The 60,948-nt window shown below is 42.8% G+C and overlaps 1 pseudogene; it reads left to right on the forward strand.

The window, feature by feature from the left end:
* Positions 1 to 40,340: 40,340 nt before the first annotated feature.
* Positions 40,341 to 40,458, forward strand: LOC124726820 (annotated as a pseudogene).
* The last annotated feature ends 20,490 nt before the right edge of the window (positions 40,459 to 60,948 follow it).

Raw genomic sequence — 60,948 nt, forward strand, 5'->3', positions numbered from 1 at the left:
CTCTCCTTCCCAAGTGGCTCTTTCCGCCTTCCCGTGGTGCCAGATGTTAAGCTCGGCATTTCGCCTTGCGACAAAAGGGAGAGCTGCGACCCAACCCGATGCGAAAGCGAAGGGTGCGTGGCACAGGGGCAGCTGTGTCGAGGGACCGAACATCAGTCCCTTCTGTTCGCAGGGCACAGACCAGCACGTGCTCTGCATGCCGGCGATCTCGTTTGTCGGCGTGGGATCGCGGCGCGAGTCGGCAAGGGCGCTTCGCCGCGCCCCTGGGTAACCGGGGCGTGTTCTGCCAAACCCAGGAGGTGGTGACATCGCCTGGGCCAGGTTAGATGGGTCCAGACCGCCGAACGATTGGGGGACCGGCCCGCCACCTGAGTAGGAGTGGGTCCTTGGCCGAGAGGTGGAAACTCGGGCTAGTAGGCGGCGAAGGGCGAGGGGTGCATCCGCCTCTCCGGAGTGCGGGGTGCAGTTGCCGAGGAGCGTCGCGTGAAATCGTCGATGACGGGGACACCGAGGAGGACCAGTGCACTGGCGACGGTGCGCTGAACCTGGCAGTTCGGAAATGCCCTTGACCTAGGGGCGAGGTCGGTGGGCGAGCTGCAGAAGTCCCCCCCCCCCCCCCCCCATGCCAGAGGAGCCGGTCCGGGGCAAGAGACGGGCTCCCACCCCTTTTTTCATCACTCGTTGAATCATGGCTACAAACGAAACGAGTGATTCGTGTGCGCCTCAACGAGCTTCCGCTGCGCCTGATCCCTCTCCCCAGGACGAGCAGGGACAGGCAGAGAATGAGACAGTCATGCAAAGATACACTAGAATCACGTCGCTCATGGAGCAACAAATTAAAAATGGCAAGATAAGCCAAGCTGGACTTGCCATCATTAAGAATGAGCTGGCAGCATGGGCTATTGCCCACGCTAAACTAGAAGGTAGGGTCGAAGAACTTGAAAAGGAGAACGATAGGCTAAGGAGGCAACCGACAAAGACGTGGGCGGCCGTGGCCGCGCAAGCGCCTACTAAGCGCCCACAAAACACGACCAAAGACACTATCGACAAAATTACAAAAAGAACAGATACAGCAGTTTTCCTTAGGACACTGCCTGGGCAGGATACAAGTGTTAAGAGAATTCAAGAATTATTTACAAAAACTGTAGACCCTGTAAAAGATAAAATCCGAATTAAAAAAGTTAAACCGAGCAGAAATTCTGTTATAGTTAAAGTTGCCTCCGAGGAAGATAAAGACAAACTGCTGAACAACCAGAAACTGAACTCGGTGGTCAAATGCGAACAACCGAGGAAAAGAAATCCTCTCGTCATACTATATGACGTTCCCACAATAATGACTAACGAAGAACTCCTAGATACAATTAGACAGAAAAATTTTGAGGAAATAAATGAAGAGGAATTTAGGAACTGCTTTAAATTAAAATTTAAGACTGGGCCACGGGGTCGTGATGTTGTTCATCACGTCGCCGAGGTGTCAGCGCAAATGTGGAAGAACATAACAACAATGGGCAGAATATATGTTGGCTTTCACGCCATAAACACAAGAGATTATGTCGTGGTACCTGATTGCCACAACTGTGGTGACTTGGATCACGTCTTAAGGCTGTGCACCAGGGAGCCGGCATGCACGAAGTACGGGGAACATGGTCACAGCCGCAAAGACTGCAAGGCGGCGGCAGTCTGCATACCATGCAAGAATAGAGGGAAGAAGTCTTGCGGAGCCACAGGCAGGAATTGCCCGACATACAGAATGTTGGAGCAAAGATTAATCTCCAGAACCGACTATGGTTGAGCCCGGCATACCGAACAGGATGCCAAAGCGAAAGTCCCCGAGCAAAAGGAGGAGGGATGCCATGAGGGCAAACAGATTCAAGGAGTTTTTGAGGTCGCTCTCGGGCGCCACTAAAACTGAAACAAAAGATAAAGCTATACAGACCGAATTTCCAACTATGGACATTGGCACACAAACCAATCTCCCCCTCATGGCCGAAACTCTCTCCTCTGGAAGCCGGGGAACAAAGCCGGAACTACACCAACAACGGCAAGGGCATCCTGTGGCTGTGGCAACGCCTAAGGATAGTAATATAAATAAACAACCCATTCAAGAAAACACAGTGACAAGCTCATGTACGAGCTCCACTGTACTAAGTTCACCAATAGTCAGACTGCCACCGGTCGATCCGGTTAGGGTGTACCCCAACTTGGAGTACGCTATGCAACTATCCAGACTAGAGCAGCCGGCTACCCTGACCACTGCCTTACGACATGTGTTCCGTGTAGGACATGAAGACGGCAGGAAGATAACCTTCTCGGTTATGGAGGCTGTCGACAGAATCCAGCTAAAATCAGTGAATCTCCCCACCGACTTCGGAGCCTTGCGAGATCTGCTCAAGAAAGTGTTCGAGAGACGAGGTGAGAAATTTGACCTTAACGACATCTATGCACAATCAGTAATAGCACATGACCGAATACATACGTACTTTCCCTAATGACAAAAATAACTATTGGATAGCTCAATACTCATAACAGCAGACTCGTGATGCAGGAGCTCCGAAGGGAGGTGGAGGAGAGGAGACTTCATGTACTCTGTCTACAGGAGCCATACTCCCTGGCTGGAAAAATAGCTTTTGCTGCCGCGAGCTGGCAAATAGTCAGCAGAGGGGATGACCCGAAGGCGGCGATTATAATCACAAATAGACTCTTGAGAGTCACCACACTCTCGCAATTCATAACTAGCCACTGTAACGTCGTGGAGCCTCAAACCCCTATGGGAACAAAACTCTCATAAACATGTATTTTCAGTATGGGGACAATATAGAACACTACATAGACCACCTAGCGAGAGTTACCACGGCGTTGTCGGGAAGAAAGGTTGTAATAACAGCTGACATTAATGCCAAATCCCCCCTGTGGTACAGTGGCACAAGAGACGCAAATGGTGAAAAAGTTGAGGAACCTATAATGGCATCACAACTTGTGGTGGCAAACAGGCCTGGCAATCCTCCTACCTACGCTGCAGGAGGAGGACAGGGCACAAATATTGACGTCACTCTTGTAACTCCAAATACGGCTAACATTATTCAAAATTGGAGAGTCACAGAGAATGCCACCACAAGCGACCACAATCTGATATCCTTCACCTTGGGAGAAAGAGAGTGCCGCTGGGCCACGGGGTGGGAGGTGCAACTAAATTATAGAAGAGCTGACTGGGAACGCCTAGCTAGGGAGTGTGACATTCCTCCATCACCGGGAGGTGACATGCATCTGGACATGGACGTGGACCAGAGAGCAGAGGAACTGGTGAATGCAGTGACAAGAGCGGTGAAGATAGCCGTACCTACAATAGGAGGGCCATGGCGGCCTCTCCGTCACCATGGTCTGCTGAACTAGGAGAACTGCGTCAATCTGTCAGAAGGCTGAGGAGGCACTACCAGCGCAGTGTCGTCTGGCAGGAACGACAAAGGTGGCAGGTGCTATATAGGGAGGAAAAGCGGAAGTTCCAAAAGGAACTGCGTGAAGTTAGGTTGAGAAGTTGGGAGAACTTTGTGCTCAATTAGCTAGTCACGGACCCATGGGGCCTACCATATAAGCTGGTGAGGGAAAAAATCCGCTCTCCTCTGGAACTATCAACAGTCAGGTACGGGGACAGGATGACGGAATCCTGGCAGGAGACTGCGGGGGTCCTCCTCCGGTCCCTGTTGCCTGACGACAACGCGGATGAGGAGACAGAGGGGCAGAAGCAACTCAGAGAGGAAGACCAAGTAGTATACGTTAATGAGTCGGCTGTCTACCCCTTCTCAGAGGAGGAGGTGGCAACCCATACAAGATCATTGAAAAAAGGAAAAGCACCTGGGCCGGACGGCATTGTGGCGGAGGTGGTGCAGTTTCTGGCGCCTCAGCTGACTGCGCCACTAACACATCTATACAACGAATGCCTCAGACAGAGAAAATTTCCAAAGAGATGGAAAACGGCAAATGTAGTAATTATAAAGAAAGGACCAGACAAGGACCCAGCAGAAGTGAAATCTTACAGGCCGATTTGCCTGCTGGATGTATTTGGCAAAATATTGGAGAAGTTGTTGACTGAGAGATCGACAGCACACCGAGTGTTGTGCGGGGTGAGCAACAGGCAGTTCGGGTTCAGGCCGGGGCGGTCGGCATCTGATGCAATCGCCCTGGCGGCCGAGGTCTGTGGCTCGACCCCGCACAAATACGTAGTTGGCATCATGGTTGATATCAGTGGCGCCTTCGACAACCTGTGGTGGCCTTCGCTCTTCTCCTGCTTGCGGGAGAAAGAGTGTCCAGGGCCGCTATACGGTTTCCTGAGGAGCTATTGCAAGGATCGGGAGGTCTGGTTATCATCATCTAGCGAAAGAGTTGGAAAGATAATTACCAAAGGATGTCCCCAAGGTTCCGTCTTAGGACCCCTCTTCTGGGACATCCATATGGAGCCTTTATTAGATAGATTACAACAAAGTGATGAGGTGCTAGAGGTGATAGCCTACGCGGATGACCTCCTCCTATTGGTTGGCGGCCGTATCCGCGAAGACATTGAACCGAAAATAGAGACAGCATTAGACAAACTACAACAGTGGCGCCACACGACTAAAATGACGATATCGCCCAGTAAATCCACCTACCTATTACTAAAAGGACATCTTATTAGAAATCCGACTGTCAGAATAGATGGTTCACCAGTTCTCCGACGACGTGAGACACGCTACTTGGGAGTTATCATTGATAAGAGGTGGAGTTTCGGAAAACACATTGATACTGTCACCCAGAGAGCCCTTCAGATATTAAATAACCTGATTTCCATAGGCCATAAAAGATTCCATCTTCCTCCACACCTAATTAGACTCTATCACAACAGTATCCTAACCTCAGTTGTGGGCTATGGGTCGGGAGTCTGGGCGCACAGGCTCACGAGGGTTGTGCCCGCCATGGCAGTGAGAAGGGTCCAGAGAAGCATGGTATTAAGAGCTGTGGGAGCCTACAGAACATCTCCAGGGGGCGGGGGGGCTATTAGTCATAATGGGGCTCTGCCCTCTGGACATAAAGATAAGAGAACAGGCGGCTTGGTATTGGGTCAAGAAGGGAAATTATGAGAAGATTGCGGACATTATGGGTATTAGGGTGGGGGATAAAAGAGAGATAAGGAAAAGAGGGGAGGAGCTCTGGCAGGAGACTTGGGAGGCAGAAGAGGCTGGACGAAGAACCTTCCAGCTTCTACCTGATGTGAGGGAACGACTTGGACTGAAGTATTTTGAGCCTACAAGAGGTCTGATCCACTTTCTCACTGGCCATGGACCCTACCCGACTTACTTATGTCGATTTGGGAAGAGGGCAACACCAGCGTGCGACTGTGGCGATCCGGAAGGTACACCCGAGCATGTAGTTTACGGATGTCCCCTCTTCAATGATATCGCAAACGCACTACGAGACAGACTACCCAACCGAGACGCATACCAACTACTCAGACGAGAGGAGACCTTTCAGACTTTAAACACTATTTAAGCGAGATACATTAAATAATGACAATCACCACCGATTGCGTCCAAAAGCCCTATTCCCATGCCGCCTGTGCGTGGACTGGCCGACCACATCTAAGTTGGAATCCGCCGCGTGCAGGACTAGGGGGAGTAGGGAACAACCACCGATTGTGACACACACCGAATTTGACGTAGGTTAAGTTAGTTAGATTGTAGGACTTAGATATAGGAAATTAAGATAGGGACTGCAGCGAATTTAACATCGAGGCCTGCCCAGTGCCAGGGGCATGCTCTTCGGGGTTAGCTCGAAGAGCAAGGCATACGAAGTAGGTTTATATCCTCACTGGCACACATGTGACGCTGCAGATTACATACATAAATTAAATTAGTTGTAGGAATTAGGTACAAACAGTATATGTAGATAGTAGATGCCCATTGTTATGTTAATAAGTGTAGCTCACATACTAACAATAAACTAGCTGCAAAATTTATATAAATGTATAACTGTTAGGACCCACTAATGAATTAAGGAAGTGGGTTGATTTGTATAATTATAATGGTTTTAACAATAAAGAATTTTTTTTAATACTCCAGAATAGGGCGGACAAACGTGGTGTAAGCAGTCTCTTTAGAAGACCTGTTGCACCTTCTAAGTGTTCTGCCAGTGAATCGCAGTCTTTGGTTTGCTCTACCCACAATATTCTCTATGTGATCGTTCCAATTTAGGTTATTTGTAATTGTAATCCCTAAGTATTTAGTTGAATTTAAAGTCTTCAAATCTGTGTGATTTATGGCGTAATCGAAATTTAGCTCATTTCTTTTAGTACACATGTGAATAACTTCTCACTTTTCCTTATTCAGGGTCAATTGCCACTTATCGGACCATACAGATATCTTATCTACATCATTTTGCAAGTCGTTTTGATCATCTGATGACTTTACAAGACAGTAAATGACAGCATCATCTGCAAACAATCTAAGACGGCTACTCAGATTGTCTCCTATGTCGTTAATATAGATTAGGAACAATAGAGGACCTATAACACTTTCTTGGGGGACGCCAGATGTTAATTCTGTTTTACTCGATATGATGGGATGACAAGTGACTCGTACGATTTGTCAGCCAATAGCTCTCACAGAACTACGTGAACAGGTCGAGCAGGCACGGAATAACGTACTGGCCCAGCCTTGCCCTTGATGACAGCTCCCACTTTCGGAGGCATACGTTCAATCAGATGCTGTAAGGTTTCTTGGGAAATGACAGCTCATTCCTCATGGAGTGCTGCACTGAGGAGAGGTATTGATGTCGGTCGGTCAGGCCTGGTATGAAGTCGGCGTTCCAAAACATTCCAAAGGTGTTCTATGACATTCACCAGACATTCGCCATACCCACACCCTGCCATCGGATCGCCACGTTGTGTACCGTAATTCGTTACTCCACACAACGTTTCACCACTGTTCAGTCGTCCAATGTTTACGCTCCTTACACCAAGCGAGGCGTCGTCTGGAATTTACCAGCCTGATGTGTGGCTTACCAGCAGCCGCTCGACCATGAAATCGAAGTTTTCTTACCTCCCGTGTAACTGCCATAGTACTTACAGTGGATCCTGATGCAATTTAGAATTCCTTTGCGATGATTTGGACAGATGTCTGCCTATTACACTTTACGACCCTCTTCAACTTCCGGCAGTCTCTGTCAGTCAACAGACGAGGTCGACCTGAACGCTTTTGTGATGTACGTGTCCCTTCACGTTTCCACTTCGCTATTACATCGGAAACGGTGGACCTTGGGATGTTTAGGAGTGTGGAAATCTAGCATATGGCACAAGTGACACCCAATCACTCTGACAACGTTCGAAGTCCGTGAGTTCCGCGGAGCGCCCCATTCTGCTCTCTCACGAATGACTACTGAGGTCGCTGATATAGAGTACCTGGAAGTAAGTGGCAGCACAGTGCACCTAATATGAAAAACGTATGTTTTGGGGGTGTCCGGATACTTTTGATCAAATAGCGTATTTGTACCAAGGAACATTAAATTAATTAATCCCATTGTAATACAAATGAAGGAGTAGAAGAAAACTGACATTTAAATCATTAATCGAATTTTTGTGCGGTGTCTCATATTCAATATTCCATTTAAATGAAGTACAAATATCGTTATAAAACCAACAACGCTTCATCGCGCAACTGTAATGTCGACTGTCAGATGACTGAGGTTGGCAAGCATGGTCAACAAGAAGTGTTCCGAATGACACCGGTTTTTAACGATGAGTATGGGTGGTCGAAAATGATTTATTTCTTTTAGATTATTATTGACAAGAATGACCACCCTGAGCAGAAGGCACATTGTATGGAATGGCTGAAAGAAACCAGATCTGACAACCAGGTCCAGCAGAACTTTCGCACACATCAGAGATGTACACTGCCACCAGTGTGACAAACAGACAGTGCTACATGAGGTTGAAGGAATCCGGTAATGACAAGAAGAGGACGATTTGTGGGCATATGAGCACGAGCAACCATGGTGCACAAGACGCTACACAACGTTTTCGAGGACATGCTAGGCCGGACATGGCCGGCACTGAAACATCGCTTAGATATTCTGCGTACTACATACAGATGCTGCACACGTGGAACTCTGTTAACGGCTAATGACCCTTTTAGGTGTGTGTGTGTGTGTGTGTGTGTGTGTGTGTGTGTGAACATTATGACGCAAACCGCACGTTTCTTCCAGCCCAATTTTTGAGATATGGTGTGGCCCAGATAAAAGAGGTCCAACGTGATACTGAACATGGTATTTGAAGCTATCTGAATGTTGTTGTTCCTTAATGCTAGGGCAGCGCTCGAGCAGAGGTCACGTGATGTCATGTGATGTCGAGCGGCGATTTAGTGATCAGTGCTACATTGTCAGTAGTCAGTTTGAAGCTTGTTGAGATTTTTACAGTTCTGCAGAAGGCCTTTCTCAATCCAACAAAGAGTATTGTTGAAACTTTTTTGCTGTAAATCGTCTAAAACATTAACTAAACGGTTCACGATGAAATATCCAGAGACTGCTGGTCCTACAGAACGCGTTCTGCAGAAAATGATCACTAAAGTTAGAGCAACAGGTTCAGTCCCTAACGCCAAAAGTAATCGTGTAAATAAAGTCTGTTCACCGGAAAGTATTGAACTATTCAAGCATACAAAGTAAAAGTGACGCAAGCATTAAAATCTACAGATCACACACAGTGACAACACTATTGCGAATGATTACTCACGCATGTCGCTGATGGTTATGTGGATCCAAATATTTATTTCAGTTCAGACAAAGTACGGTACACTTTAGTGGGTACGTTAATTCCCAAAATACAGGCAATGCGTGAACAGACAATCTCAGGGAACGCTTTGAGGTGCCTCTGCACGAGCTGAAAGTAGGCGTTTGGTGTGCAGTTTCAGCCCAGTAGGATGCAGGTCCCATGTTCTTTAACAACGCTGTGGGCTCTCCAGCGCATGTAACGTAATTGTTGCAATCATTAATGGCGCAGCTAACGAAGGGAGAACGAGAGTATGCGTTTTTCCGGCAAGATGGTGCTGCGGAGCATATTTCACGGTTCATAATTTCATACGTCCGAGAAGTTTTCGGAGAAGAACGTATAGTTTCCGTAGTTTTATGGCCTCCCAGATCGCCCCAACTGTCTACCCGTATTTTTATTTTTGGGGCAATTTAAAGGGTAAATTCTTTAGTAACACCCTCATATAATTGTAGAGTTGACAACAAACATTCGCAGTACGATTGCTGAAATCACACCAAATGAATTGGCAAAAGTTTCCAGAAACTTGTTCAGACGTGCTGAGTTGTGTATCAAAGTTTATATGAACATTTTCAGCACCTCCATTGTCCATTAATTAGCCCCTCTGGTGCGAGGTTCGCTCTGTTAGGGCTCGCTACGGGCGGACTGTATAAACATCGCTGACTGGAAATCAAATTTGACGTTAGTTCAGAAATTGAACTCTGTCCAGGACTTCGCTCTATTGTACAACACTAAACTTGTATCCACCAAACGAGGCTCACTGTTGATCTAAGAGAGCAAGAAATATGGCTTCAAATGGCTCTGAATACTATGGGACTTAACATCTGAGGTCATCAACCCCCTAGAACATAGAACTACTTAAACCTAACTAACCTAAGGACATCACACACATCCATGCTCGAGGCAGGATTCGAACCTGCGATCGTAGCGGTCGCTCGGTTCCGGACTGGAGCGCCTAGAGCCGCTCGGCCACCACGGCCGGCTAGCAAGAAATATGCTTTTTATACAAGCTTAAATGACCTATCACTTAATTTCAAGAATGAGTTCGCCCTTTGTCCTCAACTCGTGCTCTAGTGGCCAGCGTTGCTGCCTCTGGATCACGGGGTCCCGGGTTCGATTCCCGGCCGGGCTGGAGATTTTCTCTGCCGGAGGACTGGGTGTTTCTGTTGTCCTCATCATTTCATCGTCATCATCATTCGTGGCAGTGGTTAGACTGGACTGTGTACAAAAATTGGGCTGTGAAAAAATTGGGACTTTGCCCGGGCGCTGATGACCCCGCAGTTGAGCGCCCCATAAACCAAACAGTTTCATCGCCCTTTGTCGTCCGCAACAGACACACCGGAATACTCAGATACCTCTAAAGTAAACGAAAGGAAACAGTATACCGTACTTAACACTGTATAAGTTTCTTGCACACAGAATGTTGCCCACCACAGTGGCCCAGAAACCTCGGAAAATGGAAAGTGTTATGTCATTTCAGAACTCACGTTTTTATAATTATTATCTTTATGGACCATACAGCAGAGAGAATAGTACGAAATCGAAAAATAATATCAAGAATTGACCTGGATATGAACCTGTGTTCCTTCATTCGAGAGACCAAAACGCAAACTCTGAGCCACTGAAACAGTTGTACTAGTGATGCCTGATAAATAACAACCTGTTAAGCAACCTACGTATAGTTACTTATTTCTCCTTTATTCTTCAGTGCTCATGCAGTTGCCATAGCAGTTCAGTCACGTGTTCGATAGTTCAAAAACTAACATGTATAGTTATTGCTACTAGAGCAGAGAGAGCACATTTATAAGAGATGTTAAATAATTATTGGCTGTTGTCAGTACCAATATTCGTAACTGTTCACAGCAAATATTTCGAATTTTCCTCTCTTACTCTGCTGCCGAGAGTGTATAAAATGCCTTGAAACTTATCAGATTAATTGCGAGACATCTCCATGAATTGTTATCCACGAACTGGAATTATTATCTGCATTCAATGTGTTAATAACAACTTCCTTATTTCGATTTGTATTTGTGCAAAACATAAGCGTTGTTTGTTAATGTCACTACATTCTAAACTGACGATTACACTTGAACCAGACTCTGATCTGCGTATTTTCGCTGGTCAAAGTTGATCCTACTTCACTGCGATATAATTTGGGAATAACGTTGATAGAACCAAATTTCCGAGTTAAGTTTGATCTGTCATTTCCTCTGTTAAACTAAAGTCAAATGTTTTATACAGTCGGCCCTAAATGTATTTCCCCATTGCACTTCTATGCTGTCCGCTGGCAAACCTCTTTCACTTCAGTTCCACTTACTATCAAAATATTACTTACTTATCTGCATGCTACGCAACCACACATTCTTATTAGACTTTATACTACACAAATTAGGTAATTGCTTTCAAATTATTGCCTGTGACATATCAAACAAATCGGCTTAACGAATAAAATCGACTTAACAAGTAAATTAAGAAGTTAGATGATAAAAATTACCCTACCACGTCGCAAGCTACTGCTAGAGCTGAGGCTTCCTTATCTCAAAGTTTTTAGTGTCAAGATTCTCTCACATGCCTAATTTAAATCCTAAAAGTTTGGCTTACCATGAAAACATGTGGTTGCTTCCAAGGAAGATGGAGGCCAATTCGTGCAGTGTTCTCTACACTAGAGTATAAAAGGAAACGTCCTAACTCATTCACTGATTCATCATCACAGCTAAGGATAGAAACATCAAATTTGGAGAGAGTGTTGATCTTATATTTTAGGCATCGTGTAAGGAGAGATTTTTCTAAATTCCACCTTTAATTAAAAAAAAATGTGTTTCAGCATCTTTGGAAATGCAACATCTAAGGGGATGAAATAGTGGGTGGACGTTTTCTGATAAAATAAATTATTGAAGGACTACTAAAGCAGTTTTAAAGCTGAACTACGAAAATCAGTATTTTCTGTGTTTTTGGGAATTCGACCCTAAGGTAGGTGAAATAGAGAGTGAAATGTTTTATGAAAATATTTCATTATGAAAGCATTTTTAAATTTGGTTCAATAAGAATTTATGTTTGGCTTCTCGCTTAGAAATAAAAAATACGTGTTTCAGTGTTTTTGAAAATTCAACCGTTAGTGGCATGAAATAGGGGATGAAAGCTTTTATGGAAATATTTCTTTATGAAAGCACTTTTAAAGCTAAATCTATGAAAACTTGTATCTGACTTCTCAGTGGAAATAAAAAGGTATGTGTCTCAGTGATTATGGAAATTTATTCACTACGGAGGTAAAATAATAGACGAATTTTTTTAGGTGCTTGTTCCTAATCTCTACTGTGAAATATATCTCTTCTATTGAAAAAGTACTTGTAGCTCGTAAGGTATTCATTCTAGCCCCCATGTTTACTGGAACTTTTTGCTTGGATATGATCGTTCCTCTCGTATTCCTGAACATTGATCACTCCTCCTGGAACACCCTACATAATCTACGCAATTTTCACGCCGAGTTACGCTGCCTTAAGACGTAACACGCAGTTTGTTACTTAAATACTTGTCTTATTGTGTTAATGTTAGTATTGCGAGAGCATTTCAAAATTTTAATTTCTGTCAGTAATTAAATAAAATACTGAAGCTCATATTTTTCTTGCCCCTGGAAGCCGTTAGATAGGCCACCTGAAACTGAGACCATGCGACCATGTGCCCGATTAGTAATACGAATGCCATCTGATATGCAGCCTGATTCCCACGCTTTAGTTACTGGTGTCCTCAGTACCTCCCCTCACATACAAAATAGCTATCACCATTCTATGAGGTTCATTCAAATGAAGTCTGGTCATTGCGTCTACATTTGCACCACGTAACTGCGGGTATGGTGGCGCCATCTATTGGTAGACAGACGGGACGCGTGAGTACCGTTTGATGTTGCATAGCGCCAGCGTGGTTTCACGCCGAAGAAAAGGTGGTCACACAAGTTATCGTCTATTACCGAACATGCGGGCTAGTAAGGAAGAACGAGGAGTGATTCGATTTTTGGCGGCGGAGGGAGTTGGAGGCCGTGAAATGAATCGACGAATGAAGGCTGTATACGGTGAGTACAGTCTGAGTCGTTCAAGTGTTGTGGAATGGCGCAAACGATTCCTTGAAGGGTGCGAGTCAGAGGAAGACGACGCTCGTTTCTCGACAGGCTCATCGTGTCATCAAATCGGAAATGATTCCGGAAGTGAATGCTTTAGTTTTGGACAACCGCAGAATCACCGTGGACGAGATACATCGGTTACTGGGTACTAGCGTGGGCACAGCCCGCGCCATAATGCATCAAGGCTTGAACTTTCCAAAACACTGTGCACAGTGACCACTGAACAGCGCAGTACTCGAATGGAGCTTTCTGAGAGTCATATGCAACGTTATCATGAGGAGGAATACAGCTTTCTGCCGCATATTGTCACAGGTGACGAAACATGGTGTCACCATTTTGAGCCAGAAAGCAAGCGTCAGAGCAAGCAGTCGAAACTTGCGACTTCACCATCTCCAAAGAAATCAAAGTCCATGCACATTAGTTCTGGTAAGGTCATGATGTCCTTTTTTGACCACAAGGGCCCACAGCTTGTCGAGTTCCTGGAATGGAGAACCACCATCAATGTTCAACGTTATCAATCTACTTTGCAGAACTTTAGACGAGCCATCAAGTCGAAACGCCGAGGCATGTTGTCCAATGGCGTTATCCTCCTGCATGATAATGCCCTCCCGCACGTGGCCAATGCGTTGAAGACTACATTACAGCAGTTTCGGTGGGAAACGCTGGAACATCCACCGTAGAGTCCCGACCTTTCACCGTGTGACTTTCATATGTCTGGACCTCTAACACAAGCTATTTGCGGTCATCGATTCGCAACGGAAGACGAAGTGAGTGACCGGGTCCATGCCTGGTCCGACAGCAGCCTACTAGCTTCTTCAAATATGGAATCGATCGGCTAGTGTCGCAATAGGATAAATGTGCCAATAGTTTTGACGACTGTTTTTGAGTATGTGTACTGTGTATAACTACATTTTTGAGTTAATAAAATCTTTACCGTTACTTTACACTGGTGGACAGGTTTCACTTGAATGCCCCTTATATAATTGAAACACTCTCCTCCTCTCCGTCCGAACAGGCCATGGAAGGTCCAACGATACCGACCGGCCGCCGTGTCATCCTCAGCCCACATGTGTCACTGGATGCGGATATGGAGGAGCATGTAGTCAGCACACCGCTCTCCCTGTCGTATGTCAGTTTACAAGACCGGACCTGCTATCTGTCAATCAAGTAGCTCCTCAGTTTGCCTCACAAGGGCTCAGCGCACCCCATCCAAATGCTAGCCGAGCCCAACAGCGTTTAACTTCGGTGATCTGAAGTGAACTGGTGTTACCACTGCGGCAAGGCCGATAATTGAAACACACTGCCGAAAAAAATATTCAACACCCTCAAGGACTGTGTTCAGCGGTACCACGTACTGAGCGGTTGTATTGTCAGCGATTCATTTGTCACGGTCTCCGGCGATCAGATGCCGCTTCGTAGGCCTGTCTGTGCTACATTCGTTTTAATTCTGTATGCAATAATGTGCTGAGGTTAGAGGCGAACAGAGTTTGCAACATTCATTCTAGGGTAAAGCCATGCCGCACCGATGATTTCGTACTTCTTTTGAACAACTTCCAATATTTGAATGCTATCGCATTGTGGGCCTGGACGAAGTTGGATAGACGTATCGACGTTCTGCTGCACATTTTTGGCACAGTGTATCGGTGACGTGTCGCTAATTTCAGCAAAAGTCTGTGGAACAATTCCCACAGCTGTAGATAAGATTGTGGAAGTCAAAGAAGTACAGGTCACGCCAAGATCGAATTATCATGCGAGCAGCAGTGGGCGCCCGAACATTATCCAGGGTAGAAATCCAGGCACGAGTTACAACTGCTGTGTCACCAAGGAGCATTGGGAACCGTTTGCTTGCAGCAGACTAGGAACACGTATGCCTCTGGCCAGGCAACAACTGATACCACCACACTGCCAACACAGCTATTCTCGTATCGTAAGAGAGTCCACTGGAGAATGGAATGACACTCTGTTGTCTTCAGTGACGAGAAGAGGATCTGTCTACATGCGAGTGATGGACATAAACATGTACCAGGTGAGTGGCCTAGTGCAGGGTACATCCGCCCACAACACAGGCATCATGGTTTGGAGTGCCATCAGTTACAGCTCGCGGTCGTCTTTGGTATTTATGCGGGGTAAGGTAACCAGTGCCCACTAACCTTGCACGCGCTATTATCCCCATGACAATGGCATTTGTTCGACAGGAAGTTGATGAGCATTTTCAGCAGGACAATGTACGTCCATGAACAGCTGCTGCGACACGATATGCTCTTCGTAGTCTCCAACAACTGCCACGGCCAGCAAGATCACCAGATCCATCGCCAACTGAACACGTAGGGGACAAGCTGAAGCGCGAACTTGCTCGTTCTTCCGAGTCTGCAAGAACCATTGCCGAAGTACAACAAAAGGCGCAAAATGACTATCTTTATGATCGTTTACATCCGAGAATACACGCCTACATTGCCGTTGGAGGGAGTTACACTGTGTATTGATGAGACTGTCTGTGCCTCCTTTACTGTGACTTCTGTGTATCATATGGTCTGATTTCGTTATCATTCACTCCTACAATGATGAATTACATGTGCCACCACTCTTCACTAAAATGTTCTTGTCCTTGAGGGCGCTGCATTTTTGTTTTCCAGCAGTGTACTGTCATATCGGAGACGTCTAGTATCTTGGCTCTATCTCTACATAATACGAGCCGCGTTTGAAAGGTCCGTGCAAAAATAAAAACTACTGACGTGTTTGGGGTGAACCTTTTTTATTTTTCGACATAGTCTCCATTTAGACTTATACACTTCGTCCAACACTGCTCTAATTTGTTGATCCCTTCCGAATAATAGGAATTGTCCAAGTCAGCAAAATAGCTATTAGTTGCTGCAATCATCTCCTCTTTTGAATGAAATCTTTGTCCCGCCAGCCATTTCTTCGAATTGGGGAACAAACGGTAGTCAGAGGGAGCCAAGTCTGGAGAACAGGGGGGATGTGAAACGAGTTGGAATCCTATTTCCATTAATTTTGCGACCACAACTGCTGAGGTGTGCACCGGTGCTTTTTTGCGGTCCAGTCACCGGCTTTTCCTTGCAACTCTGTTTTCAACCGGTCCAACAACGATCAATAATATGCAACTGTAATAGTTTTACCCTATTCGAGATAGTCGATGAGGGTTATCCACTGCAAATCCCAAAAGACAGTCGCCACAACCTTTCTGGCCGAAGGACTGGTCTTCGCCCTTTTTGGTGCAAATTCTCTCTTGGTAACCCGTTGTTCAGATTGTTCTTTGGTCACAGGAGTATAATAATGTATCCATGTTTCATCCACAGTTACGAAACGACGCTTAAAGTCCTGCGGATTCTTCCTGAACAGCGGAAAACCATCCTTGCAACACTTCACACGATTCCGTTTCTGGTCAAGCGTGAGCAATCGCGGAACACATCTTGCGGATAGCTTTCTCATGTCCAAATGTTTATGCAAAATATTCATTCTAGATGCCCACAGCACTAGCAATCTCAAGCACCTTAACTCTTCTGTCATCCATCACCATATCATGGATTTTAGATTTTATCAATGATTTCTGGAGTCGTAACCTCCACATGTCGTTCAGCATCACTTGTTCCCATATGGCCACTCCCAAAATTTTGAAAGCACTTATAAACTGTTATAATCAAAGGTGCAGAGTCACCGTAATGTTTATCAAGCTTCTCTTTCGTCTCCTGAGGCGTTTTACCTTTCATAAAGTAATGTTTAACCACCACACGAAATTCTTCTTCGTCCATTTTTTTGACAATAACTCGACTTCCTTGATTCACATGAATGCCAAACACAAAGAAATAGACCAATACGGCTGAAACTTGGTGTGCGTTCTTTCCAAAGAGCCGGCCGCTGTGGCCGAGCGGTTCTAGGCGCTTCAGTCCGGAGCCGCGCTGCTGCGACGGTCGCAGGTTCGAATCCTGCCTCGGGCATGGATGTGTGTGATATCGTTTGGTTAGTTAGGCTTAAGTAGTTCTAAGTCTAGGGGACTTATGATCTCATATGTTAAGTCCCATAATGCTTAGAGCCATTTCCAAAGATGCTACTAACTAAACATGACCTCGATAAGCGCCGGTGGTGCCATCTCTCAGACTTCGCAGGGAGTTTTCAAATGCCCCTCGTACTAAATCTTTCCCCATCTCCTTCTTCACTCCAGTCATACGACTGGGGAATGAAGTAGCTTCCAGCCTGCGTCTTATTCAAAGCACTCTGCATTCAAGAGGAGATTAAAGTTTTATCTGTTTTCATCGGCTTAGCTTCCCTATCAGCATATTCCAGCTGTTTTCTCCCCGTACAGCTTCTCAGTCACATTGTAAACTATCTATGCTTTCCTCATCCCTTTCTATTTATATATTCTTCCTTCTATCTTACACTATGTGATCTAAAGTATCCGGACACCCCTAAAAACATGCATTTTTCATATTAGGTGCATTGTGCTGCCACCTACTGCTAGGTACTCCATATCAGCGACCTCAGTAGTCATTAGACATAATGAGAGAGCAGAATGGGACGCTCCGCGGAACTCACGGACTTCGAACGTGGTCAGTTGATTGGGTGTCACTTGTGTCATACGTCTGTACTCGAGATTTCCACACTCCTGAACATCTCTAGGTCCACTGTGTCCGATGTGGAAAGTTGAAGGACGCGTACAGCACAAAAGCCTACAGGCCGGCCTCGTCTGTTGACTGACAGAGATGGCCAACAGTTGAAGAGGATCGTAATGTGTAATAAGCAGACATCTATCCAGACCATCACACAGGAATTCCAAACTGCATCAAGATCCACTGCAAGTATATGACATTTAGGCGGGAGATGAGAAAACTTGTATTTCATGGTCGAGCGCCTGCTCATAAGCCACATATCACACCGGTAAATGCCAGACGACGCCTCGCTTAGTGTAAACATTGGGCGATTGAACACTGGAAGAACGTTGTGTGGAGTGACGAATCAAGGCACCCAATGTGGCGATCCGATGGAAGGGTGTGGGTATGGCGAATGCCCGGTGAACGTCATCTGCCAGCGTGTGTTGTGCCGACAGTAAAATTCGGAGGCCGTGGTGTTATGGTGTGGTCGTGTTTTTCATGTAGGGGGCTTGCACCCCTTGTTGTTTTGCGTGGCACTATCACAGCACAGATTTACACTGATGTTTTAAGCACCTTTTTGCTTCCCACTGTAAAAGAGCAATTCGGGGATGGCTATTGCATCTTTCAGCACGACCGAGAATCTGTTCATAATGCACAGCCTGTGGCGGAGTGGTTACACGACAATTGTAAGTAGGCTGTTTATGTTTTCTCTATGTAAGTAGGCTGTTTATGTTTTCTCTATGTAAGTAGGCTGTTTATGTTTTCTCTATGTAAGTAGGCTGTTTAGGTTTTTTATTGGTAACGCCACCTCTGTATGACAATCACTGGCTGTGCTGTGGGCAGTCTGTGTCTGCTTTGCATTGTTGTAATACTCGCCATTGTAGTGTTAGGCAGCTGGCTGTGAACAGCGCGTAGCGTTGCGCAGTTGGAGGTGAGCCGCCAGCAGTGGTGGATGTGGGGAGAGAGATGGCGGAGGTTTGCAATTTGTCATGAACTGATATATATATTATGACTTGTGATGATATTAAGGTAAATACATTGTTTGTTCTCTATTAATATCTTTCATTTGCTAACTATCCCTATCAGTAGTTAGTGCCTTTAGTAGTTTGAATCTTTTATTTAGCTGGCAGTAGTGGCGCTTGCTGTATTGCAGTAGCTTGAGCAGCGAAGATTTTTGTGAGGTAAGTGATTTGTGAAAGGTATAGTTTAATGTTAGTCAGGGCCATTCTTTTGCAGGGAATTTTGAAAGTCAGATTGCGTTGCGCTAACAAAGTATTGTGTGTCAGGTTAAGCACAGTCCTATGTATAAATTGTTCATAGGGGATGTTTCATATGGCGACCCTGCCAGGATACCTCACTGGAATCTTCTGATTTTTTCTTGTAGTTTGTGTATTTAGTGTAGCTTTTGTTTATTGCTAGCGCGTAATTGTAGAGAGAATCTCCTTTGTAGTTGTAGTTTTTCATTGTTGTAGAGTAAAACAGTTGTGGCATGCATGTAGATTTGCACCAAGTATTTCGCAGCTGCAATTAACTAGACATTATTTCCATTGCTACGTTATTTTATTTTGCTCTTCAAATTGTGTTTTTCTGTGTTGTCGTGTGAAATACTGTGACAATAATGGCGTGTGAAAAACGTAATACTAGGCTCCAAAGTAAACTGAGAAATGACAGTGAAGACGAAGGCAGTGTGTTAGCGCCGCAGAGTAATGAATTAACTGATGTTCAAAGTAGTAATTTGGTAATCGTGCATAGGGAAATGGAGCGGGCGGCAAACAATGGCACGGACAGTGAAACAATTAGTGAAGAGGGAAGCATTATCGATCGATCGGTCGGCAACAGCTCGTCTCAGGAATCCGAAATGACAGGACACAATTTCGCAAATACTGTAGATTCAGGTTTTGGGTCATCACCGTTTTCTCAAATAAGTCAAGACACATTTTCTGCTTGTCAAAATGTGAATGTTGTCGGTGCAAATGCACTGCCGAAAAGCGTAGAGAAACAGATTCCAGACACTAATACATTATTATTGCAATTAATGCAACAAATGGGACAAAAGCTCGAAAAGTTAGACACATTGGAACAACACCAGAGACAAACACAGCAACAGTTAGACACAGTGAAACAAAATCTCAAAAAGTTAGACACAGTGGAACAAAATCTCAAAAAGTTAGACACTAGACTTGAACAAACACGTGAAGATTTAACCACTGAGTTACATAACATCGAATCGAAATGTCAAAAAGTCTGTAATGACGTAAAAACACAAATTTGTGAGCATTTTCAACCTATTTTTTCGCGGCATGAAAATGCATTACAGAATCACGAAGCAGCCATAAAAGAGCTGCAAACCATTGTTCATGAAAATCTTGAGACCTTGTGGGCTAAATTTGACTCAGTTGCATCTACCGATTCGGTTACGCAACTTGCAAAAGCTCAGGAAAACTTAAAGGACAAAGTAGATACTCTGAAACTTGGTTCAGAAAAACACGCTGAGGAAATAAGTACACTATCAGAGAAAGTAGCCGAACTTTCGGATCAATTCACTAACTTATCTACAAAGGTAGATGATGATCTGAATGACACAAGACCCGTAGCCTTCACTGACACAGAAGAGTATGAACAAATAAGAAAATTCAAACAAAATCAGAATCAAATTAATACACAACACCAAAGAGAAATCCGGGAAGTACAAGATCAGCTGACACAGGTAATACTAGAATTACGTATTTCAGAGGACACTCGCGCTCCAACACGGGAAGAGGGACTTAGAAACACGGAAAAGCTGCAAAATAATAACACAGGGCATTTCGGAAGTAATGAAAGAAATTGGGAATGTGCACCGAATTTTGAGATGGAACGGCCGACACGACCTAACAATGACCGATATGCGACTCGCCGTCATGATGATTTTGACTATAAGCTGTTCATTACTACACGTAAATTCAAAACATTTAAGAATTCTGTCAACGACATTCATCCACAAGCATGGCTCCATCAATTCTCTCATTGTTTTCCTCCCAACTGGTCGTTAGAACACAGATTAGAATTTATGTGTGGCTACTTGGAGAATGAACCAGCTGTAAGAATGCGATCGGTCATTCACGATTGCCACAGTGAAGGAGAATTTTACCATGCCTTCCTCTCAGCATATTGGTCTCAAGCCACACAAGACCGCGTAAAACATGGCATCATAATGATGAAACATTTCGAACAATCTGAATTTTCCAGTCTTGTGAAATATTTTGAAGACATGTTGCACAAGAATCAGTACCTGTCAAACCCATACAGCCCCTCAGAACTCATCCGCATTTGCTTAATCAAATTACCTGAACATTTACGGCATATTATTTTGGCAGGACGTTGCAAAGACGACATTGAAGCTTTTCAGGGACTCTTACAAGAATTAGAAATTGACACAGACAGTCGCGGGATGCGAAAACGGGAAAACAATCACTACAGGGCACATCCGTCACAATTCCGTGACGACAGAAATAATAACTGGACACGACAAGGCTATTCTTACAACGCAAATCGTGATCAAAACAGACACCACCCATATGACAACCACTGGCAGAGTAATAATAGTTTCAGAGAAAGATTGCATTTCCGTAGTAATGAATATGACAGAGATAACCATAGAAACAGACAATATGGTAATCAGAACTATTATTATCAAGGGAGACAGAATAATTTCAGACGCAACAGTTCAGCGCGCAGTTACGATTCAGGGAGAAATTCTCCACCACGTGACCGACACGAAAGAAACTGTGTAAACTACCGACAAAACGACAGACCTGAATTCTATCAGAACTGGCGAGCTTTAAACAGAGCTGGGCCCTCTCGGCAAGGCGAATTTGTGGAAGTTAGACCTCCTAATCCCAGTAACGACGCGCGGCAACAAAGAAACAGACAATGACTCACACCGCAGGCAGCCGCGTGCGCCGGCTGGCTCAGAGAAAAATAACATTGACGCTAACCTTGAGCAAAATTCCAGTATTCTTTACGGACGAATACCGCATGATAATTGCATTCAAGTTGAAATTCTGCGTACTAGGAAGAGTAAAGGTTTACACCATATTTCACATGTAAAACCGTTTATTGAAAGATAATCTGCTTTTTTAACTTTGTCTTTGCCATAAAAAAGTTTCACTTCACGTTACTAGTATGCTTTAGAAACTGTTACCATGCAACAATGTTTTGAAGTTCAATATCCACTCAAGAACCAAGAGAACTTATTGTAACAGAAATTACGACTGCATTGTTATTGCGAACAGATGACACAGTGGTTAGTTTATGTGACAGCTACACGATTTTATCACGACGCTACTAATGAGTGACAATATACAATGTTGCTTTTGCGGTGTTTCTGTTTTATATCTGCACAGTTTTTCTGTTTTATTCTGGAAAGTAAAACATGTTTTAGTAGTAACTTTTGTAGTATAGCTACAATGAGACAGGGTTTTCCGTAGCACAACAATACGTTACAGCACAGTACGTTCTTCACCACAACAATAAGCGTAATAACTAAGATATCTATACATAAAGCATTTCACTTTTGTTTATCATGAGGTAAGTACATTGACTTCTGCAGAACTTAGCTTTCGGAGGACGATAAGTACGACACTTCCACAGAATTATCTTACAGCAAGACGCACATTTAGCGCTACAGGACACGCATTTCAGTGATTAATTTTGTACTTAAAACATTTATTTTTAAAGATTTTTGAATTACAAAGAAAGTTTTCAGTGATACATTTCATTTCATTGCTGTAATCTGTAACACCTGAGGGTATAATTACATTAATCCTCAGGGGGGTACACGCCTACTTTGTGTACCATGTGTGTGGCAACCACAAGGAACCCTAGCTAATATGGTATTTGCTTATACAACTTTACACATCGGTACCATATTTCTCTAACACACAAATTACACAGCTATCTGATTATTTAACTGAGAGAGACAAACATTTATTTTACTACATCAGTGACACATGTTTACGCAATTATACAGTTGGATAACTTCACACTTATGAAACTGTATTTTGTCTGTACTTTGTAAACTGTTCATATTTTTTCGGAACCATTGTGATACTATGAGAGCTTTGAATGATGTATTTGGTATGGATTCATGATTTTTAAAGTACTTTTGAGGCAGATGACACTTTTGACATGAGCAGAGAATTTTTTTTAATTATTGGAGGAAGCTACGACGATTTTGAGATTTGACTGAGGTGTTATGATGTTATTTTTACGACGACGATGTGTATTATGCTGCTGAGGTATGTTTATGATTAATAGGCTGAGGCTATATGAGTTATTTGAATATGCTTCATATTTATAATGACGAAATATTGACGAGTGTCGATGGATACGTATATGTGTAATAAGGTAAGGAGTAATGAATAGTGGGTAGGGACTCTTGACTTGTGAAAAAGGATGTTGGAAACCAAGAATCGTACTTTAAGAGTTATGACATGTGTGAATCATGTGTGAATGTATCACAATGCCACTGAACATTTTTTGGACACTGTTATATTCATAGGATTTTGTTTCTACACATTTGCAAAGTAAATTCTCGACCTGTGAAATTTTGTATATATGACTGTCACTGTAGCGGTAAATATTTCCATACAAAAGTTAAGTGACCACCTGCACGTAATGCGTCGAGGGCACCCAGCTGTGTCAGACGCCTGGAGAAAAAGCCATTATTGCGAGCCCTTTTCAGCGGCACAGGTAGAAAAAAAAAAGGGGACGTGGGACGTGTCAAACACCTGGAGAACAAGCCATTAGGGTGTGCCTTTCATCGCTAATGCGACACCCTCGTTACTTGAAAACATATGATTACTCGCACTTTGTGCTAATTACTGAAATGCTTATGAATTGATGGGAAATATTCGTACATCTGCACACCTGATTATGACAAGTGTCTTTCTATGAGAGTTGAGAGCTACTGACTTACGAAATGCCACATGACTATTGAATGATTGATGTTTTTATGCTTTGGTTTGCGTAATTGCTTATTTCACTTGATATCTGGTTTCCAGCTGTGTTGCAGCATTGCTTTTATAAAATAAAATGCATTTGCTAATGTGAACACTTTCTGTCAACAGATCTATTAAATAATTATTTTATGATCCACATTCTTTAAAAAAGGAGCACTTGGAAAGGAAAGAACAATAAGAAGGAACTAGTAACTGCATACATAATATTCTTTTCAAGTACATGGTAATATTTCTTTTACAATAAGTTGTTGTGGTGCACCACTTTAATTACATAGATATTAAGATGTGAATATACATTTCCCTTATCTGCATTGTTGTTTAGTGTAATATTTTTTCTGCTTGCGCTATGTCATGTTTAGGTATAAGTTGCTGCTGTTTGCCAGGCATAGTGTTATTGAATTTGACTTTTGCTCATTTATGCTGCTAGCTTTGCCAATTTGCATTATTTGCATTGCTGTTTGTGTTGATTTGTTATGTGATGCTGCATTGCCTCGTCCCTTAGTTTAGCATCTGAGCTCAGTAGATTTAAGTTAGCTTAAGAGGGGGTAGCCTCTAAGAGAATGAGTTGCGATGAATTGGAAGAAATGCATTGAGAAAACAGGTTTAGGTAGGATTTTCTTGGAAATAAATGTTGAGGTAAGAAATGTGTGAACATATAAATACAGAAAGCATGCTTAGATAGAATTTTTTTTGGTGGAAACAAAGGATGAAATAAGAGGAAAGGTATATGAAGTTTTGGGTTGGACTGCAGTACCAAATGTTACACTGAAAACGAACCCTGTCCTTTCCTATTGGTGTTATCCCACTATGTGTGTGTGTACCCTTGTGTATTTGTTTTCTTCCTGTCTCTGTGTAATTTCATAGAATTTTTTTTTAATATTAAGCTACATTCACTATGATGAGGAATACTGTTATCCTCAAATACAATTGGCATTAATAATGTGTTATTTACTTTGTAAAGATGTTTAGACATTGTTTATTTTTTTGTTTTAATGCTCATGTGTAAAGTTGATGTTTCAATAATTATTCTGATCTATGTATGTACTTATGTCATAATTCCTGTAACATTGATGTATATGTTTATTTCTATTCTTTTGTAAAGCCTGTTTTACTACAAATGTTATATGTATTGTTATGTTTTTAATAATGTATTTTGTACCTTTGTTATTGTATTCTTATGTTATAAAATTGTAATTGTCACCAGTTCATGATATTATTAACTTGTTAGTTACATTTCACTGCACACGTTTCTGTTGGTCATAGTATATGGACAATATGTGAGAAGTAGGGACTGATAGTGTTTGCACGTGTGTCAATGATTCAGCAAGGGACTGGATAACAGCATTGCTGGTTCTAAGGACAATTTCAAAAACTTTGTGAGTGCACAAGTGGTGGTTTATGGACTTGCTATATTATCCGCAAGACTCTTCAACGGTGATTGTGCACCTGCACAGTCACAACAGATGGCTGCTGGCTATCTCTACAAGGACTACAGTGGGTCTGCATCTTTGATGACCCACCAGTACCATTATCTCTACAAGGACTACAGTGGGTCTGCATCTATGATGACCCACCAATACCATTATCTCTACAAGGACTGCAGTGGGTCTGCACCTCTGGTGGCCCACCAATATCATACTCTCTACCAGGACTACAGTGGGTCTACCCTGTGTTGACCTAACTACCAATATTCTTCCAAACTTCGAATGACTCTGCTGTGGGTTTGCTCTGTTGTGGCCCATTACCTGTCTGCATGTCGAGAGTCAGCACTGTCTTTCCGTTGGAAGGTCAACACTACTTCTTCAAGACTGCATGGAAATCCACTACTTCTATGTGCATTTTCTTTTACTGCTTGGACTTTGAGAAAAACTCTGCATTTTTACTGTGATGAACAATGTGGACTGTCTTTATGGACTGTGAGAAATTTTGATCTTTTGACCAACATAATATTAATAAGTGTGTGCATTTTATATCTTTGTTACTGTAATTGTGAAAAATTTTTGTCAAATCTGTATTGGCCAGTGCCCAACACCATTTGTAAAAATTTTTGTGGGGAGCATGGGGGCTATGTAAGTAGGCTGTTTATGTTTTCTCTATGTAAGTAGGCTGTTTATGTTTTCTCTATGTAAGTAGGCTGTTTATGTTTTCTCTATGTAAGTAGGCTGTTTAGGTTTTTTATTGGTAACGCCACCTCTGTATGACAATCACTGGCTGTGCTGTGGGCGGTCTGTGTCTGCTTTGCATTGTTGTAATACTCGCCATTGTAGTGTTAGGCAGCTGGCTGTGAACAGCGCGTAGCGTTGCGCAGTTGGAGGTGAGCCGCCAGCAGTGGTGGATGTGGGGAGAGAGATGGCGGAGGTTTGCAATTTGTCATGAACTGATATATATATTATGACTTGTGATGATATTAAGGTAAATACATTGTTTGTTCTCTATTAATATCTTTCATTTGCTAACTATCCCTATCAGTAGTCAGTGCCTTTAGTAGTTTGAATCTTTTATTTAGCTGGCAGTAGTGGCGCTTGCTGTATTGCAGTAGCTTGAGCAGCGAAGATTTTTGTGAGGTAAGTGATTTGTGAAAGGTATAGTTTAATGTTAGTCAGGGCCATTCTTTTGCAGGGAATTTTGAAAGTCAGATTGCGTTGCGCTAACAAAGTATTGTGTGTCAGGTTAAGCACAGTCCTATGTATAAATTGTTCATAGGGGATGTTTCACAATAACATTCCTGTAATGGACTGGCCTGCACAGAGTCCTGGCCTGAATCCTACAGAACACCTCTGGGATGTTTTTGAACGCCGACTTCTTGCCAGGCCTCACACACCGACGTCGATACCTCTCCTCAATGCAGCACTCCGTGAAGAATGGGCTGCCATTCCCCAAGAAACATTCCAGCACCTGATTGAACGTATGCCTGCGAGAGTGTAAGCTGTCATCAAGGCTAAAGATGGGCCAACACCCTACTGAATTCCAGCAATACCGATGGAGGGCGCCACGAAATTGTAAGTCATTTTCAGCCAGGTGTGTGCGTACTTCGATCACATAGTGTATCTTCCAATTTTATTCTATCACTCCTCGTTATTGCTATGACCTGTGAACTTCTTTTTCACATTGATTCCTCCAGTACTGTTATCACACTTGTCTGTTGCTGTAGAAGAACGTAATGAAGAAATTGCTTAATGTTAATGAGACTGATATTCCTCTCATTCCACATATTAATTACTACACATATTGCCGTTATTATTATTATTATTAGTAGTAGTAGTAGTAGTAATGGCTCTGAGCACTATGGGACTTAAAATCTTAGGTCATCAGTCCCCTAGAACGTAGAACTACTTAAACCTAACTAACATAAGGACATCACACACATCCATGCCCGAGGCAGGATTCGAACCTGCGACCGTAGCAGTCCCGCGGTTCCGGACTGCAGCGCCTAGAACCGCACGACCACCGAGGCCGGCGAGTAGTAGTAGTAGTAGTAGTAGTAGTAGTAGTAGTAGTAGTATATATTACTCGCGTACTATGTAAATTGTAATGTTAACTCAGTAGATGTAAGAGAGTTCCTGCAGGCCCTAAGCATGGCAGGTATATAAATGCATAAATAAATAAACTGAGGTATTGTTCAGGCTCACCTTTCATTTGCGGCTTGTCTAGTGGTATGCGAGAATGGATTATCGTTGTTAAAGAAGACAATTATCAAATGAGACTAAACATCTTGTAGGTAAACATATTCAACTGTGTTCGGTCTTATACACTATGCAGCGTCTACAGTACCGTCGAATAGCCATTGTGCAGACTACTCCTGTGAGTCCTGTGCCACTGCGGTAGTGTTCCTCCTTATAACTTAGGCATTTTACTTTGAATCAGCAAATGATTCAACGCATAGCAAATGACAGCTCTTCCTCTAAGTAGTATAGAATACAGTGGATGTGTGAATACAGCAAGGAGACCTAATTAACAGACTTTCGAAGCAGGAACTTTCGATTTTTTCGAACGATTTCGAAAAAATACTTGTGTTTAGTGCAAACTGTTAAACCGCTCTTCTTTTTCATAACATGCTAATGCCGAGAACAGTCTGCTTACCCCGCACCGCTGTCGTCGATATCTACTGTGTAACATCAACTACCAGTTTACACTATCAGTTTGATACGAATGGGAGTATCTTTTATCTGACGTGACTTTGGGTTTCTGGTGAAAAATAGCAATGATTACACAAGAAAACACTATTCTTCGTATGTTCCACAACCTCTTATTGCACACGTCACAGGTTTTAGGTTCCATTTTCTAGTAGAAAATAATTTTAAATCAGAAATCTGAGGTGCGTAAAACGAAAAGTTGTGAAACGTAAGAAAAATATATTTATCGATTTATTTTTCACTTAGCTCTTATCGAAAGCAACGTCAAGAGAGATAAAGTACTTGATTGTGTATTGCAACGGAATGCAGCACGCTGCAAGTAATAAGATATATGGTGGTATAAAATACAGTAAAACACCATTTTTACGTTCTCGCATTTTACGTTCTGACGCTTTTTACATTCATTCTTGTTGGCCCTAATTTTAGTCGTATTCTCTCAATACAATGCTTTCCCGCTATTAGCGATTCCGCCGGCCGAAGTGGCCGCGCGGTTCTGGCGCTGCAGTCTGGAACCGCGAGACCGCTACGGTCGCAGGTTCGAATCCTGCGTCGGGCTGGATGTGTGTGATGTCCTTAGGTTAGTCAGGTTTAACTAATTCTAAGTTCTAGGGAACTAATGACCTCAGCAGTTGAGTCCCATAGTGCTCAGAGCCATTTGAACCATTTTTTTTATTAGCGATTCCGTGTCACAACATTTCCCGCATTTTAAGTTTATTTGATGTTATCACAACCTTTAAACATTGATTTTCATACAGACCTCTGCAAAAATTGCGTCGTATTCCTGCTCAACGTCAGCCTTGGAGTAAAGCAGAAATCGCAGGAGAAGTGTTATCGCGATAATCAAGATTTTCGTTGTCGGTGTGTTAGGTCCCAGCCACCTGTGTTATATAGGGTGGCGGTGTTTGGAAGGGCGGGAAAGTGTGCTGTGTTACTGTCTTAATGATAATCACGATCTGACGATTGCAACTCTAGTAGCAACCTTCCTTCTGCTCATTGCGTTGTCATAGAACAGCTTTAAATTAATTTCACATATTGATGTAAATAAACATAGCTTTTGAAGACGGCCGTCTCTATAATGGGCTTTCCTGAATCGTTGTTACTTCCGTATGAAAAACTCTAATCCGTACTAGGCGCGCAGTCTTAGGTTGTTATGACCTGATGTCAGAAGCAAACATTCTTCCTCAACCTGCTGCGTAACGTGACGACAGTTTCCGCCCTCTTTCTCACTCAGGATGTCCCTGAAACGAGTGACCTTCTTATCGGCAACGATCTGTAGATTTCGTGCTTATTGTTTTCTGTTTACGAAGACTGCCGACTTAGGTACTTTAACCAATATTATATTACAGTTTCATTTAGCATAATTTTACAATGGTTATCGACAGTGTCTCACATTGGAAGGTGAATATGTTTTTGATGTTGTTTCACGAAGGAGTAGAGCTAATTAATTAATTAAATAATTCTGATTCTTTTAAATAGGCAAAATTTAAATTATTCTAATTTCATACTTTGAACAATATAAAGACAGTGAGAATAAGAGTAATTTATTCGTTTTCGTTTGTTGTGTTTCATATGGTTTTTTGTATTTTACAGTTTCCTGCATTTTACTCTTTTTTTGGGTCAGTACGCTGAAAAGTGTAAAAAGGGGTTTTTACTGTACATGTCTAGATAAAAATCCAAATTTCATCGACAGAATTATACAGTAGGAGACAAGTGATCACCAAACACTCAGTTTAAAGTCCCAGATACAGCCGCAATTGGGGCTATGACTTGGTCACGTTGGTTTCGTTATTGTTGTTAACTGTGTTGAGTGTGGGCTTGGAAACTCCCCTTGGTGCATGATACTCATGTCTTAGGTAGTCAACAGATTGCATGAGACATAGAAGTAAGAAGAAATTCTATTAATAGCAATTCCGTAGTCGTGCTGTTCAATCTCCCTCACGGATTCCCTCGTTATCAACATATTCATCATCTTTTGAAACAATTTACTCCCGATTCTCTCAATACAGTTGTACAAGTTCGAATGTCTGTGAGAAAAAAAGATCGTTACAGATATCGTCAGAAGCCGAGGAGCAGAATGACACTTGAAATGTCGGCCCAAGACGAAAACTAAAATAATATACTGCTTCAGAAAGTCTCCAAGATCAAGAAGTTGCAATTACTCGATGGATAATAGGACATGCAGCATATGCAACCCTATAGTTACAATTCATTTTTCTTATACTGTAACGTACGTCCAACAGGAGCGGAAAGGTACTCGTGAGATACTGTGAATTAGCGGCAAAGCCACGATTGCAACACGACAGTTGTCTGAAGATATGGTATCTGGAGTTACAATACCACTGCACATAGCTTTCTCTCATTGATCGCGCTCGAATCAAGAAGCCATATATGGTACCACGTCAGCTCACAATGCTCTGCAGAAGCCCTAAATAAGGTATTGTCTCGCGTGCCTGCGTGCCAACCAACTCAGTTTACAGCATTGTGTGGTCGTAGCCAAATAAAAGTTGTGAGATATTACATGCGTAGCGCTAAGTACGTAGATTCTATGCATGGCAGGAAACTGCAAAAATGGAACAACTCACTTCTCAAATAGTATAACAATGTGTTCGTAACTGCCCAGCAAACACCTAAGTGTCATATGGGAGTTAATTACCCATATTTACGGCACTCCACGACATTTCGTCCTTGATTTCTGCACAATGATGAAGAGCAACTCTTCAAGAAGATATTCTATGACCATGAGAATATGTTTTGTACTATCTGTTGTAACAATCTTTCCAATTAAAGACGATGATATTGTCCTTTCTTTTTTACATCCGCAGTTAAACTAATGCGAAAACTTCATTTAGGACTGCGGTCGCTTTTACACATCGACTATTGGAGCTAAGCTTCATCTGTTCACAAGGTACAAAGTGTATGTAGCAAAATGGTTCAAATGGCTCTGAGCACTATGGGACTCAACTGCTGAGGTCATAAGTCCCCTAGAACTTTGAACTACTTAAACCTAATTAACCTAAGGACAACACACACATCCGTGCCCGAGGCAGGATTCGAACCTGCGACCGTAGCGGTCACGCGGTTCCAGACTGTAGCACCTAGAACCGCACGGCCACTCCGGCCGGCTGTATCTAGCAGACATAAATTTTTGAGAGATGAAGAAAATTTGTTAGATGTAATGTCAAGGGCGATAAGAACTAACGTCGCATTAACCCTCCGGAACTATACCAAAACATCAAGATGAAATCAATTATAAAGCTAAAAAGGTCATCCAGTCCCACTTTTTAATCGATGCAGATCAAACACTAAATAAATACCACACTTCCTCAAGACACCTCCTCGGGTATTCCCTTGTACAACGAATTGATGATTTAAAAGAAACGCACTAAACTAGATTTTTATTGAACTCTTACGTACTACAAAATGAAGAAGTGATTAGAATTTATTTATATACTTGCTTACACAAGGAAACGCTTTTTCTTTAACAATACATGTATAGATATTTAACATAAAGGAAAAAGTCATGATTATAAATTGACAAAATTTACAATATGGCCACGTAGATATTCTCAGGAGACACAAGCAGTGGATTCAGCAAATCTTCTGAATGTTGTTCCATAAAATATGAAGCGAACGTTCTGAAATTACACTCCGCAAGGTCGCAAACCTGTACTGAGGCAAGCCGCTTATGTGTGTTAGCCGTCTGACACACGACTTATGACTTTCAGTATGTTTTTCGGAAGCAAATTTATCGCATCTTGCACTTAGCCAGGAACAGTGTAAAACACCCTCAAATAAATTTTCATGGGAAACAAAAACAAAGAGAGTAATGTGAAGAATTCATAAAAGAAATATAGTGCCGTACGATTTCGTTGCCGATGTCATTGAATGTAAACAGACCGCGTCATGTCCCTCTTGCACAATCGACATTCGAACCCCTGTACTGCTATCTTCTCCATGATTTTCTGGAGTTCCCGGTTCCTGAACACTGCGAAAGAAGAGTGTAGCGTTTAATTATAAAAAGTATTCATCCCGCGCTTATTCTGAAGACGTGGAATTACTGAGTAACATAATGACCACTGCCCACGGTGGCCCCGAACGTCGCCTTGTGGCATTGCGGGCACATGACGCGGTAACGGAGGTACATGGAGTGTTTCTGTAAGAGCGTGCAAAAATGTACACTACTGGCCATTAAAATTGCTACATCACGAAGATGACGTGCTACAGACGCGAAATTCAACCGACAGGAAGAAGATGCTGTGATATGCAAATGATTAGCTTTTCAGAGCATTCACATCATGTTGGCGCCGGTGGCGACACCTACAACGTGCTGACATGAGGAAAGTTTCCAACCGATTTCTCATATACAAACAGCAGTTGACCGGCGTTTCATGGTGAAACGTTGTTGTGATGCCTCGTGTAAGGAGGAGAAATGCGTACCATCACGTTTCCGACTTTGATAAAGGTCGGATTGTAGCCTATCGCGATTGCGGTTTATCATATCGCGACATTGCTGCTCGCGTTGGTCGAGAGCCAATGACTGTTAGCAGAATATGGAATCGGTGGGTGCAGGAGGGTAATACGGAACGCCTTGCTCGATCCCAACGGCCTCGTATCACTAGCAATCCGGATGACAGGCATCTTATCCGCACCGCTGTAACGGATCGTGCAGCCACGTCTCGATCCCTGTGTCAACACATGGGGACGTTTGCAAGGCAGCAACCATCTGCACGAACAGTTCGACGACGTTAGCAGCAGCATGGGCTATCAGCTCGGAGACCATGGCTGCGGTTACCCTTGACGCTGCATCACAGACAGGAGCGCCTAGATGGTGTACTCAACGACGAACCTGGGTGCACGAATGGCAAAACCTCATTTTTTCGGATGAATCCAGGTTCTGTTTACAGCATCATGATGGTCGCAACCGTGTTAGGCGACATCGCAGTGACCGCACATTGGAAGCGTGTATTCGTCATCGCCATACTGGCGTATCACCCGGCGTGATGGTATGGGGTGCCATTGGTTACACGTCTCGATCACCTCTTTTTCGCATTGACGGCACTTTGAACAGTGGACGTTACATTTCAGGTGTGTTACGACCCGTGGCTCTAACCTTCATTCGATCCCTGCGAAACTGTACATTTCAGCAGGATAATGCACGACCGCATGTTGCAGGTCCTGTACGGGCCTTTCTGGATACAGAAAATGTTCGACTGCTGCCCTGGCCAGCACATTATCCAGATCTCTCACCAACTGAAAACGTCTGGTCAATGGCGGCCGAGCAGCTGGCTCGTCACAATACGCCAGTCACTACTCTTGATGAACTATGGTATCGTGTTGAAGCTGCATGGGCAGCTGTACCTGCACACGCCATCCAAGCTGTGTTTGACTCAATGCCCATGCGTATCAAGGCCGTTATAACGGCCAGAGTTGGTTGTTCTGGGTACTGATTTCTCAGGATCTATGCACCCAAATTGCGTGAAAATGTAATCACATGTCAGTTCTAGCGTAATATATGTGTCCAATGAATACCCGTTTTTCATCTGCATTTCTTCTTGGTGTAGCAATTTTAATGGCCAGTAGTGTAACAGGTCATAGAGGATGCTCCACTGAACAGTTTGAGATAGGGAACCTGGAGTCGGAGAAGCCAGCTTAAGGAGTTATGGAAGTAAACTTGTCTGCCGCTTTGTCTAGCATTACTGTTTTCGATCTTATTTACAACTAACGTGCTTACAAGTTTACATGTACGTCCTTTATTTCCTGAAAAGAAACAAGAAGAACGAGCGTGATTACTAGGAAGTCATGAAGCACATTTTGGTCACTTTATTTGTCCATAAGGTAGCTCTGTTGTATTGTATTTACATTGATCCATGACAGAAAGTGCTTTGAATCAATGACAGACCCATTGATTACTCAGTGCTATTCAGAGACGTACAGGCAATACGATGGACCAGTAGCAGTTCAGTTTCGCAGAACTCACTGGCATGCATCTTGTGTACGGGGAAGTTCGCTGCAATGCTCTCGCTGCTGAAAGGCTGCGCAAGGAACGATTTTCCAGAAAGCATAATCCGTCACGACGAGTATTTCTCTCGATCGATGAATGCGGGAGACTGGTTCATCGGAAAGAAGAAACGAGGGACCTGGCTGCATGAGGACCACTCGCACACTCGATTCTGAAGAGCAGATGCTGGAGTGTGTTGCAGCGGACCCCACTACAAGTACTCGTCGCACTGCAAGTGAAATCGGCGCTCCACATACTAGCGTGTGATAGCCATGTGTGGGATGAGGAAAACCCTCACGCTGTAGTAGAGACACACCATCAAGTACGTTTTGCTAAGAATATATGGGACGGCATTATAGGCGACAATCTCGTTGGGTCATATCTTCTACCTGGCCCTCTGTATGGCCACCTGTACTTGAGGTTCAAGCAAAGCGTTCTACCTGAGTTGTTGGAGAACGTACCGTTGACTGTTCGTGAGAGGATGTGGATACAACATGACGGTGCAGCGCCTCACATTAGTGTGGATGTCCGAAATCCTCTCAGTGCTGTATTTCCTGGTTCATGCATTGGAAGGGGAGGTCCTATTCCACGGTCTGCACCGGCCGAGGTGGCCGAGCGGTTCTGTGCGCTACAGTCTGGAAACGCGCGATCGCTACGATCGCAGGTTCGAATCCTGCCTTGGGCATGGATGTGTGTGATGTCCTTAGGTTAGTTAGGTTTAAGTAGTTCTAAGTCTAGGGGACTGATGACCTCAGAAGTTAAGTCGCATAGTGCTCAGAGCCATTTGAACCATTTTTTCCACAGTCTGCGAGGTCACCTGACCTGAATCCACTTGATTATTTCCTATGGGGATATGTAAAGACACTTGCGTATGAGACCCCAGATGGAGTTAGTTGCTAGAATTGTAGCTGCCTGTGATGTGATTCGAAACACACCGGGGATATTTGTTAGGGAGCGTCAGAAACTTATTCGCCGATGTCACTCTTGCATTGACATTGATGGCCGTCAGTTTCAGTACATTTTGCAATATACATCACAAATAGTATGTTCATTGTGTCAATAATGGTAGTTGCAGTTATCTGTAACAAATGTAAATAAAAGAGTATACAGTAATGTGAATTTATTCCCATTATCTCCCTAAGCTGGCTTCTCCGACACCAGCTTCCCTACCTCAAATTGTTCATTGGTGCATCCTCCGTGTCCTGTTACATTTTTGCACGCTCTTACCGAAAGACCCTGTATAAGCGGATCAGAGACCAATCGACAACATTCTAGCGACTATATGGGCCGTCCACTGACATAAGCGACTTTGACAAAGATCAGGTTGCTATGGCCCAGTCCCAGGAAACGAGCTTTTGGAAATGGGTGAATCTAATCGGGTCTTCACGTGCTACTGTCGTGAGCATCTGTGGAAAGTGGTTAAAGGACGGTGAAACCACGAGTAGGCGACAAGACTTGGACGTCTCGTTGCAGAACGTGGAGGTCGGAGAGTCGGCCATACTGTTTAAACAGGATAGCCGGAGACTTGTTGTAAATCTAATGACAAAGCTCACTGTTCAGGGCATACTGTTGAATAAGGGGCTCCACACCGTACGACTCCGTTCCCATGTTGACTCTACGACACCCTGACTTACGAGCGCAGTGGCCGCGTGATCACCGAGATTGGACCGTGGATCGATGGAAACGTGCCGCCTGGTCGGATGAATCACATCTTGTTAGACCAGTTCGGAAGTCGCGTTCGGATGCCCGGTTATGCAGGCGAACGGCTGAACGCACACCGCTCCACGAGCGCAGATCGTAGGAGGGAGTATTGTGCTATTGGGGCAATTCTCCTGCGTTCTCATGGAACGTATCGTGAAAACCGAAGGCATCGGACGTTTTTGCTGACCAGTGCATCCATTCGAGCTTGACTCATCCCCGACGGCGAATGCAGCTTCTAGTAGGATATCAGTAAAAAAAAAAAAATACACTGGTTCGTAATTTACGGGAGTAGTGTGGCCTGTGCGTTGACCTGTGATTCCAGGTACCTCCGGAAACCTATTAAGGACTCGCCGCATCCATGCCGCATAGAAACACTAATGTATTGCATCCCGAAGGTGGACCAACACGCTATTAAAATGAAATTACAGTGACATCCAGATCATTTGCTGCTTACAGGCGATGATAAATATCTACGAGAACAGTTGAAAATGTATGCCTCGACCGGGACTCGAACTCGGGATCTCCTGCTTACGTGGCAAACGCTCTATCTTTTTCTTTCCTTTAACGTCTCTTCCTTTTGTTCGGTATGGTTCGTTACGTTTGGTCTCGACGGACTTCACAGAACATCCGTTCAAGTTGATCGTTGATTCCTTTACTCAGGTTTTTTTTTTTAATTACAGAGGGCAACCAGTCCTCTGACGGAACGCACTGAGCTACGGTGTCAGCGACTATCCTACTGGGCCATCGACAAAGGACAGTGCGACTGCAGGGACTTATCTCTGGCACGCTCCTCGTGAGACCCACATTTCCCACTTACTGTCCACACACTGCATTTGTTGTGCCCCTGTCCACTATACCCATTACTCGCGGCAGTCAATTTACCGATTCCCGTAAAAGTTTGAGCAATGTGAGTGCATCCGCACTGAAGATCATTGGCCGGTAAGCTTTATCTAAATGGAGATACGCTATTAAAATGGTGGTTACAAAGTTCGGGCTCTTCAGTGTAAATAGTTTTCGGTTGCACCGATTTAGGAGGCGCAGCAGCTGTTGGTGCACTCTAGGGTTCTCGTGCGAAACGAGCAGGATTCAAACTCTAATACGGGCTGCCAGATTCAAGTATCCATTGGTTTCCTTACAATGATTGCTGCCGGGTACTGAGGCGGTCTCCTTGGGAAGGGCACGGCCAATGTCTTCCTGGCCATTGCCATATTCGAGATTAGGCTCTGTCTCTTATAACTCGCCATCAAGGAACATTAAACTCTAATTTTCCTTCCTTTCAAGAAACTAAAAGGAGGAAGCAGAAGAATTACATTTTATTACATTCTTTTTCCCTTTCTTCGGTAGTCGTTATCCATATAAAGGCCTAGTTGGCTATTGACATCGGCAGTCGGTGAAGCTCCATGGTTCAGCAAAGGCTGGCAAACAGAAGGTGCCGTATGTGCAACGCGGCTGGCGTACAATGGGATGTTTGTTGTTCTGGACGGAAATGGGCGGAAGAAAGGCTGCCGTTCTGAGTCATTCAAACTGCCACTCCGCTGAATCACTGCCTTCACAGAGTCTAGGAAACAGCTTGTTCTCCCTGTGCATGAAAAGGCGCACGGGCGTGCCCGATCCTGTTGCGCCTTAGTTGTTCGTGATGTAGGCATGACAACGTTCTTCTTAGACTCAAATGAGTGCAAAAGGTATGATTCAGTCGTTAGAGCTCCAATTACAACTTCTGCGCATATTTCAGATGCTGATAACGGACACTGTTGGAGTGTAACATAATGATAAGACACTTAAATCCTACATTTTTATGTTAAGATATAGGTTTTATTAGAAATTTAGCCACAAAATCTAGGTAAAGCTGTCAATTACCCAAAGGCTGGTTCGCTCGTGATAGTGCTTTTCTACTCATGATCCTGTTAGATGTTGTGTGCCCCGGTATTCCTCCGACCTTTGAACTGTCGTGTACAGCCAGTTGTATGTGGACCTACAGTTTAATGCGGACTGCAAAGCAAGATACAGCTCGGAATTTTAACATTAACAAACATTACTAGAGGTGAAAGTAGTGGTAAATGACAGATAAAAATCATAGGACTGGCTGGGAATCGTGATCCAGACCAATAGCTTTGCAGTCTAGCACTTACTTTTTCTTTCTTTTTGCCCTCATTTGCGTAGTCCCTTATAGCTGCACTGTCTGCCTTAGAAGGCAAAATTAAAAGTTCTTCTCCCCTGTAAACATTCTGAAAACGAAATAATATTCCTCTTTCTCACAAACTAAAAGATTGGTTCAAATGGCTCTGAGCACTATGGGACTTAACAGCGGAGGTCATCAGTCCCCTAGAACTTGGAACTATTTAAACCTAACTAATCTAAGGACATCACACACAACCATGCCCAAGGCAGGATTCGAACCTGCGACCGTAGCGGTCGCGCGGTTCCAGAGTGAAGCGCCTAGAACCGCTCGGCTACTCTGGGCGGCAAACTAAAAGATTATTCGTTTGTTAAAATTAAATGTCTTAACTTTTGAAAATATTTTTTTTTTTTGCATTTAAAAATTACGAAGTTTTCCGTACTTGAGGACTAAAATAGTCTTCTTAGCCCAATAAAGGATTTAAGCACTCAAATAGGGAGTCGGTCCCTTCGAACTCCACATTGAATTTCCGTTTATGAAAACCACGAGTAAGTGTTAACACTTTTGGAGCAAGTCAACGTATTTTCTGTCACACATTTGTTGCATGGCATATTGATTCTGTTGCAGGTATGTCTCGCACTTTAGTTCGTTCGCAGCGGCTGTGGTTATCGAGTAATGATCGAAATGAGGCACGTATCGAGAATACGACACGTATATGGCGCACGGGAAAATGTGCATTTCGATCTAGTATTTAAGGTCAATTTTCTCTTCGGCCACGATCAAATAATATTCCGACCAGAATAAATTAATCTGTAAGCTAGCGTATCCTGTGACTGACACTTTCTGCAGCCGGGGTTCCTCTGTTTAGACTAATGCTGTGTAACTCCTCTTTCTTTGCCACTGAGGTACCTAGCCACATCGCCAAAAAATATAATGGCGGAAATAGTCTACCTAGCAATGCAGGTTTTAGAACGTCCACCGAAGTTCTAACAATTTAAATGTATCAGAAAAACAAATTAAATGTAATCGCCAGAATGCATATCAACTGTTAACAGCTTTTACGGCACCTACCAGCTTTCCAATACCCTCGCCATAGAAGGCAGCCACCTGTACTTTCTGCCATTTCTCTACATCGATCTGCAGCTTGTTGTCTGTGTCGATATGTTGTCTTCTAAGCCAGCGGTTCATGTGAGCAGAGATGAAAATCAGGTGGAGCAAAGTCCGAGCTGCGTGATGTCTAATCAATCCCTTCCCACCAAAACGCTGTAGGAGCGTCATCATTGTCCCTGCAGTGTGCGGCCGAGAAAGAGACATGAAAAAGGTAGTACATGAAAATTACTTTGTGTGGGCTGAATGAAACCAGGCGATATCTCACAGGCACTCATACTTTGCCGCAAACACTATTGTTCTCGCCATCTTTACGTGTTAACTGTACGATCAGAACCGAAAAGAGCGACATGATGCGATCGACGGACTTGCTAGAAACGCTGCCCATCACATGTATGCAAAGCTTCATTGGATTTTCACTATGCTTTCCATTTCCTGATCGATCGGAACTTACTTTCCGAGCAGCCCTCGTACCTGAATTGCGATCTATATATAGGTTCTTCCACCATGGCGTTGCTGTGTGTCGTAACATGCGTGGTACGAATGTTTAATCCTAAAACAGAATAACAATAATTTTGTGCCCGTGCAAGGAAACCTATGCGCCTCACCTTTTACATTATCCTGTTCCCTAGAACGAAAAGGGACCTAAGGAAAGAATCCTGAGGAAGTGCTCTAACAACGAAGTACCCTACGAAAATTCGTCAGTATTACTAGGCAATCGCGAACCCTTACCAGGTAATATATTAATAATTGGCAACCAATGCTGTACAATCGCAATAAAGTCATGAGATGTTCAATTGACTCTTTTATTAGAACATGTTACGCATTTCGGGATTACACCCATCATCAGACATCTGTTACAAAAAAGTACAAAACATAAGTGAACAACACACTCAACATGTCTCAGCGTTACAGAAAATGAGATCTGGTCAAATGAGTTACATACCACAAACTTCAACTCCTTCCTAACCAACTAGGCGTACAGCCTTGACAACTCAAAGAAAGTGGCGAATATCATATGACTGCGACACAAGCAGTCTCGAACCAGAGCGTGTACCGACGCTAAACAAGTCAACTAGCAGCGAAGCGCCCTCGGTAGGGGGCGCTGCATGGTCATGTGCTCCATGCGTTCACATGTAATTTAATAATAATATACTCAACATATAACATAACAAGTAAGATATTCAAAGTTCCAGTCAAAAGTAACGCGGAGTCGCTTAGCAAGCGTGAATGCGGCACGGAAATGCGCATCCAACTGCTGTGGCAACAGCTGCAAGAAAGGTGTTTTGCTTCAAAATGTTGAAGGCATGAAATCATATGCTCGACGACGAGGACAAAAAAGAAAATTACTTTCTTGAAAACATATCTCACGAATAGGAAGCGAAAGGTAACTGATTCTGAAACTAATAAACGAAGAGCGTAAAGCTTCTTCCGTTCAGCAAATACTTTACGCACTAATCTCTGGTAGTTGAACTAGTGTCTATACATTCATAAAAAATTTATATAATTCCTTTACATTGTCCCCTTGGGCGAATTGTCCGAAGAAATGCCAAATTCCGGGCAATGAGCCCAACCACTTTACACAATGGTAGTTCTTGACTCCTCTACACACTTACTTAAATGGCATTGTTCATTTCTTTAATGGAGTTCTCTTCATCACTTAGTTTATGTAGTTCTGGTGCTGGACTGGTACTTAGCAAGGAAAAGAAAACGTACACACCAGGTCACACAAAATACTTACATACTAGATACAAAAATTACTACATCGTCCTTTACATTAAATGGCAACGGCCTTGCCGCAGTGGATACACCGGTTCCCGTGAGATCACCGAAGTTAAGCGCTGTCGGGCGTGGCCGGCACTTGGGTGGGTGATCATCCAGGCCGCCATGTGCTGTTGCCATTTTTCGGGGTGCACTCAGCCTCGTGATGCCAATTGAGGAGCTACTCGACCGATTAGAAGCGGCTTCGGTCAAGAACACCATCATAACGACTGGGAGAGCGGTGTGCTGACCCCACGCCTCTCCTATCCGCATCCTCCACTGAGGATGACACGGCAGTCGGATGGTCCGTCTAGGCCACTCGTGGCTTGAAGACAGAGTGCTTATTTTTGCTTGCCATTTCATTTAATACATGGATATTACGTTACATCATCTTTTACATCAAATACATGGATATTACATTACATCGTCTTTTAGATTAAATTTATAGTTGAGTTCTTTACGACGATTCACAGTGTCATTGTTCCTACGTACAAAAAACATCTTCAATCGCACGTTGACAATAACATTACATTTCACAAGTCTTTTCTATGATTCTGCAGTTACATTTTTGCTGAAAACAAGAAAGATTTACAAGAAGGTCGTGTATTTTAGTGTATCGATCCAGGCTGTATGGCTGCAAGGATATCTGGAGTAGTAAGTGCGAGAAATTCTTCCTTATAGTTGCTTATGCTCTCCACTTCCTCTTTTATACCAGGATCTATTTGATTATGTCCTTTCTGGGTTTCATAGTTGTCTCATCATGGGAAAGATAAGCATGTAATAAATGAAATTCACAGAGATTAGTACCTATTCTAGCTTAACACAACATATACACAAACATGGGTACTGTTCAATGAACATGGGTGTCGTTTTTTATATTTCGTTTTGTAACGTAGGACGTACATCATGAGCTGTAGTGCCAAGACTTTATTTAGTAGGTCAGGAAATCGAGTCTCTACGCCTCTTTGCACTATGGTGAGCGTCCATTTGAACGTAGATCTTTGCTTCCTACTCAAATTGCCCTCCAGCTTCACGCTGTCAGTCAATAATGCGTCAGTTACAAGCAACCGCACGCCCAACAATGGGTCTGGCTGCACGCTAAGCGCCGTTTGGAGTCCAGTGAACGTGGAAACACCGGTGGATAGCGATGTCTCGCTCTCCGATCAATACATTTCCGTGAAGTGTTTTGTGCAGCGTTCGTAGCTTTTACGAAACTACTGCATCTGGTTCCACTCGTCGTACACCTTGGCCGTGAGAAGGGACCACAGGGCACCTCTTACAGTCACTGCACGAAGGTAAGTACTGCGCTTTATTATTTAGCTTGCCAACGGCACACTGTCCTATATTTCGCACAAACAATCGTGCCGTAACAGGCTTTTGCGACTTACCAAGTCTTCTTTATTTCGAAGGAGAAAGCTTGTGGTATAATAGTATTCTCACTGGTTCCTATGCGTATATCTCACATGTCACTGACACTGAATAACTCACTGTTGTTGGGTAACTATACACCGTCCCGTTGATTGTCTTTCTGTCCCAAAAAAAAAATTATAGCTCATGAGACCACTGGCTGGTTTTTAGGAGTTTATGCCCACGTTCGTTATTGCTCCTGTATTCTGGTTCAAAATCGTTCAAATGGTTCTGAGCGCTATGCGACTTAACTTCTGAGGTCATGAGTCGCCTAGAACTTAGAACTAATTAAACCTAACTAACGTAAGGTCATCACACACATCGATGCCCGAGGCAGGATTCGAACTTGGGACCGTAGCGGTTGCTCGGTTCCAAACTGTAGCGCCTAGAACCGCACGGCCACTCCGGCCGGCTCCTGTATTCTCTTTCAAAACTTAATCGGGGTACAAAATATTTCATTATAGAAGTTGGTAGGTGAATGTGTTCACGGAACATACTTGCCTCTAGTACTACAGTTCGCAATCGCGATATTATCTGACATCTCGGACGGCTTAAGGGAACACGTTTTCGTGAACAACAGCACTTTCGTAACTGAGGATCGTGCTATAGATGCACTTACTCATTGAAATCACACTACAAAAAATGAATGCACAAAAAGTGCTTATAGAAATTGTCTCCAAATGAGGCAAAATCTGTTCATTCACTACCCGCGAGTTACTGCGGGAGATTTCATCTTTACGTCACCCAAGATTGTAACAATGCATGGTACACATCAAGAACAAGTAGAAAGAAATAAAAAAACATATAAATAAGTAATTCATTATACTAAAATTCATACATAAATAGAAAAATTAGGCCTGGGCGGCCGAGCGTTTCTAGGCGCTACAGTCTGGAACCGCGCGACCGCTACGGTCGCATGTTCGAATCCTGCCCCGGGCATGGATGTGTGTGATGTCCTTAGGTTAGTTAGGATTAAGTAATTCTAAGTTGTAGGGGACTGATGACCTCAGCAGTTAAGTCCCATAGTGCTCAGAGCCATTTGAACCATTTTTACTCTCATGCCGAAGATAAGACCCATTATTAAAACTTTCTGGTGTTACTGAGTGTCAAGCAGTGTACTTCTAAGTGATCTTGGTAATATTCTGCAACGTAGATCGTAGTCATGTAAGAGTAATATAGTTGCTTCTCTTCGCCGATTGAAGTCTCGTAGCATCTCGATGAACGCCGCCTGTAAAGAATTAAGGTTGCTTCAACGTTGTCCAATTTCTCTGCCCATCAGTTTCCTGTAACTTAACTCGTACATATTTCTTATACTTTATTCTAGAAGAGCCGGTATTTAGTATGCCTAATATCATGTTTACAAATCGTACCTCAGCAGTGTACTTGCACTCAAACGTGTCTACAGAGTTGAAAAATATTTTTATTTCAATAAGATCACACTAGTTTGTTCTTTCTTATTCCTAAACTCTGTCTTTGGATACACTTTACTTAGATCAAGTTGTCGTGCGCATGGTGTATAACACGCCAAACTTTCAGTAGCTGCCAGAAATCATATCATCAATGGAGCATTAAAAAAATTTTGTATCGTTTTGCTCGATATATTCACAAATAAAGCCTAGTGGTGCACAAATAAAGCCTAGTGGTATGGACACGCCAAAAAAAAAAAAATTATCTCTGCAATATGGCATGTACTTGCGTGACCGTATACTTATGTACCTTAGGGAGTCCAATATTTTCTGTAACTTACTCTGTAGCTTTAAAAAAAAAAAAAAAAAAAAAATCTACTTTGTTCCGAGGTCTGTGCTAATTGTTCGCTCCAGAGTCCTTTGTACATAAACTTAAAACTAAACTATCACTGTGATCAGAAACTATTCAGTTAACCTTCCAAATACATCCTATGTTAACATTGCTAGTCATCAGTTGACGTGTAGCTTGCTTGTGTATTGGATCCACAATCACTGACAAATTTAAACGGAGGAAGTGAAATGCTCTGATTCACGTAGCGCCGTAGGAAGATATGCCTACTTCAACCAAATCGTATTTCTTCTTTTTACCATAGTTTACTTATTTCACTGGTGTGCATAGGTAGATATAAAGTGTGATACTTAAACATGTTGGAATTTCCTCAAGTCTCTATGTGTGCATAGAGCCCTTCGATTTTACCATTGTGAGGATACGCAAGTAAATAACATCCGTCATGCGCAATATGTACAATAATATACGGAACAGTATCACCTTATTTGCCACTTAGCGTTTTTCTTGGCTGACAGAGAAGATTTGCTTGAAATGGCTCTGAGCAGTATGGGACTTAACATCTGAGGTCATCAGTTCCCTTTGAACTTAGAAATACTTAAACCTAACTAACCTAAGGACAGCACACACGTCCATGCCCAAGGCAGGATTCGAATCTGCGACCGTAGCAGTCGCGCGATTCTGAACTGAAGCGCCTAGAACCGCTCGGCCACTGCGGGCAGAGAAGATTTCACATGGGTCATAAGTAATACTTTTCCTCTAACCACAAATCTGGTAACACCATGTAGCTGTTTGTCAAAATGTTTCTTACAGCGTTGAGCTTGTTCTATAATAGAGATCAATACCTGTCTTACCTTTTCATTTAAATCTCTAGGTTGTCTTGGAACAGATGGGATGGGGTTAACCCATTCAATGTTTTCTTTCCTATTGTATATTAATTCCGACGGTGTAATTGTTGTTTCGTAAATCGGAAGATTATTTACTACCTGTTCAAATACGTTTAAGTATTCAAACCATTTAGACCGTTTGTTGGCTACATACGTCCTCATAAACCTGTTCAATTCACGAAAAACTCTTTCTATCGAGTTTTGTATTGCGGGCTATATTTGGATATCAAAATTCGTTTCACCTGTTGATCTTTTAGAAACTGTTACCAAGCATGGCATGTAAAATTGGTTGCATTATCTGATAAGATCGCCTGCGGTTTCCCAACAGACGGAAAGTAGTCATTTTGCGTACGTCTAATAATAGGCTTAGCTGTGGTTGTTTTTGTGGCATACAGTTTCACATATTTCGAAAATACAGGGCTATTACAAATGATTGAAGCGATTTCATAAATTCACTGTAGCTCCATTCATTGACATATGGTCGCGACACACTACAGATACGTAGAAAAATTCATAAAGTTTTGTTCGGCTTAGGCCGCACTTCAGGTTTCTGCCACCAGAGCGCTCGAGAGCGCAGTGAGACAAAATGGCGACAGGAGACGAGAAAGCGTATGTCGTGCTTGAAATGCACTCACATCAGTCAGTCATAACAGTGCAACGACACTTCAGGACGAAGTTCAAAAAGATCCACCAACTGCTAACTCCATTCGGCGATGGTATGCGCAGTTTAAAGCTTCTGCCGGTCGAAGTGGCCGTGCGGTTTTAGGCGCTGCAGTCTGGAACCGCGAGACCGCTACGGTCGCAGGTTCGAATCCTGCCTCGGGCATGGATGTATGTGATGTCCTTAGGTTAGTTAGGTTTAACTAGATCTAAGTTCTAGGGGACTAATGACCTCAGAAGTTGAGTCCCATAGTGCTCAGAGCCATTTTTTTTTAAAAGCTTCTGGATGCCTCTGTAAGGGGAAATCAACGGGTCAGCCTGCAGTGAGCGAAGAAACGGTTGAACGCGTGTGGGCAAGTTTCACGCGTAGCCCGCGGAAGTCGACGAATAAAGCAAGCAGAGAGCTAAACGTACCACAGCCGACGGTTTGGAAAATCTTACGGAAAAGGCTAAAGCAGAAGCCTTACCGTTAACTTTAAATGCGAACATTTTTAGGTTAGGCTTTACCGTGACTGTTACTGACATTAAATGAAACAACAAGTTTACTGTTACCAGTCACCGTTTTATTTTTTCCACGACGCGTTTCGAAGGTTTAAACCTCCATCATCGGGTGGATTTACATTTGTTAGTATTACATATGTGTGTATGTTGTGTTACGACATTTGGAGGAACTTGTGGCACTGCCTAGTGGAGAAACAAGACACTATTTCAGAATATGGTTTTGGATAACTTTTGACAAAAAATTAAACTGATATTTAATGGTAAACTTTAATAAGTAAACTAGAGTACCTCCAGTGGTCACAGGTTCCTTTTTCTGTCGTAACACTTCACATGTATACTGCCACATTTGTAAACAAATATGGCGTCTGGAATCAGCTGGGTGCAAGGTTCGTACAGCAGAAGAGAAGACATAATCGCGAAGTGCAAAGAATATACATTGTAACAACATTATTACAGAATAATCGTTTAAACCATTTGGAGGTGTTTGTTTTGAGGTGTCAGATATATGTGTGTGTACTTCAGGTGGTATATAAATCCAATTTTGAAAGGTTAAAACAGCTAAACATTCGTACTCGTTTATGCAATCAGGTGAAATGTTAAAATGGCTTAAACTTCATACTTGCTAATAACAATTAGGTAAAATGTTATAGGCTTCAATTACAATGATCATATTGGCTACAGCAGTAAAATCATACATAGATGACACTCTTTGAAGAAAGAGAGAGAGAGAGAGAGAGAGAGAGGAAGGAGTGATTATATGAGAGCAAACATTTACATGGCAAGGAGTCTTAAGATTACATGTTGCATATATTAGCTGCCTAAAGGTTGGGGTAATACACTGGTTAATGTTATAAAATATGCAGATAGATATACATTTGTGCAGTAGATGATGTACATACAGTTTTAAGCTGACAGGGGGTACAAGCTGTTGGTGTGATGAATTATCTGTGAATGAGGTCAATCTCTTGTACTCTTGGCGGCTGTCAATATTTATGGTAAATATTAGGATATGTGCACGTGTGTGTGTGTGTGTGTATTTTAAGAGTGTAGGCAGTTGCTGAAAACAGAGATGATACTATTGTAAATATTGTCATTTTTGTCATTTAAGATGGATTCTGTTTGTTTCATTTGGAATTGTATATTTGGAGTGTTTCAAGGATGTCTAATTTTCTGCCTTTTGGTTGGATGTGCATCCCGCAGCACACAAAATGGCAGCATACCGGTACATGATTAATAGAGCTATCCAACTACCACTCTCAGAAGATAAACGTGATCAAGAAATTGAAATAATAAAACAAACAGCTATTGAAAATGGCTATAACAACTCCATAATAGACACTCTAAAACACTCAATAATGGCAAAGCAATCACAACACAAAAAACAAAAAGAAAATAATATCTTGCATACAATCCCCTTTCTGGGTAACATTTCGTACCAGATTGCTAATGTCTTGAAACGGAAAGGCATAAGTATAGCCTTTACAACAGACAACAAGATTGGACAGAAGTTACCCCACAACATCGGCACACGAAACCCACTTCATCACACAGGTGTGTACAAAATTGAATGTTTGGACTGTGACTGCTTCTACATAGGCCAGACAGGCAGATCATTTGAGATTAGGTTTAAGGAACACATGGCAGCACTAAAAAACAAAAAATACCACACGTCAGCAATAGCTACCCACCTACACGAAACAAAACACCATGTTAACAACACAAGTATTAGCATCCTACACATCCAACCAAAAGGCAGAAAATTAGACATCCTTGAAACACTCCAAATATACAAACACCAAATGAAACAACCAGAATCCATCTTAAATGACAAAAATGACAATATTTACAATAGTATCATTTCTGTTTTCAGCAACTGCCTACACTCTTAAAATACACACACACACACACACACACGTGCACATATCCTAATATTTACCATAAATATTGACAGCCGCCAAGAGTACAAGAGATTGACCTCATTCACAGATAATTCATCACACCAACAGCTTGTACCCCCTGTCAGCTTAAAACTGCATGTACATCATCTACTGCACAAATGTATATCTATCTGCATATTTTATAACATTAACCAGTGTATTACCCCAACCTTTAGGCAGCTAATATATGCAACATGTAATCTTAAGACTCCTTGCCATGTAAATGTTTGCTCTCATATAATCACTCCTTCCTCTCTCTCTCTCTCTCTTTCTTCAAAGAGTGTCATCTATGTATGATTTTACTGCTGTAGCCAATATGATCATTGTAATTGAAGCCTATAACATTTTACCTAATTGTTATTAGCAAGTATGAAGTTTAAACCATTTTAACATTTCACCTGATTGCATAAACGAGTACGAATGTTCAGCTGTTGTATGTGTGTGCAAAGCATTGTGAAAATATCTCAAATAATAAAGTTATTGTAGAGCTGTGAAATCGCTTCAATCATTTGTAATAACCCTGTACATCGTATACACCAGTTATATATTTCACCCCTCCTCTTGCAGAGGGTAAAGGACCCTTAGCATCTATGCACATCAGAGTGTTTTTGCAGAACGTGTCGTGGGCCTGACATCCGTGCGATATTGGTACGTTCTAATAACTCCAGGTTTCTTGTCGAACACGTGTACATAACTTAACAATAGACTTCTGAGGTCGCCCTTTTGCTGCTGAGAGATTCCTGTGTATTCTGATATTTTATCCTCAAATTCGTGCTGCTCTACTTGCTGACATCAGATTTCGTTCGAGTCATGGCGTCGAAAGTTGTTGACTTTTAAAATTTGGATGGGTGTGGCTTGACAAGGCTTGGCGTTGCTACTTTTGACTTTTATCAAATCTACAGTACAGTTCTTCCCGTCTATAAACAGATGACACTTCCCAGCTTTTAGGTGAATGTTTGCACATTTTTCCCTTAAGAAACCCATGCGAAAAATACACCGTACCGTCTATCCTTCCACTACCAGAAAAATTGCCTGAAAAACAATATTTTCAATTTGTATTTCTACTATGGTTTGTACCTTAATTAATTTAGATTTTCCACCTATGGCTGCTGATATCCTGCAGTTCTGCACTGGATAGGTCGGTAAAGCTTTGTGGCTGTCAATCTCTTTAAACAATGCCTTCGACATAACACCAATTTTTGCGCCAATATCCACAAGGATATGAGTGGGTAATTTTCCTACCATAGTCTGTGTGCTAGATTGTACTATACCATCCGCTTCATACAACTGTTCTCCCTCATTGGTTAACAAATCACGCATATCCGTTTCATCTTGGTATCTTAGCAAGTTATTACCATGGTAGCATGGATCGCCCTCACGACAATTCATGGCCAACATTGGGGAGCATAATGAGGCCACGTTTACTTTAACGCCCCATTATTACTGTTTGTAGGTGTTTCGTTCGTCACTTCTATAATATTCACCCCTGACGTGTTGTCACACCATTGCACATTGCGATCATGATTTTGCCCTGCGTAATGTTACTTTGAGCTTGGGACTGATAGTGTTGATTGCTAATCGGGTACTGCTATTGCACATTTCGTGGGTTAGCCGTGTTTTTGCTAAATTGAGGCTGAAAATTACTTTGAGCATTACCCCACTGATTTCCATTATCGTTCCTATTCCAGTTTCGCTTCCGGTTACCGGAATAGCCAGAGTAGTTTCTGTCCCCATTTTTTTCTTTTTCTTTTAAATCCTGGATTAAAATTTTGATTGTAGTTGTTATTGAAATTGCCTCCCGAATTCGGGCCTGGCATATGCGCTTCTGCGGCGGAATTGACAAAAGGCGGTCGTGACTCAGCCGCGCACGCTACGTTGTTGACGCCGTACTGCGGCTGGCGGTGCGGAGGCTAGTTGCCACCGCTGCTACGGAAATTATTTTGATTGGTGTGGCTTTGTCTTGCATCTTCATTAATTAAGTCAGTAGAGTCCAAGACAGATAGAAAATACTCCAAATTGCTTTCGGGTACTTGTACTAGCTTTTCCCGAATATTTAGCGGTGGTTTAGCTTTCAGAATGAGTAGGACGTCCGTGTGTGACACTGGTTCATCCGAGAATCTTGTTTTATTTAAATATTTCTCAAAGTACTCTCGGAGTGATCCAAATTTTGGATTATATTGTTCAGGGTTGAATAAGGCTTTTCTTAATCTCTCTTGCACGCCATGTGACCAATACTTTGAAAGAAACGCGTTTTCAAACTGTTCTGTCTGACAAGTTTCTGATATTTCCATCGCCCATAACGCTCCATCGCCTTGGATATAACCTGTAACATATTGTAACTTTTGCTGTTCCGACCATGTTTTAGGCAATACATTTTTGAATGACTTTATAAAAGTTACCGGACGCACGAATTTTTTTCCAGGATAAACACTTGAAATTGTTACCTGTTGGTATGTTGTCAACTTCTTCTGCTGCATGTTGGTTTCGTTCTTTCATTGTACCAAGTTTCCTTTTTAGTAACTCGACTATTTGATTCTGCCACCTGGTAAGTCCTGTGAAAAAGTTTTCTCTATCTGGCCTAGATCAGTTTGCAACTTAACTACAGATGTGTTTTGTGTAGTGTATACTTGCTCCATTGGGTTACTTATTGCTTTTTGTAGCTCTGTTTCTAGAATACGGTTTGTGTGTTTTTCTTCTAAAAAGTCCTCGAACTGCTGTTTCTGCTGTTTTGTCAAGTCCTCAACTTGATTTACATTTTACGGCAATGAAATTTTCAGTTAACTTACTTATCTGATTTGGCACATCCGTAACTGTGGTTTTCAAATTATCAATATCCTGATTCATATAGTTTAGATCCTCGCGCACCACTTCTATTACCTTACCGCTACCTCTCTTTTTAGTTGTGGCAGCTGTGTCGTCAGGTTATTGTGCATTTCAGCAAGGGTTTTTACATCACTGTCTAGCTTTTTCATTTGGTCTGTTACATTCCCTATCTGTGCTGTGACATTTTCTATCTGCATTGTGTGCTTTCGGCCTGTGCATTGATTTGGGCTGCTACATTCCCTATTTGTGCTGTGACATTTTCTATCTGTGTATTCATTTGGACTGGTACATTCCCTATCTGTGTTGTTATTATTCTTAACATCTGCATAATGCGTGGCTCTGCTGGACCTGGTACATCTGCGGAATCCGGAACAGTTTCTATAATCGACATATTTTCGTCTGTCGCTTGCGACTGCGTACCACTAGTGGCTGCGACTCCGGTATCTGTATCTGCAATGTTTTCTATCTCTGTGTCAGGTATAGGTTGAGCAACGGATTCCTTATCTGACGAATTATCCATCATTTTGGTTTGTGATCTTAATTTCACCATACCTGTATGTAATCGTAAACCAGCGTGCAGCCGAACTTCACTACTATTGCGGCTCGTACCACACATAAACAAATCACAGATGACGTCGCGCTCTTTCGCGTAATTCAATGTAGTAAAATATGTCTCTGATAAAACAGCAATCAATGAAAATGATCCGCCATCTTGTGACGCATTCACATATATTTTACTAGCAGCAATCTACAAAACATCTAAAATAATTGAAATTTTGAAAAAAATGCGTGCTACGCTGTGGGTATCGGAAAAATGCTGTTCAGCCCCACATTTACGGTCAACTAAAAGCGTAGTAGTGCTGTTGCTCTTACCTTACGTATATTCTTTTGCCGGTCGTTTTCTTAGTAGTCGGTTAAAAATTTGATGTTCCAGAAGTTCCTCCTTTTTTCAAAATTTTTATTTTATGGATATATGTGAATTTTATGGGCTGATTTCATTAGTACATTTGGTGATCTTATACGCAGTTAGCGTAACATGTAAGAGAAACAATTGGTTATAGTCGCAATAATGGATGGGAAAAATTACTTCAATATTTCCACTTAAAATTTGTACTAAAATTTTCTGAAAATTAACAAACGTCACGGCACTCGGTCGCCATTTGTAACGTGTCCTCTTATATTATTATGTTTTGCTATTGTTATTGTTAGAAAAATCTTTATTCAGTCGGTCGTCGTAATTTTGAAATAAAAGTTATTGTGGATGTCGCGTAATAAATATTTCGCGTGAAGCGCTGTTGCGACACAGACAAAGATCAATTGTGGAAAATAAGCCACTGAATATTACAAATAATGTTATGAAGGAATACGGGCGACTGACTACATCAAATAAGAGGGCACGTACTTCCGCCAATGAGTGGTAAAAAAATGCGTTAATACTGTGTAGGAAATTAGTCTTAAATATAGTTACGCTTGTACACACTCAAATGTATACGAACATACGAACGGGATAGAGGCACGTACATTTTGAAAGCAATCATCCCCCGTGGCCTGGATAAAAAGAATTACAGTTAAATGCATTTATTCATCTTAGAACGTAAATGCGTGGACTTCGAAATTAAATGAAAAGAAAAACTACAGGTTCTGAATGTTCAAATGTGTGTCAAATCTTATGGGACTTAACTGCTAAAGGTCATCAGTCCCTACGCTTACACACTACTGAACCTAAATTATCCTAAGGTCAAACACACACACCCATGCCCGAGAGAGGACTCGAACCTCCGCCGGGACCAGCCGCACAGTCCATGACTGCAGCGCCTTAGGCCGCTCGGCTAATCCCGCGCGGCACGAAAGGAAAAAGATGAACACATTCACGTACCTCTATTGTTGAGCAACGTCGGAGTGAAGATCGTCGCCTCCATCTAAATTCTCTGCATAAAATTAAAATAATAGTAATAATTTTCCAGAATTTCCGGATACCCATGGTATCACAAAAGACGAAATCGCTCTGCTTCAAAATCACTTTCATTGTTTAACCCAATTTTATCAGTAAGAAATGGAACAACACGTCTTAACACTAGGACAGGATAACAGCGAAGAGTAACTTATTCTAAAACTAATAAACGAAGAGCGTAAACTTTCTTTTGTTTAGCAAATGCTTTATGCAGTAATCTCTGGTAGTTGAACTAGTGTCTTCATAAAAAAAATTATATAATTCCTTTGCAATATCATATGTGTCACGGCCAACCACGATCTTACTTTCATGATGTCATGATGTCAAACGACCAGGAATGCTATTGAACGGAATCATCCTCTTGCACAATGACACCCACCTTCACGCTGCCAATCGGACGGAGGCTACGCCCAGCGATTTGGCTGGAAAACATTCCGACGTGCTCTGCACAGCCTGGATCTTTCACCGTGTGTTTTTTTTACATCTTTGGCAAACTGAAGAAAGGCATACGTGGGCGCAATTTCAGCCCGACGAGAAAGTTCAAGAGGGGTGCGGTTGTGGACCCACCAACGGCCGATCGCGTTGTACGAAACAGGAATTGATCATCTCGTATCCCAGTGGGATAAATGTGTTAGCGTGTGTGGTAATTACTTTTGAGTGGACCTATTCCTAGGGCCTATAGTGGCGGACGTTCGTTTCTCGTTTGACTGTCCCTCATATTATATTTGTATTTCTTGTGAAAGGCCGACTTATCGACGAGTAACCCAGAATTTTACGAAACTTACTCGCTGATTGCAATTTATTTGAAATCAGCTGTATTAGGTTGAGAGATTCTAACTACACATGAAAATTTTTGCCGTGCTGGGACTCGGACCCGCATTTCCCGCGTATCGCAAGCGGTCGCCGTAACCCTTTCGGCTATATATGCGTGCTTCCCGGATCTACATCTACATCTACATTCATACTCCACAAGCCACCTGACGGTGTGTGGCGGAGGGTACTTTGAGTACCTCTATCGGTTCTCCCTTCTATTCCAGTCTCGTACTGTTCGTGGAAAGAAAGATTGTCGGTGTGTCTCTGTGTGGGCTGTAATCTCTCGGATTTTATCCTCATGGCCTCTTCGTGAGATATACGTAGGAGGGAGCAATATACTGCTTGACTCCTCGGTGAAGGTATGTTCTCGAAACTTCAAGAAAAACCCGTAGCGAGCTGCTGAGCGTCTCTGCTGCAGAGTCTTCCACTGGAGTTTATCTATCATCTCTGTAACGCTCTCGCGATTACTAAATGATCCTGTAACGAAGCGCGCTGTTCTCCGTTGGATCTTCTCTATCTCTTCTATCAACCCTATCTGGTACTGATCCCACACTGGTGAGCAATATTCAAGCAGTTGGCGAACAAGTGTACTGTAACCTACTTCCTTAGTTTTCGGATTGCATTTCCTTAGGATTCTTCCAATGAATCTCAGTCTGGCATTTGCTTTACCGACGATCAACTTTATATGATCATTCCATTTTAAATCACTCCTAATAGCTTACTCCCAGATAATTTACGGCATTAACTGCTTCCAGTTGCTGACCTGCTACATTGTAGCTAAATGATAAAGGAACTTTCTTTCTGTGTATTCGCAGCACGTTACACTTGTCTACAATGAGATTCAATAGCCATTCCGTGCACCATGCGTCAATTCGCTGCAGATCCTCCTGCATTTCAGTACAATTTTCCATTGTTACAACCTCTCTATATACCACAGCATCATCCGCAAAAAGCCTCAGTGAACTTCCTATGTCATCCACAAGGTCATTTATGTATATTGTGAATAGCACACGGTCCTATGACACTCCCCTGCGGCACACCTGAAATCACACTTACTTCGGAAGACTTCTCGATGGGAATCTCGATATACCACATTGACTACATCCCCTAATTCTCGCAACAGTACATGGATTCCCGAAATAGGAAGAAAGAGACAACAGCTTTATTATTATCGCCATTTTGCCCGTCTACAATTTTTACAATGACATGCATGCTTGTCTGAAGGAACAGACATTGTAAAAATAAACCATTGTATGTAGCTCTCTATATTTGTTTCTGTCTGGAATTTAGTCCAGCTTTACAGAACCTAATATGAACTGAATTGTAACTGAACTGAATACAGCTTGACTTTGTATTAAATGCGCAAAGGAAGAAAAGCAATTATCTGGCTCTAAAATATTCACTTACCTCGAAACTGTCTTAAGGACATCACACACATCCATGCCCGAGGCAGGATTCGAACCTGCGATCGTATCGGTCACGCGGTTCCAGACTGAAGCGCCTAGAACCGCACGCCCACACCGGCCGGCTACAGTGCAGTGGGTTGAGTAACTATTGCTATGAAATGATATTCCCAGACTACGATTTTAGAATGAAATGTATTCAAAAGCAAACAGTGATACTTCGCGTGATCTTCACGCACGACATGGGTCTGAATAATACTATGGTTAAAGTGAAGAATGATCTTTAAAAAGGTACAAAGTTAACAGTGAATTTCTATAAAAAAAATCAACAGCTTAATCAATTAATATGCAAATCCATGACTCAGGGAAGTGGGGTGGTCTTTCTCTCAGCTCTGAGGAAATTAACTAGCTGACAATCTTTCCTAACTGCGTAATGCTGCACTCTCATCTCAAACTTGGCTTCTCTACAAAAATAATAACAGTGTTCAAAATATATATTCCTTTCAGCTTTCAATGTATTTATTATATTCATCTGCCCTTTCTTCACCTAACAGATATAATCACAAGCACTAGTAAACACGTCCATTATCTACCGCACTTCAGCTAAGAATGTATCAGACTGCGTAGGGGCAAAGACTGTGCCACGACAAGACCAAAGATTGTTTTACAGTAACGTAACTTGCTCTGTCTCTGACGTGAACATCGATGATATAAAAAAAAATATCATTTGCACTACGTAATCCAGAGTACTTGACATTCGATTTTGCTCCCTAACGGTCAGTTCATGCATTTATCCCAGTAATTTGCTGCTGGTCTGTCACTCGTTTGTATCCTTCTCCTTTCCCTTATTATATTGTTTATGAAATTATTTCTACTGCTTCAGTCACAATTTTCTAAAATTTAAGTAGCACAATGCGTGTCACAGTTTTCTGGAATCAGGTCCACTGCAATAAAGGCCTCTTTCCCTCACTTCGCATGCTAAATTTGCCCATGTTATATGGAATGTTTTTAGGTTTGCGACTGTGTTGAGTCTAATACACAGTTACGTAACTGAAATGCACCTGATGATGGTATCATGGTGCCAAAATGCGTCATGACGATTACAACTTAGTAAGAAGTGCAGAAATAGTAATATTATTTGCCGGCCGGAGTGGCCGAGCGGTTGTAGGCGCTGCAGTCAGGAACCGCGCGGCCACTGTGGTCGCAGGTTCTAATCCTGCCTCGGGCATGGGTGTGTGTGATGTCCTTGGGTTAGTTAAGTTTAAGTAGTTCTAAGTTCTAGGGGACTGATGACCTCAGAAGTTAAGTCCCAATAAAAAAAAAGAGTAATATTATTTCAACAATTTATAACACAGACGTGAAAACGGTACGCGTATAACACGGATAAATTTAAATTTATTATATTTGTCTGATGACAGAAACACCGGCAGTAGGATACAATTCCGACTTCTTCACTGTCAAGGGACATAAGATCTGCAGGTTAGATCTCTTTAATATGCTAATAAGGAACAGGTGTTTATAGAGACACGATAGTATCTTTCTTTACTTTCTTGTTTAAATGAAATTTATTTCTTTTTAGAGCAGATAAGAAAAGAACGTATGGGTCCAAAACACATACATCTACATCTACATTGATACTCCGCAAGCCACCCAACGGTGTGTGGCGGAGGGCACTTTACGTGCCACTGTCATTACCTCCCTTTCCTGTTCCAGTCGCGTATGGTTCGCGGGAAGAACGACTGTCTGAAAGCCTCCGTGCGCGCTCTAATCTCTCTAATTTTACATTCGTGATCTCCTCGGGAGGTATAAGTAGGGGGAAGCAATATATTCGATACCTCATCCAGAAACGCACCCTCTCGAAACCTGGACAGCAAGCTACACTGCGATGCAGAGCGCCTCTCTTGCAGAGTCTGCCACTTGAGTTTATTAAACATCTCCGTAACGCTATCACGGTTACCAAATAACCCGGTGACGAAACGCGCCGCCCTTCTTTGGATCTTTTCTATCTCCTCCGTCAACCCGACCTGGTACGGATCCCACACTGATGAGCAATACTCAAGTATAGGTCGAACGAGTGTTTTGTAAGCCACCTCCTTTGTTGATGGACTACATTTTCTAAGCACTCTCCCAATGAATCTCAACCTGGTACATAGTTTGTATCAGTTAAACATTGGCGGAATGGAGTGGGCGAAAGGACCATGTCTGTAAAACTGGTATTCATCTTTTGTTCACTGTTACTTCCCCCTTCACCTTTTGTCCTCCTGGCCTTGGTCTGTTAAGATGTATATATCATTGTAAGCTCATATGAGTGAGAATAACTATTTTCGTTCAGATACTGGCGCATTACCGAGCAAAGTGGCGTAGTGGAGTCGCTTTCGCGAGGACGACGGTTCAAACCTGCGTCGAGCCATCGTGATTTAGGTTTTTCGTGATTTCCCTAAATTGCTTCAGGCACATGCTGGAATGGTTCCTTTGAAAGGGCACGGCCGACTTGCTTCCCCATTCTTGCCTGCGCCGATGGGTCCGATGATCTCGCGGCTTGCTCCTCTCCCCCAAAACAACCAACCTACTGGTGAATGTCTTATTTATTACCTGTATCTCTGTGATATGTTATTGACTCACGTTTCAAGTGCAAACGTGGTGAGTCTTGTTGAATGAATGCGAATAGCCGCCTTGGACAATCTCTGTTTTGTCGTCATTACCGCTATCTCACTGAGATTGCCACGACTTGTAGCAATTGTTTAGGACCCGATTGTTATTCAATTTTGGAAGTCCAATTTGCTGGTGCGAACAACATTGGCGAATTTGAGACATCCAAAGCTGTACGGTCGTGAAAAGTAAGAAAACAAGCCAATTATTCCAGAAACATACAGGATGGCGCACGAAATGTGTTACCATTTTGTATTTGAATATAAACTTTATTGTCAATACAATCTGAAAGTAACATATACTACAATGAAGAGCCGTCCATGGAGATTTGTTCTATATCAGCACATGCTCAATATGTCCACTATTTCGTTTCCTAACTTCCTTCAAACGAACGCTGAAGTTAGTGATTACCCTACGGACATGTCCCGTAATTTCACTGCAAGCTTGAAGAATAAGTCTTCTGAGCTCCATTAAATCACGTGGACGTTACGGGAAAAATTTTTCCTTCAGGTACCCCCAAAGAAAAAAGTCACATGGATTGAGGTCTGGACTATTGGGGGGCCAATTTTGTACGTCATTGAAGCGACCTGGAAACCTGAGTGAAATGATCCGCATGTCGAAATGCTCGTGTAAAAACTCCAACACAGTGTTTGCAGTATGTGGCCTTGCTCCATCTTGCATGAACCACTGCGTGTTGTAGGGCAAGGCAGTAGCAAGAAGCTGTGGAATTTAATGGAGCTCAGAAGACTTATTCGTCAAGCTTGCAGTGAAATTACGGAAGACATGTGCCGTAGGGTAAGCACTAACTTCAGTTTTCGTTTGAAGGAAGTTAGGAAACGAAATGGTGGACATATTGAGCATGTGCTGATATAAAACAAATCTCCATGGACGGCTCTTCACTGTAGTATATGTTCCTTTTAGATTGTATTGACAATAAAGTTTATATTCAAAATCAAAATGGTAACACATTTCGTGCGCCACCCTATATAATACTTCGTGCGAACTGTAGATTTTTAATTCACAGTCAATTTAACTCTCCAGTAGCGTTAAAGTATCAAGCTGGATGGTTGATTCAGTTTAGTAATTCTCACCATATCTTACAACGCTGCAGTCCTTCCAATAAACACCGGCCAGACTAAATCGTTTTTCTGCTCCAAGAGTCTCGCATTCGAGGCTTCTGCCTCCCTTTCTGTTGTGTTGGCAGAAGAGCCAACACCGTGTTAATGATGGAGGCCGAAATACACGCGTTTTAGCTCACGCAGGCTGGCGTGAGGAGGGAAGGACTATACTGACGTGAGGTCTGGAACATGACAAGGAATTAGAATTCAGAAAGCGGACGGAAGTAGTTTGATACTTAACTTTAATCCATTAATGATGAACGTCGCTCTTGACGGTACATGATTCACAATATTATCAGTTCAGAATACATTCTTGAAAAATATGGCGCCTTGCTAGGTCGTAGCAAATGACGTAGCTGAAGGCTATGCTAAACTGTCGTCTCTGCAAATGAGAGCGTATCTAGTCAGTGAATAAATGCTAGCAAAGTCGTCTGTACAACTGGGGCGAGTGCTAGGGAGTCTCTCTAGATTAGACCTGCCGTGTGGCGGCGCTCGGTCTGCAATCACTGATAGTGGCGACACGCGGGTCCGGCGCATACTAGCGGACCGCGGCCGATTTAAAGGCTACCACCTAGGAAGTTTCTAGCATTTGTAGACTTAGAGAAAGCTTTTGACAATGTTGACTGGAATACTCTCTTTCAAATTCTAAAGGTGGCAGGGGTAAAATACAGGGAGCGACAGGCTATTTACAATTTGTACAGAAACCAGATGGCAGTTATAAGAGTCGAGGGGTATGAAAGGGAAGCAGTGGTTGGGAAGGGAGTAAGACAGGGTTGTAGCCTCTCCCCGATGTTGTTCAATCTGTATATTGAGCAAGCAGTAAAGGAAACAAAAGAAAAATTCGGAGTAGGTATTAAAATTCATGGAGAAGAAATAAAAACTTTGAGGTTCGCTGATGACATTGTAATTCTGTCAGAGACAGCAAAGGACTTGGAAGAGCAGTTGAATGGAATGGACAGTGTCTTGAAAGGAGGATATAAGATGAACATCAACAAAAGCAAAACGAAGATAATGGAATGTAGTCGAATTAAGTCGGGTGATGCTGAGGGAATTAGATTAGGAAATGAGACACTTAAAGTAGTAAAGGAGTTTTGCTATTTGGGGAGCAAAACAACTGATGATGGTCGAAGTAGAGAGGATATAAAATGTAGACTGGCAATGGCAAGGAAAGCTTTTCTGAAGAAGAAAAATTTGTTAACATCGAGTATAGATTTAAGTGTCAGGAAGTCATTTCTGAAAGCATTTGTATGGAGTGTAGCCATGTATGGAAGTGAAACATGGACGATAAATAGTTTGGACAAGAAGAGAATAGAAGGTTTCGAAATGTGGTGCTACAGAAGAATGCTGAAGATTAGATGGGTAGATCACATAACTAATGAGGAAGTATTGAATAGGATTGGGGAGAAGAGAAGTTTGTGGCACAACTTGACCAGAAGACGGGATCGGTTGGTAGGACATGTTCTGAGGCATCAAGGGATCACCAATTTCCTATTGGAGGGAAGCGTGGAGGGTAAAAATCGTAGAGGGAGACCAAGAGATGAATACACTAAGCAGATTCAGAAGGATGTAGATTGCAGTAGGTACTGGGAGATGAAGAAGCTTGCACAGGATAGAGTAGCATGGAGAGCTGCATCAAATCAGTCTCAGGACTGAGGACCACAACAACCTCAACAACAACCTAGGAAGTGTGGTGTCTGGCGGTGACACCACACTTTCCATGACGCAACAAGCCCAGAAATAGGCGGGAAGGGAGTCTCACGGCTTCGACGGTGGTATGAGAACTGGCGACACCCTCCGCGTCACCGCCCAGCGTTTCTCAGAAAGCGGCCGGTCGTGTGCAGCTTTGCTGACTGCGACGTGGGGCGACCGATGGCTGGAAGGCTCTCGTTCGGAGTTGACGCTGCGAGTAGCGTGGCAAGAGGCGAGGCGTGGGCTCGTTATCGCAGCGGCGAAAACACGGGCGGCAGCGCAGCGCGTTGGTGCCCGCTGGCTTCCAGGAAAGCTGGCGTTCCGCTCGCCACTGTAGCTGCCGCGGGCCACGGATGTCGCCGAGGACAGCAGCCTAGGGAAAGCTGGCTCAGCACCGCCTCACGCCAACACAGGCTGTGGCGGCGGTCTGCTGTGGGCTATATTCGGGTCAGTTATGCCGTTATCTTGTTCTTATCAGGGTGTCTACGACCCGGGAGATCCGGGAAAAACTCGGGAATTTTATCATCCGGGGAAAAACCCCGGGAATCATTTGAATTCCGGGAATTTTTCATTGTTTTAGTTGTCAGTTAAATTTTTGTGATTTTGACTGGTAAGAACCGATACACTGACAAAAAAATTTACTGTATCCCGCTTCTGCAGAATAATACTGCAGCAACAAAACATGAACGAGAGAAAAGAACGAAAATAAAACTAAAGTGGCAACGAAAATGCGCCCTATACAACAACAAAACACAGTGCTCATACAAGCGTCTGCCAACAGCAAAGTGTGTCAAAGGCTTTAGGAAGACTATGCAGTGCTTCTTAATAACAAATTGCCTCCAATGAGCGTGACGCGACAGTTTTTTTACATTAGGATCGTTTTAATGCAAGATCTTTTAACGTTTCACGCGCACGAACATGCGGGCTTCCTGTTTCACCGTAGCTGCGCAAGTGCAGTGACGCCTGTTATCTGGCGCTCTCTGGCAACTTCTGAAACGTACCTTCCTAATAGGTCACGGAAAAATATTGCGAATGTTGCT

Source organism: Schistocerca piceifrons, chromosome 1, assembly GCF_021461385.2.
Source record: "Schistocerca piceifrons isolate TAMUIC-IGC-003096 chromosome 1, iqSchPice1.1, whole genome shotgun sequence".
In the NCBI taxonomy this organism is placed as follows: domain Eukaryota; kingdom Metazoa; phylum Arthropoda; class Insecta; order Orthoptera; family Acrididae; genus Schistocerca; species Schistocerca piceifrons.